Raw genomic sequence first — 72,089 nt, forward strand, 5'->3', positions numbered from 1 at the left:
TTTGAGGTGTCACTGGTTTCTCCCTTTCATGGTCTCTAGCCAGGAAGTAACACCACCTTGAAGAGGCACTCAAAGGGCACTAAAAGAATTTTCTAAAATCTGTATGTCAAAATAGGTTATAGGTAAGCATGTTCTTTAAACACACTGTTCCATGCTTAGAGGAAGAAAAATTCGGATGTCCATTTTAACCCCCGCACTCCAACAGCTAGCACATTAAATCAGACTCCCAGCAACCTCCGGAAGGCTGAAGATAAAACATCAAGGAAGAACCTGAGGTCAAAGTCACAAAGTGCAGACACAGACATTATTATTATTATTATTATTTTTGTATTTTGTATTTATTTTGCAACCATTAGGTTCAGTTGCCCAGAGTCAGGTCACCAAGACAAATTTTCAGCCTCCCAATGAATCCCAACCAAAGTTCATGCTGTTTGGCCACTTTAGGATGGCAAGGGGAGCAGAGGCTCACCTAGGTAATCTGTACGCGATCCAGAGAAAAGACACCCAAGTTAGGATGGATCCATCTCAGGGATTAAGGGCGTACCTCATGGGAAGCACACCACGTGACCATGAGAGGCAAACGCAGGGCACTTGAACCGCCTCACCCATCCCCTCGTATTTCTCTCCAAACCAGTGCATAGTCACAATGACAAATGACAGTGAGAGAGGAGAGCTGAATGATACATCTCAACTCAACAACATTTAATTTTTGTTTGTTAAATAGGTGATTAGGCTTCAGTGTGGCACCCCCCAGAGGTTGGGGGTTGGGGCCATTCCATCCGTTTTCCTGCGCTTTGGTCGTTCTGCTTTCCTGCAGTGGATGCCATGTCCAAAAGAACCATACTCCAAAACCCACTGAAGAAAACTGAAAAGCAAAAAGAGTAACTTTCAAGATCAAGATGCCCCCGTACATTAAGGATTTAGAGATATAACTTCAACACCAGAGCAGTCTGCCTCCACCAGCTCCCGAAACCTAGAGCCTTGAGCCCTGATTTATAGGCTCCACGGAAGACTTCCTGCTGGAGAGGAAATGACATTTTTAAAAGTTTTCCTCTATTTCTTTGGAAACCCAATGAGTTTCTCTGATACACATCCCAAAGCTACCTTCAGCCATCCTCCTTTCTCTCTTCTTTGTGACTGATCTGTGTTTGGCGCTAGAGGAGGAAAGATAAAAGTAAATCTCTTTTTACATAAAAGACATAAAAAGATTTGGAAAGTGAGAGCTGTTTGTGGTTGCTGAAACATATGGTTATACAGGGGACAATGGCAGGATATGAGGCAGGACAAACAGATTAGGGACGGATCATGGCAATCCAGGGAGTTTGGGTTTTCTTTAGACAACAGGAGGCCAAAAAAAAGTTTTTAAGTAGAAGAGTGATGCAGTCAAAGGCACAATCTGATTTATAGATTTTCAAAGACCCCTATGGCTACATATAGGATGGATCAGAAGGAGGAGAAGCAAAGAGACAGAGAAACCCATCAAGCTCTTACCATAGTCTAAATGTGAGATGACCGGGTCATGAATGCTGGGTATGGTACTGATAGGACAGATCTGAGAAATATTTCAGAGGTAGCATAGACAAGTCTTGCTGACAGATAAGATGTGGAAGATAAGAGGGAGGAATCTACACTGATGCTGAGGTTTCTAGCTTGGGTGACCAGGTAGATTTCTTAATTTATCCAACAAATATTGATGGAGGACTCACATGCCAGGCACCAGATACGATGAATAAGGCAAACATGGTTCTAACTCTCAAGAAACTTACAGTCCAGCAAGGGAAACTACAGAGTAAACAAATACATAAAACATTATTTATGTAATTACGATTATAAGGTACCATGAGAGGGTATGATAAAGAATCTAACCTAGTCTGAAATCAGGGGCGGTGTGGATGGTAGTGCCATTCACTGAGACAGGAAAATGAAAGAGGATCTGGTTGTTGGGGGGATGAGTTTAGTTTTGAACATAATGAATTTGATGCAACTGTTGGTACACCTAGTTGAGGACTTGCAAGAGATGGGAACTTGGAAAAAGAGGCTAGAGATACGGTCAAATCCAGGGGAGATTAAGGAATGTGGGAGAGAGGAGTTCCTAATGCATGGCCTTCCTCCTAAGAGAATAAGCCAGGCCTCTCTGGCGACCTCATTAGGGGAAATATCACAACCAGTGTCAGCATTTAAGCATACCATGAAGGTGAGGCTGAGGCAGGGGAGATGTGCCTAAATCCACTGGCTCTAGAAAAGGGAAAAGTTGCCAACAAAATAGCTGTGAAAAGTGGTTGCAGAAGGGTGGATGCTGTAATTTGCTGGAGTGAAAGAACCTAAAGTCCTGATTGGCCTTCTGGTAACCATCGGCTCTGGTTTCTGAAATGCTAAGGAAAGGTAGGGACAAACCAGCCCACAGGGCAGGCACTAAAGATTTATTTTCATAAATATGGAAAGATTTGGCCCACAATGTCACCATCAGCCAGGGCTCCCTCGCCACTTCCAGGCCTAAGACCTGGGTAAGGCCTCCTTGGCCACTTCTGGCTCCCCACCATGGTGGCCCCCTGGGGCATGCCCTACCCCCTTCCTGGCCCCATCCCTGCAACCGAGTCTGGACAGTATCACCATTGCCTGATCTGGGGTGTTCCAATCAGAAGTTCCCAAAGTCATGATTCTCTTTTTAACTCAGCAAGGTCTGCTAGTCTGTGTGATGCAGGAGATATAAAGTTGGGCTGTAAAATCTGGGAAGGTAAGAACCTATCTCCATTGTTCACCAGTAGCCCAGCACCTAGCAGAGAGTAGGTCCTCAATGAATGAACAAGAGTTTCTAAATAGCTTGGCAAATGATCCCAGGAAAGTTTTGAGTGCCACATGGTATGTATATAACCCTTGCTTGTTCAAAATCAAGCTTTCCCCAAATGCCTGCTGAGTGCTGGGGCTATATTGGTAAATAAATCTCTGACCTCAAGGAACTCTCAGTCTATGAAGTTATGGTTAATAAGAAAATGGCCACAATAGAGAAACATACAAAGAACTGTAGCAGAGCCCAGAGAAATAAGTAAGTAATATTACCTGGAGAAGTAAAGCAAAACTTCACCAAGGACAGAGTATCTGAAGTAGGCCCTGAAGAATAAATAGGAAGTTTCCAAGCAGACAAGGGAAGGAAAAGCATATTCCAGAACTTAAAAAAAAATCTTGAAAGATTTTATTTATTTTTTAGTATTTATTTATTTTTTATGCTGTGCCTCATGGCTTGCGGGATCTTAGTTCCCCGACTAGGGATTGAACCTGGGCCATGGCAGTGAAAGTGCAAAGTCCTAACTACTGGACCACTAGGGAATTCCCTTCAAAGATTTTAAAGTAACACTTCCAGTAGTTAGAGGTAGTTTGGTACTTTTACTACTAGATCCCTGTAAGCGCACAGTGGGATAAAACAAGTAAGTATTTATGTGATAGCCCAATTCTATCATTGATGGGGTCAGTGAGAAATGAGATCCTCAGTACAGGAGAAAGGAGATATGAATATAAGGTACAAGCAGTTTAGTACTGTACTAAACAGGAATTGGAAGTATCAGTATGAACTCAAAACATATGTTCTATCAAGCAAACAACAATCATATTTCCTAGCTCTGAACATTGAAAAGGCCTGAAAACATTGACTAAGCCAGTTGCAGTGAGCACCACTAGCATCCAAATTGTGAGCTGGAAATACTATTTCCCTGAATGGAACCAGGACTCCTTAGAGAAATGGTTCAGTCTGGGTCTGGGACAGGAAAAGTTCAAAATGAGCCTAGAACATTTGGTCATAACAGATAACAAGGCAGTTAACAGAGACTCCTAGGGTCGTGCCGACAGGACTTGGGGGTCAACCTGAAGAGGTCCCCGGTGGCCAAATACAGAACAATGTGAGCATCAATAAGCATAGTATTTGCAATGGACTGAAACTAATTGGTCATTGCTGCGGTTCCTAGTGAGCCAACTACTATTTTGAAAGCAGGTAAATAAAGAGAAAAAAATCACTTATCTTGCTTTTCTAATATAAACTGTATCCCCGGAACCACACAGATGAAGGGAAATTTTTATTAAAGAAGTATTCTAGTAAATAAATAAAGAAGGAAAGATAGAACTGAGATATCACCATTTTGAAACCCCTACTGAATTAATGGGTCTAGGCATTGCTTATTAATGGCTACTAATATCAAAAAGACAGAGAGATAATTAGACATTATGAGTTTATGGATGGAAGGGTTTTACGGCACATATCAAGTAATCTTGCCCCCCCAAAAAAAATCAATCTGAATCTGATCAAACCTTTAGATACAACCACCAATTAACAGAAAACAGAGGACAGAGTTATATGTTAAATGATACCATAGAGAAACAATCAGCAAAATCCAGACAGTGAAAAACTATAGGATAAATGATTTTTCAACAAATAAGTGGCAAAAAGAGAAAGATGGAGTAGGACTCTATAATTTAAAAGGCATTTAAGAGGTACAACACCCAATTGCAATATGAAACTCAAACACTGAAATGTATTTGATATTAGAGTTATTTCTTTTTAAAAAATATTTATTTTTTATTTTGGCTGCACTGGGTCTTAGTTGTGGCACATGGGATCTTTTAGCTGCAGCATGTGGACTCTTAGTTGCGGCATGTGGACCCTTAGTTGTGGCATGCAAACTCTTAGCTGCGCCATGCAAACTCTTAGTTGCAGCATGTGAACTCTTAGTTGCAGCATGTATGCGGGATCTAGTTCCCCGACCAGGGATCGAATCTGGGCCTCCTGAATTGGGAGCATGGAGTCTTACCCACTGGACCACCAGGGAAGCCCCAAGAGTTATTATTTCTTTTTTTTTTTTTTTTTTTTTTGCGGTACGCGGGCCTCTCACCGCTGCGGTCTCTCCCGTTGCGGAGCACAGGCTCCGGACGCGCAGGCCCAGCGGCCATGGCCCACGGGCCCAGCCGCTCCGCGGCATATGGGATCCCCCCAGACCGGGGCACGAACCCGTATCCCCTGCATCGGCAGGCGGACTCCCAACCACTGCGCCACCAGGGAGGCCCGAGTTATTATTTCTTAAGATGTGATTATGGTACTATGGTTAGGTTTTGAAGAGTATCTTTTTTTTTAAAAGGTTGTTTTAGCCTCTTATTTTAAATATTTATTTATTTTTGGCTATTCCTCATGGCTTATGGGATCTTTTTTTGTTTGTTTGTTTTTGCAGTATGCAGGCCTTTCACTGTTGTGGCCTCTCCCATTACGGAGCACAGGCTCCGGACACACAGGCTCAGCGGCCATGGCTCACGGGCCTAGCCGCTCCGCGGCATGTGGGATCCTCCCGGACCGGGGCACGAACCCGTGTCCCCTGCATTGGCAGGCGGACTCTCAACCACTGCGCCACCAGGGAAGCCCCCCGCTTGTGGGATCTTATTTCCCGACTGGGGATTGAACCCGGACCCACGGCAGTGAAAGTGCAGAGTCCTAACCACTGGACTACCAGGGAAGTCCCTGAAAAGAATATCTTTTATAGATACAGAATTTAAGTGTTTATGGATGAAATAATAGGATGTTCTATATTTGTTTCCAAATAATACAGGGGAAAGAGGTGGGGAATATATGGGTATATGGATGAGACAAGACTGGCCATGAGTTGACAACTGTTGAAAGTGAAAGAGGGGAGGGGTACATAGGGATTCATTATACTATTCACTCTACTTTTGTCTATGTTTAAAAGTTTCCACTAAATAAGTCAAATAAAAGAATAAAGTTATTGTGTTGACCCACTTACCATCCCAGGTTCTCCCAATTTTCCTCAAAGAAAGGGAACAAAGAAAACTGAAAAAGAAATAGCCCAGGAACTGAAAATGGATTCTCTGGGAAGGGACATTTCCCGACATGGTGTGGAACAGAATAAGGGGCTGTAGAAAACAGTGTTAGCTATGGTGTGAGATCATGCGGTTTGGACACTGTGTTAAAGGGGATTACAGCATTCATTGAGTTAAAGCTGATTTCAGAATAAAAGAACTGATGCGTATAAACCTAGTAAGAACATTTGAAGCTTTGGCTTATAAAATGAACTCTTGACGTGAGCGAAAGGATAATTGCATATAAACCCTGTGTATCGAATCAGGAGGGTTTTAATTACAAAGGAGTCTCCTGAAGCCCTCTGCTCATCCCTTATTAAAGCCCTTATCACACTGCAGTATATTTACCTGCTGGCCATCCTCCTCTGGACAGAGCCACTTGTCATTGCCCCTGGGAAGGGAGCCCCAATCTGAATACAGTCCTTCAGATACTCCATCCCTCAAGCCAAAGTAAGACTCCCTAGGTTCACCAGGGTCCTGGCTCAGAGAAGAAATGGCATTGGCCCTCAGGTGATAAGTTAATATAAAACAGAAAGAACGAAGGAAGGAAGGAAGGAAAGAAGCCAGATGTTCTTTATAATGTCTCAATGACTTATGTAGAGGTAGCTTCCCTGATTACAAGTAATTGGAGGCTCCCTCGTGATCCTGAGGTTCTAGGGAAAGAAGGGGTTAATGCTTTCCCAGTAATCCCTTCCAGGCTAAGCTTTCCACTGCACAGATTTACATGAGGAAAGTTATCTGTGAGATTAGAAGTCATTCTTTTCCAGTGAAAGCTGGGACTCCACAGCTTACAGTGGGAGGCACAGCCAGCTCATAAATCTGCAGCGCTCAGGGCTCTGGACAGCCCTCTCATTGGCAAAGCGATGGATGCTTCTGCCAGGGAGGCTCCGAAGAAACTGTTCGTCCCTATCTCATTTAGAGATTTGATACCCAAATGGAGACACTGACACCCAAGTTTATAGATCTGAGCAAATCCCATAGGTACCAAATCTGTGTAAATCGGGATGGGAGGTCTACAAGGGCCCTAAGGGCCAGGATCTTCCAAGATGCCAGCTTCTGACTCTCTGAAGGTGTACAGCACCTGGGACACTTGGTCTGGAGACTTCATAACCAAAATGTATGGAAGGAACTGTATGTATGAAGTCTCAGCCCAGGAGCAGGCTGAGAGAGCCCCTCTCCAGGTTGATGTCGGGTATTCTGAGGCAAGGCAGAGAGCGAGGCAGCTGTGGCCACTGTGTCCCCCACCTCTGTCCCTCTGCAGCTGAGCTCAGGTTTTCTTGGTCTAGGTGATGTGAGCCCACAGTGCATCACTGTGTCTCAATGAACAGCCTACGTCTTCACTTTCCCAAAAGCCACAGGAAGTTGACTACTCTTTTCAGAAAAACGGGTAACTAATTGCTTTCTGCTCACGCAAGACCCCCTCTGTGAAGCCTTCCCCCAGGCCAAATGAGTCAGTGTTTCTGTGCTCCCACAGTGCCCATCAACTCACAACTTGGCCATGGCACTTCTCACACAGCCTGGCCCACCGCCTGGTCCTTATCTGGTGAGCTGTTTTACCCATGGACCAAGGCGCCTTGAGGCAGACTCTATCTGATTTTGCAGGTCCCCAGTGCCCAGCTCACAGAGGCCACAAAGTGGCCTCAAATAAACACTGAGTGAGGAAGTAAATTATGATCCAGGACTCAGTGAGCCAAGGCACTTCTGGTAAAAGCCCATATCCTGACTCTTGCCTGAATCTTACAAAGTCACCTCCACCCACTCAATTAACGAGGCACTCGCCCTGTCTATGCTAGGCGGGTAGGGTATTAGGCCAAGACCGGGAAGTCCAAGTGAAATAAGAGTCCCTTCTCCATGGACCTCAGATGAAGATCCATCCTGCTCTGGGGCCTTCTCTGCTAACAGTCAATGGAGTCCATTTGCAGGATGAGCTGGACAAGTGTGCAGACAATTCAACAGTAACGCAGTCTCTCGGCCTTAGCGCCATCTTCAGAGAAACCTCCGCGCCATAAGAGCGAAGTGGAGGAAGAAGCGAATGCGCAGGCTGAAGCGCAAGAGAAGAAAGATGAGGCAGAGGTCCAAGTAAATTTGTACGCCCATGGAAGCCACAGGAGCAGAAACAAGGGAAGCCAGAGGCCAGGGACGCTGGTACAAATTGTTGGACTGCTTGCCTACTGTCTAGTACTTGTCTCAGTGGATCTGAACATCGATGGCCATTCTGATCGCCTCAACCGCCTTTGAGAGACCCACCTTGCTCGTATCGAAACGGTCCCTTTTGGTCCTTTGCCCTGGACCTTTGACATACTGGACTAGTTCTATTCTCAGTTGTGGCTGAATGTAACATGTTACAATAAATCATCTCTTTTGCTGTCTTAGCTGAAGGAAAAAAAAAGAACAGTAACGCAAACAACCTACCACGTGCTCATTCTAAGGCAGTGGGCTCCAAAAACAACCCATTGAGGTAATGGAAGCAAAATATTAGAACTTCTATCAATATTTATTTTTCATCAAAAAATAAGGAATTAAGCTTTAATAGTTACTATATGGATTGACAACAGTCTTTGTAAATGCTTCAAATATAAACGTGTCACTAAAGGTGTGTGCTTGTGGCAGAGAGACTCTAAAATGGCCTCCATATGATGTATATGTATAGCAAATCATCACAATGTGCACTTTAAATATCTTACAATTTTGTCAGTTCATCCTCAATAAAGCTGAAAAATTAAGTTAAATTAAATTAAAAAATAAAAATGGCCTCTAATGATCCTTTCCTCCAGGTATTTATTATGCTCTGATGTGTCCTGTCCTCTGGAGTGTGGGCAAGACTTGTGACTTGCCTCTAATCCAAAGAATATGGCAAAGGTGATGGATGTCATTTCTGTGATTACATTACATAGACGGTAACTTGCATCTTCCTAACAGTCTCTGTTGATTATCTCTATTTGTGGCTTTGATGAAGTAAAAGTCCTCATATGGAGGGGCCTATGTGGCAAGGAACTGAGGGCAGCCTCCAGCTGACCATTAGCAAGGAGGCCATTGGTCTGGCAGGCCACAAGGAACTGAATCCTGCCAAGAACTATGTGAGCTCGGAAGAAGATCCTTCCCCAGCCCAGTTTTCAGCCGAGACCCCGGCGCAGGCAACACTTTGAGTGCAGCCTTGTGAGAGTACTAAGCAAGGAGAAGGAGGAGAGAACTAAGCAAAGCTATGCCCGGATTCCTGACTCACAGAGACAGTGAGATAATGAATGTGTGTTTTTTGAGCTGCTAGGTTTGTGGCAATATTGTTAGGCAGAAATAGATAATACAGTCCTCAAATTCTTAACTGACAGGTTGTGCAATCAAAGTAGTGTGGAGACATCTAGATTAGCAAAGTAGGCGTTCCCCACCCCCAAAAGAGCCAAAGGTCAGCAGGGGAACCTGCAAGTTTTTGTGGTAAAAAGAACATCAGGGGCTTCCCTGGTGGCGCAGTGGTTGAGAGTCCACCTGCTGATGCAGGGGACACGGGTTCGTGCCCTGGTCCGGGAAGATCCCACGTGCCGCGGAGCGGCTGGGCCCGTGAGCCATGGCCGCTGAGCCTGCACGTCCGGAGCCTGTGCTCCGCAATGGGAGAGGCCACAACAGTGAGAGGCCCGCATACCGCAAAAAAAAAAAAGAACGTCAGCCTAAAAAGTGGGAAAGTGGAAAAAACCTCAGGAATTGGTTCCCTAAGACCTGGGTTTGATTCCCAGCTCTGCCTCTAAGAGAGGGGTGATCTTAGTCAATTCAGACTTACTAAAGCCCAGCTTCCCTCATCCATATAATGGGGACAACAAGGCTGGTAAGAGCGGCCAATGAGAGTGACCTGGACAGTGTTTTGTAACATAGAATGTGATATACACGTTAGTTTGCCACCAAACCTGGCCTTGGGCAGGGCACTGTCCTCTCTTGGCCTCAGCTTCCTTATTTTAAAAAGAGGAGGGAAACACATCCCATCTCCAAGGGCTCTGACCTTCTTTGATTCTAGTATCACCTATAATGTGAAGAGAGGAAGCGGGGAAATCAGGCTCTGACATTTAGAGTGGTTTCCTAGTCACGCCATTGGCCAGGCTGACTGTTGCGCCAACAAGGCAACCGGAGAGGCCTCTGTTTGACCAATCACATCTTGTCACCTTGCAGGGTCGGCAACCTAAATTCCTCAACTAAGAGGGAAAATCTCCATTTGTTTTACAAAAAGGAAATAAAGGGTGACAGTAAAGTCAGTAAGAACCACCACATTTCAGCACAGATTGCTAACCCCTTTCAGAGGAGCAGCAGCTTGATTCTATTACTGAGCACCAACTATGTGCCAGGAGCTTTTATAAACATGATCTCTACTTTTACTACAATCTTATAATATAATACACACACATACCTCACTTCATTGTTCTTCACTTTATTGCACTTTGCAGATATTGTTGTTTTTTACAAATTGAAGGTTTGTGGCAACTCCACATTGAGCGAGTTTATTGGCACCAGTTTCCCAAAAGCATTCATCTCTGTGTCACATTTTGGTAATTCTTGAAATATTTCCAACTTTTTCCTTATTCTCCTATTTGTTATGGTGATCTCTGATCAGTGATCTCTGATGTTACTACTCCTAGGACTCACTGAAGGCTCAGATGATGGTTAGCAATTTTTTAAGCAATGAAGTATTGATACTTTAATTAAGGTATGTGCATTGCTTTTCTAGACATAATGCTGTTGCATACTTAATAGGCTACAGCATAGTGTAAATATAACTTGTATATGCACTAGGAAACCAGAAAATTCATGTGACTTGCTTTACTGCAATACTCACTTTACTGTGGTGGTCTGAAACCGAACCCACAATATCTCCGAGGTATGCCTGTAGACTGTATCATCTTCATTTCATAGTAAGTTAGCTGAGGCTCAGAGAGAGTCAGCCCCTTGCCCCAGGCACGCTGCTAGTACATGGTAGGGCAGGGATTTTCATTCTGTTTGACTCTAAAGGCCCTGGTCATTGCACCACACCCTGTTGCTCTGGGAGATAGCAGCTTGGGCAGAAAGGTCAGCCCATGATTACAATATAGAGTAAAGGTTCTTGGCCCACAGTGAGATCATGTGCAGAGTGTGGCTTCATTCATTCATTCCACAAACATTTACTGAGCACCCACTGTATACCACGTCATGTGGTGGGCAATGGAGAAACAGAGAAATACCCATTCCTTGTTCTTATGGGGAGACACCCTAGTACATGGAGGACAAATGGATGAATAAATGCGTGAACAAATGGCTAAGCAGATGGACACACTGACAGTGAGTGACTGGTGTTTCGAGCACCACTAATAAAGTGATGCATAATATAGGGTGTAATGGGTTCACAGGTCAGTGATGACTGCTGGAAGGGAAGGAACATTTCAGACAACTGGATCAGCAAGTGCAAAGGCAGGATGTGTTCTGGAGACGGCAAGCAGCTCAGCATGGCTGCAGGCTCAGAACACAGAGGAGGTGGAACAGGGAGGCGAGAGACCAGCCATGGAGGAACAGGGTCTTTTTCCTGTACTCTGACCCTCTGAGCTAACCACCAACAGTGGAATCATCAAAGAGGCCCAAGAACAAACTGGGCACGAGAACTGGTAAGCTTCGGAGAACTGCATGAGTAATTCAAGAGCGGTCACACTCAGGGTCTGAGGCCAGCCTGAGAAGTCACAGAGAAACTGGACAGGAAACCACTAGACTGTAATCAAATGGAACAAACCCAGGCTGTGCTGCTGGGAAGGGGACAGGGAGTAGGGGAGGGGGGATGCTGGAGCCAAAAGGCAGGAACTCCTCTTACAGAAGAATCTGAGAGCTCGTGTTTCCCAAATGTATAAAGCCAGATGAGTCTACTTCCCAGCGGAAGCCTCAGCAAGAGGGACACACACAGGGACATGCGTGTGCACGCACACCACGCTGAATCATGCAGACAGATAGAAGGGCCTGGCCCTCTCAGCGCTTGATGCTAACAGCAACAGGACTGATGCCCCTGCCCATTTTTACTGTACCTCATAGCGAGAAGATGAAAAGATAATCTCTCACTTTCCCCTTTAGCTGGACTTGGCTGCTGCAACTGTTTGGTTTGGAGCAGCTGTGCTTGTTGGGAGATGGTCCATCTCTGGTGCATCAAAAAAGTAGGCCTACAGGAAAAGGAGACCCATGAGGGTGGTTAATAAATAACGGTCCAGGTGCGTGTCCTAGACTCCATGCCGACAGTACCTCTGGGCTCTCGTGGCCCCTACACTTCCCCCACTGCACTGGTCATCACTGAACTGTCTCTGTTTCTGTCTCTTACTCGACTGATACTGCCTTTTTAAATTTTGCTACCATTTATTAAGCACTTGCTACCTATGACTTAATCTTCATAACAACTCGGTGAGGTTGTTATCACTACCCTCATCTGACAGGTGAAGAAACTGAGGCTCAGAGAGGCTGCCATTCGATTAGGTGCACGTGGCAGCAAGTGGTGCAGCCAGGACTCAAGGCTTGGTCTTTCCGACCGCAAAGCTCAAGCTGTTAATCACCACAGTCTCTCCTCCAAAGACCGTGTCCTTCTTGTCTCTGCATCACCAGCCCCTCACACAGGGCCGGGCACACTGTGTAAACAATCAGTACTTAATGAACTGAACCAAGGTAGACTGCTGCCAAACCAGTCGGCTCCCCGTAAAGACCTTTCAAAGAAAGTGCTAGGCAGGCTTTACCTCTTAATTCTTCAACTTGGAAATGAAAGGTTTGATAAGTGCTTCCACTCACCATCTACAATTTAACTATCAAAATTCAGAAGGAGGTAGAAAACGGAAAAACATCAGGGAGGATCTTCCCACCTGTTTCGGGGTCTGAGAAGCCTAACGTGAGCCCAGGAGAATACCAATCTCACTAGCCTTGAACTTGGGTTGTTTGAAGGACAGGTGAACCTGTTAGTAAATCAGGGACCACTGCCTGTGCATGACTGGCCCCTGGAGCCGGGGCCTCAGGAAGGTAAAAAAGATAAAAAGCCACCAAGTCAAGAGCCATCTCACCAGCTCTGCTCTCTATCAGCCAGAAGGGGACGCCAACACAACACGCTGGAGTTTCCCCCAGTATAATTCCTATTTCGAGTTAAGTCTTCAACAAACCATTTCAAAAAGTTCCTAGCTGCAGACTCCCTCTGGTTTGTCACATCCCCTGGGCAATTCTAGTAGTTTTAAAAGCCTTCCTCCCCAAGGCCCCTTCCAGGGGCTGTTTTCCAAGGAAGGAGAAGAATGGTCCCTAACCCGAGCAGGGGCAGGGGCCATGCTACTAGCGTTGGGCCCCTCCAGTTATCTTGCAGCTGCACTGAGCCAAGAAGCCCCCAGGATGCAAGAACAACGACTATCTTCCAGGTTCCTGGAGGAAACCCTCACCAGATGGAATAAGCCAGGAAGCCCAGCTTCTAAACCTGGCTCTGCTAGGAACTCGCACTGTGACTTTGGACAAGTCTTATCTGTTAAATGAAAGGATTGGAAAAAATGATCCACGAAAATAAAAATAATTAATTCCACAAACACTAGGACACAGACCCTCTACTCGGAGCAGTACCACCTCAAACATAGGTTTGTGCATCTCCAAACATACCAGCCAAGGATGCAACCTCTAGTGCCTCCTTAGCTTCCCTGCCAGGTGTGTTCCAGGACCAACTTAGAGATCGTATACAAGCACCGAGGGACCCACAGCAGGTGCTGGGCTGTCATATGCTTCACTGCACTAAGGCAAAAACACCAATTCGTGTTCCCCAGGGGACAGTGAGAAGGCCAAGCTGTCTGGTTCAGCCAGTGCCCCTCAGCTCAAGTAACTCCCCTGTCGTTTCCTCTCCCTGCCTTTGCAGTGATAATAATTGTACATATCATTCATCCTTGTGGTAACATCTTTACTTCTTTTCCTAAGTGAGGAGGTGGGGGTCCAGAGGGGTGAACTAATAAGCAAAAAAGCAGGGAGTGATGGAGCTGAGACTAAAACCCATCTCCTAATGTCTGTTTCTGCCCTCTTGCATTGTGCATCTCCTCTGTAAGAGAAAGGAGGAGGCCATCTCCAGTGTGGACAACAAAACCCCAGACCCAGTGGGCCCCTGGCTAAACAAATGGTTCCCTTCCTCGAGGAAAGAAAACTGTGCCTCCCATCCAAGAAGCGGTCCTACACCTGCGATTAACTACCTGCTCCACCATCCAAGCTGCCCCGCTCCCCTGAGTCCCTTAAAACTGAACAGGGCAATGTCTTTTCTCCTGCCTCCTTCTCTCCTCCAACTTCTCAACCGTGTGTGCATGTGTAAGAAGTTCAGGAGAGAGATGGGAAGATGCCAGGGAGGGGCACCAATGAAAGGGCACTGTCCCTAGAGTTGTGGCCTGGGACCGCTCTTACTGGGGCACTCGGAGGAACAGGCAGCAGAGTGGCCCTGGCAGTTTCTGATGACACAGGGCTCGTTTAATAACTTCTTTACATCCGAAGGAACTATCACAGCATATGAAGGGCTTTCACAGCCATTTCACTGAGTCTCACAAAAGCCCACGAACTATGAATCTCCCTGACAGATGAGGAAACCCAGGTTCTGAGTTCTGAGAGCCTAGGCTTTCAACGCTAAGCAGCTCCCAGCCCCGTGCTCTTTCTACTTCATTCTGATGCTCTTTTAGAAAGTTCCTGAGTAGCAAGATGGGCAGGTAAACCCTAACTTCAGTGTCATTTACCCCAAAAGGGAGGAGTAGGCATAGGAGGTAAAAGATCCTGGCCACAGGTACCAAATTAAACGTGTTAATAACAACAACACCTCCCTGCTCCATAGCCCCATCTGCCTTGTTCCTCTCTACTCTTTACAGAACCGAACACAGCAATGCCTTTCTCCTGCCTCCTTCCCCTCACCAACTTCTTAACAAGGTACATAATACACACACACACACACACACACACTCAAAATTCAAAAGAGAGATGGGAAGACGCCAGTGAGAGGCATTATAGCACGAGAGTTAGTCACAGTGCAAAGCACATTCTTCCTCAGCAGACGGGAGGGTCACAGAAAGGTCACAGCAGCATTTCTAGGCATCAGCCCAGAGGTTCCAAGTGCCAGACATTAATAGTGTCACTCTGTTATCTCAAGGGGTTAAAGCTTAGGCATATGTAAAATGCATGTCAACCAAGAACTTGGCACTTTTTATGAGACTTGTTCAATGATAAAGTATTGGGATCTTATTAAAGCACTTAATGAGACCATGGTTGTCTACAGAAAATATTCAAGATCAAACGGTGCCAAAGAAATCTTTACTCCTGTAACTGCAAAGCCTGACCAAGGGTCTGGCCATGTGCTATGTGAATATCTTCCTGTGGGCAGCCATGACCTTAACATTCTTGGATTTGGATTTTTTAAAAAACCTATACCAGGCCTTGTTAAGGCCATGGGCAGCAATTTTTACACACAATGTGTACAGAAATTACAAAGAACATGTCTCCTTAGGATCAGAGGAAAGGGATCTAATCTATGGGCATTTATGGGACAAATTCCATGTTAAGTGCTTTATATGTATTATTTTATTTTATCTCAGAACAACCCTCTGTGGCGAGAACTATTATACCAATGTTACAGATTAAGAAATTCAGATTCAGAGAAGTTAGGTTCCCTGCCCAAGCTCATACAGCCAGTGAGTGACACAGCTGGTCTTCAATCTGGGCCTGTCTGACTCAAAAGCACATGGTTTCTCTAAAAAGATACCTAAACACATTAATTCAAACATTGTTTTAAATGTTGTTCATCTTAAAGATAACTTTTTCCTATTTTGACTTCATTCTCGAGCTTTCTACCTATGAAAAGCTGAATTTCAAAACTCTTTCTGAGTCTGTGCAGAAAACCAGTAAAAGCATCCAGAGGTAGAACACCCGCCCCCCGGACCCTCCGCTCCCCAGCTCTATATGTAGACACTCATCCACCCCTACTTCCTCTGGCCAGACACCAAATCTCAACCAAACGTCAGAAGTTAGGTGAAGTTAGAGATTATAATCAAATTCTCATGACTATTATTTCTCATCTAGGACAGTCTATTTAAAACGATATTTATTTCATGGAGCCAATTTTTAAAGAACCGTGGTGCCTAACAGTTTGAGGTCTTAGCATTTGCATCTAAAGCGCACCGGAAGAGCATCGGAATGAGACCATACCAGGGAGCCCACAGAAAGCAGCATGTGAAGCAACACAATCGTCACAATTGTGGCCAATGCGATGCGTCGGTTGTCCTCACGAACTGCTGGCCAAAATGTCATTGCCAAGACAGAGCCTGAGATGCCCAGGGCAATCATAACTAGGATCCAGCGGACCACTTTCTGGGGGATGATCCACAGTATCTGAAAGAAAAGGAGGGTGGGGAGGGCTTGGGGGAGGCATTCAGCGAGGCATTTGCTCGTTCCAGGCACACGTGTTCATAAAGGCCCAGGAGCCTGTCAGCAGCTGGGCCTTCACTGCCACTCGGGTTTCCCAGAACAGCCCAGAGAAACGCCACCAGCGTGCAGACTGAGGGGAACGCTTTCCTAACAAAGGGCTCAAGATCCAGGGAAAGCACTTGGCTCTCCGGCCTCCATTCCCACTAAACTTCTAAATTCAAGGGGTATTTTTCAGATGCACATCAGTGTTAGGCTAGAAATGATGATGCTGGTTGAATTTCCCACTAAGAATAGGGCCTCACTCAGAATCAGTGTGGTACTTACCGCCGTGGGGATAAAAATGAAGAGTGAGTATCCATAGACGCACACAATCTCCAAAAATGAATAGGAAACGATGTTCATAACTTTACTGTTTCTCCACACAAGGAAACCCCAGAGTGCAAGAGGAACCAGCCAGGCATAGGCATAGATGATTGTGGCTGCGATGGACACTGAGGGCGAGAGGACACAAGTTTTAATTCCACCAAGCCTTTAATGCACTGCCACGGCACTTCCGGTACCTGCTGGACTTACTTCCTGCAGGAGTGTCCATCTGCCTCACTGGATCAGGGGATCGTGTCTTACTGGTCTCAACCCCTGAGCCTGGCACAGTACCCAACAAGCAGTAGGTGCTCTATAAATGTGCTGAATCCATGCCCCTTTAGCATTTGTGTTTGTGGTGATGACCAGTAGTCTTTCCTATGGTTTCTATAATTCACTTAATAACTAACAACTAATAGTATTAAACAACTGAATCATGCAACTGAAATACTTCCGAGGGCCACATTGCAAGTGTGTAAATACACAGAACATTTCAATCAAATACAAGTCAACTATCCCCTTGGAAGGACACATCTTCCTTCCTAACATAACAAGAGCTGACACTGATTTCTTTAGCAAATTTATGAAAACGACCTGGGTTCAGACTAACTTGTTCTACGTGCTACTTAGAGTTCCTTCTGTCTCTGAAATAGGGAGTTCCAGCTCACCGATGAATTGCTTGGAATAGTCTCCAGTTCCACTTTCTTCTTTAAATAATTCGGTCTCTGTGGTGGAAATGCTACTTAGCAGCTCCTCAGAGGAGCAATGCTCAGTGTATTACTTACTTAGCAGCACGCCCTAGAGGATTCGTCCTCCCTCTTCTGGAGTGGAGGATCATAAACGGCTCAGTCCGCAACACCAGCCCTTCGCAGATGAAAGTCACCAGGTAATCCACTGAACGCTCTTGGCAAGAACAAAGGCACTCCTAGCAACTACAGTCAGACTCTGGGTAAGATGTGTGATTGTCCAAAACATTTTCAGCTCCCAGAGCAGTTTTTTTCACATGGGGAACTCCAGCATTAAGCCAAATGTAATTTTGCTGATATACTGCCTTTTTCTTGAATAACTAAAGGGAGGGGAAGGGAATTGCTACAGTGACTACAGCTGTCCACTGGGTGTCAGGCATTACACTGAGTGCTTTACTGAGAGGTAACGTTGTGCAAGTCAGAGCTACAGTATATGCAGACTCTAATCCTAGCTCTGCCCCTTACAGCTGAGTAGACCTGGGTGGTGAGTTTACTTAACCTTCCTGACTCTCATCTGTAAAATGGGAATAATAATAGTACACTACCTTATAAGATTATTAGGAGAATTCAATGAGTAAAAACACGTATATTTAGAACACGGATTGATAAATAATAAATGCCCAATCAAGAATAAGCTTTTTATATTGTTAACTTGTATATAAACACATTATTTCATATAATCTATATCTTTATTTTAGAGATGAGGAAACAGGATCAGAGAGCTAAGTGGTTTGGTTAGGGTCAAATAATTAATAAGTGGTAGAAGCGGGACATGACCTTGGATGTGTGACTTATAATATCTACATAAAATGGAAAAATATTTATTGATCGAGTCAACGACTATCTTACTGGCACATATATCCCATGACTCCCTGATACTGGGATGCCCAGCCAAACAGTATAAGAACAGACAAGGACCCCTGACCCCTGCCCTCTGCCCTCCCCCCACAGCTTCCACACCCTCAGGCAGGGTGATTCACTCCTCTTCTCTGTCAATGTACCTCTACAGACTTCTGATGTAGAAATTAACACATATCATTTATTACAGCAATATCCATTTACCTGTTTTTCTTTACTTAACCACTGAGCTACCTGAAGGCATACTGATAGTTCATGGATAACATTTATTGAGTTAAACTTAGACCAAGGTTACTTGACAAATGGAGCTGGGACTGAATCCAGGTCTGACTCCATAATGGAGGTGAGAAGGGAAAATGGGCATGGAGGGTAGAGGGGAGGAAAGGAAGGCTACATGGACATACACACAGGTAAATACATTTCTCTACAGACACACAGATATGTGTACATACATATATAGCAATAGTTAATTTTACTGAACTCTTTTTGTACAAGGCACTATTCTAACCTCTTTACATACATCACTTCTTTATTCTTACAGTAGCCCTATAATATAGGTATTCTTATTCCCATTTCACTGATAAGGAATCTGAGGCCAAGAGAGATGAAATAATTTGCCCAGCAAGGTAGAAGCTAGTGAATGGTGGAGCTGGAGCCTGAAGCCGACGGCCTGGTTCCCGAGCCCATGCTCTTATACAGCCTTTCAACAGGAGATCAGGCCAGAAGGGATGGAGGGAGGGAAGGAGAGAATGGAGAAAGTGGCTCAGGCCAATCTCCTGCAGAGCCAAACACCTCCAACTTGGGGTGGCTGACATCTGCAAATCCCTCAAAGCTGTTTGGTTTTTTTTCCCCAGCTATCCAATACTGCCACAAGAAAGGACGTTTTAAAATAAGAATGTCATCCACAAGCCCATCACTAGGACACGTTCACTTCTGCATTTTCCCTTCTAGGTCCTGACCATTTGTAAACTTCTCTCTAACAAAGCTGCTAACAGCACTGGCCTAAGTTTGTTGGGGTTTTTTTGTGTGTGTGGTATGCGGGCCTCTCACTGTTGTGGCCTCTCCCGTTGCAGAGCACAGGCTCCGGACACGCAGGCTCGGCGGCCATGGCTCACGGGCCCAGCCGCTCCGCAGCATGTGGGATCTTCCCGGTCCGGGGCACAAACCCGCGTCCCCTGAATCAGCAGGCAGACTCTCAACCACTGCGCCACCAGGGAAGCCCCTGGCCTAAGTTTGGATTATGAGTTTTCCACGTTGCTCTAAGTGCTTCATAATTAATGGCTACAGACCCAGCTACTTGAGTCATCATGCCTTAAATAACAATGCCCCTATTGTTTCCAACATTTGGATAATACAAATAATGCTACAGTGGAGACTTTCACGCACACTGCTTTTTACTTATTTTGTACATTTTTCTTTGGATAAATTCCGATTGCTATGGGGTCTTGCCTTACAGTTTTCCAAAAGAGTATATGGATTCACAATATTGAATATACTTAATGCCACTGAACTGTACACTTAAAAATGGTTAAAATGGTACATTGTAGGTTATATATATTTTACCACAATAGAAAATAGAAAGACTATGTGGATTTATATAGACGGATGATTAATTTTGAGCCCTTAAAAAAGGGCTGCAGGACCTACAGACAGGGGTCTAAGAGCTCAGTGGGTAAAAAGAACTCACGGTTACCAACTAACAGCATTCCAAATGAGTCAAGCTATTCACCAACCTTTTCGGAATTCGGGCACATAATGGTATGTCTTCCTTCCCAGATGGATTAAGAAGTTGGAAAGATTCCCACTAATTGCTATGGCAAAGACCAACGTGGCACATATCCAAAAGGGGCCTGCAAAGCAAACCAGAAAATTCAGACAAGAAAATGAAGAACCAGCTTTTAGGCTCTCACAAAATAATTTCTTATCTCCCTCACCCTATTCATGTGAGGTGAATATGAATTTTAGATGGAATCTAAAGGGAAGAGAAAAGGAATTTTAGATGGAATCAGTACTCGTTTAGTGGGGATTTTCTTTTTTAAAAGGTCAAACATGCAACTCAGTAATTAGCTGCCTTAAAGACAAGGGGGATTGAAATGCACAGACCAAAACACCTTCCATGATTAGATGAATAAAGACACTGATTTGCTTATAGTTTCTTTTATTGGAGGATCATCAAAAAAAATTTATGGACATTTTGTTAAACCTTCACCATCAGGAAACAGGAAGCAAAGGTTACTTCCTTTACATAAGTACCAAATGTTAATGCCAGAGAAAAATATTTTAAATCAAATAGGTCCTTTGTTGTCTAAATGCAAGAGTAGGGCAAGCAGAACACTTTAGGAAAGGGTTCGTTTAATCTAACAAATCACCGTGTATGTGTGTCTTTATTTTTTCTTTCTTTTTTTAATCAAAAAGTAATACATGCACATAGTTCAGTGTTCAAAAGGCACAAAAAGGGAATATAGAGAAAAGTAAAATTCCTTTCCTCTCTGTTCCCTAGCTATGCATTTTGCTTCCACAGAGCTCACCATTGTAACCAGTTTCTGGTGAATCCTGCCAGAGATTCCTATACACATATAAGCAAATGCATATTTGTGTGTGTGTGTGTGTGTGTGTGTGCACACGCACTTTATACAAACTCTAACAAGCATATGTATTTCCACCTTATTATGTTCTGGAGATTCTACTATAGCTATTCATAAAAATCAGCTAATTCTTTTTTAGTCATTATAAAAAAATTCCGCTAAGTGGATGAGTACACCATGCTTTGTAAATCCCTTTCATCATTTCGCTTGATTTCATGAACACCATCCTTGTTTCTCTCCATCTAGAAAAAGGACTATTAGAACAAATACAATTTTTAAATTTAGAGATTTTAATAAATTTTATGAATTTCATTTTTCAATTTCACTAATATTCTGCAATATCTTTTGGGATAACTGCAGGCACCTTGACATATAAAATTAAGAAAATTATTGTGTTGGGGGAGATGACTAGCAGAAATGCATGAGCACTTTTCAAAGTCAAGTTGCTTCCTTAAGGTGGGAAAGGGAGCACAAGCACTTGCCTGGGAGGCTCCAAAGAGCCACCAACACCAGCTTCCCAAGGAGTGCCATTTACTCACTAGCCTGCAGGCGCTCTGATATAGCCAAGGATTAGATCCTGTTCACTGTATTATTCTGAGTGACTAACGCATAAAATATTTAACAACAACAAAAAAAAAAACCCCTACAACCAACAACAATAATTTAAAAATCCCCAAAAGCTTTACTGAACAAATGAACAAAACTGACGTGTTGTTGATGGGCTGAGACAATCAAAGCATGCGACCACAAGTGGTCAAAATATTATAGTACCCATAACTAGAAAGCAGAGACTATCGGATCCTGTCAGCCATTATTTACTAAATACCTACTATCCTCTGGGCCCTGGGCTGGTGCTGGGGACACAATGATGTGTGACAGACACAGTTGCTGCCTCTGGTGCACTCAGGCACACAGGAAGCTTGGTCTCTAGAGAAACACAACCACCTGCTTGGCCTCTAGAGAAACACAACCACCAGGCCTGCCACAATGCTTCATTCTGTCTTCTTTCTTCCTCGTTCCTGCCAAATTCCTACTCTAATTATGGGGTGGGGTGGGAGGGAGCATTAATTTAGTTTGTATTGTGCATTTATGTTATAAAATATTTCTAACATATAGAAAAGCCCAAAAATGATAAAACAAACACTGGTATACCCATCATGCCTCTTTTTCAAATCTTTCTAATGCTGTTATACTACTTATATCCTTCTACAACATGCTTTTTTTTTTTATTGACTATCGTTCTGAGATGTATCCATGTTGATGCTTACAGATCACATTCATTTCTAAAACCTACAAAATTCCATATGTGAACACACCATAATTTACTGATCCATTCTCCTGCTGATGAATACTCTGGTCATTTCTAAATATTCGCTATTACAAGCAATGCTGAGGCAATGAATAATATTCTTCTACATGCCTTCTTGTATATATGTGAGTTTCTCTAAGAGTATTTATCTAGGAGTAGAACTGCTAAGTTGTAGGGTATGAGCATCTTCATACTTTTCCAATTTGTGGCACCAGTTACATACCCACCCACATTATACAAAAGTTCCCCTTGCTCCACATTCTTGGCAACAGCTGGTATCAATGTTTATGAAAAGCTGACTTAGAGTAGTCATTCCTCTGTTCAGACCCTTCGATGGCATCTCACTCAAGCAAAAGCCAAAGTCTTCACTTGCTTACAAGACCCTACATGATGTGCCCCTCCACACTGCCCCTCTGACCTCAGCCACTAGACACCCTTGTTCACTTTGGCCCAGTCACACTAGACTCTTCACTGTTCTTTGAGCACATGAGGCAAGTTCCTGCCCCAGGGCCTTTGCACGTGCTGAGCTCTTTGTTTCAAATGCTCTTCCCTGAGATACCTATATGTATTGCTCCCAATTCCTTCAGGCATTTACTCAAATAAATTTAAATTTTTTTTTAATTTCAAATCCACCCACCTACACAAACATTTACTGTCTTTCTTCTCTGCTTTTAAATTTTCACCTTAGCATTTATCACTAGCACACTATGTATTGATATTTTACCTATTTTCTTTGTCTATTGTTAAACTTAGATTATAAACTCCCTCAGGGCAGGGATTTTTGTCTGTTTTATTTACTACTGTACCTCCAGTGCCTAGAAGAGTAAGTGTTCCATGTTTGTTGAATTGAATGAATGAATGAAGACAAGCCAATTTGTATGCTTGCTAAAATAATGGACATAAATAATATCCTGTTTAAATTTTTATTTCAGGCAGGGATAACTATCTTTTCATATATTTATTGGCCATTTGGGTTTCCTTTTCTGTGAATTGCTCATTTTCCCCCAGAACTTATACTTGGTTTTATTCTCATAATCGGTAGGCATCCTACATGTACACTTGCTTTGCATCCTTTGTGGGTTATGTGCATTGAAATATTATCTCTGGTCTGTGGTTTATTTATTTATTACCTTGCTTATGGTTTATTTTGTGGTGTAGAAATTTTTATTTATTTTTTTGGCTGTGTTAGATCTTCGTTGCCGTGCACGGGCTTTCTCTAGTTGCGGTGAGCGGGGGCTACTCTTCGATGTGGTGTGCGGGCTTCTCATTGTGGTGGCTTCTCTTGTTGCGGAGCACGGGCTTTAGGTGTGCAGGCTTCAGTAGTTGTGGCAGGTGGGCTCAGTAGTTGTGGCTTGCAGGCTCTAGAGCTCAGGCTCAGTAGCTGTGGCGCACGGGCTTAGCTGCTCCACGGCATGTGGGATCTTCCCAGGCCAGGGCTCGAACCCATGTCCCTTGCATTGGCAGGCAGATTCTTAACCACTGCACTACCAGGGAAGCCCAGAAATTTTAAATTTTAGTTTAAATGTAGTCAAATTCATCAGTCTTTCCCTCAGATTCTACAGACTGGCTCTTCTGTCATCTTGTTCCTGACCACTTTCCTCCAACCCACCCCACGAGGCCCAGCCCTCTCTGCTAGAAAACACTTTACCGATATTGTACCTTCTTTTTTTAACCATGTCTATGGGCTCATGAGATTAGTAGTGTTGTGGGAAGAAGGATGCTTTGGGTTCGTATCCTGGCCTTGTCACGAGAGACAGCCAAACACAGTGATGAAGAATATGGATTATGAGCTACAGTGCTGATGTGAATCCTCCGCCACTTACTAGCTGCGTGATCTTAGGCCAGTTGCTAGACTTCTATGTGACACAGTGTCCTCATCTATCCAATGGGGATAATAATAGTACCTACCTCATAAAGTTGGGGTTATTATGAGGATTACATGAGTTAACACAGGTTGTTCCCTAATAACAGTGTCTGGCATATATCAAGCATTCTACGTGTGTTTACTATTATTATTGTTGTTGTTGTTGTTGTTGCTAACTCTGTGACTATGGGCAGGCTGTCCTCCCCAAACCTCAATTTTTCTCTTTTGTAAGATAAGGCTACCTTGGAGCGTGGGAAATAAAACAGTGTAACACAGTAAAACAGTGCTGAACTCCATGCTTGGCACCTGTTAGGTGCTCAGCAAACACAGGGTCCCTCTCTTCTTTCTCCTTGGGGATGGAGATCATGACTTTATCTTTGAATCCTCAGTCTCTAGCACAAAATAAGGTGCTCAAAAACTGTCTGAGTACCTACTCTGCACCAAGCCCTCTGCCAGGTGCTGGCGACGTGGATTCCTCAGACACAGAGTCTGCTTCTCAAGAAGTTCTCAGGCTAGAAGTAAGGATGAATGACAGCTAGAAAGAAATGCCACCTTGGCAACCTTTAGCTGAGAGGCCTGGGCCAAGGCAATGGTTTTCACACTATGCTCACCGGAGCTCCAGGAATTCCATGGACATCTGGATGGAACTTCTGTGTCTGTCCCTGAGGGAGGAAGCTGAGTGGAAGGGAGACTTCCCTCAACCTCCATCAGAGCTGCTCCACTTTGACTGGTTTTAAATATTGGACATCCGTGCCATTTGATGAAAAGGTTCTGTAGCTTAAAAACACCAGTCTAATAGAATAAATGGGGGCTTTTACATAAAACTAAACTATGAGCTAGTTCTACTTTTTTGGGGGGGTGGGGGGGCAATGCTGTGCGACTTATGGGATCTTAGTTCCAGGAACTGAACCCATGGCCCCTGCAGTGGAAGCTCAGAGTCCTAACCACTGGACCACCAGGGAATTCCCTACTTTTACTTTTTAACTGATGTATAGTTGATTTATAATATTACATAAGTTTCAAGTGTACAACACAGTGAGTCACAATTTTCAAAGGTTACATTCCATTTATAGTTATTATAAAATATTTGCTATATTCCCTATGCTGCATAGTATATCCTTATAGCTTATTTATTTTATACTTAACTAGTTTGTACCTCTTAATCCACTACCCCTTATCTTGTCCCTCCTCCCTTCCCTCTACCCACTGGTGACTACTAGTTTGTTCTCTATATCTGTGAGTCTGTATCTTTTTTGTTAGATTCACTAGTTTGTTTTAGTGTTTAGATTCCACATATAAATGATACCATAAGCATCTGTCTTTCTCTGTCTGACATATTTCACTAAGCATTAACACCCTCCAAGTTCATCCATGATGTTGCAAATCTCAGTTTTAGTTTTCTCACATGGAAAACAGGGAAAAGAGTACTTAATACATAGCCTTGTTGAAAAGGATTAAAGAGTGTATGTAGTGACTGGCACACAATAGATTCTCCTGAATTCCTTTTCCTCTTATAATCAACGAGTAAAATCACTCTAAAACTTAATGTTTAGGATTGAGCATATATATTACTGAACCCCACTGAGCACCAGCTTCCTCTTTTGAAAAACGGGGATAATAATACCTACCCAAAGGTTGATGCAAGAATTAAGTGTGCCCGTGTGCACCAAGTCTTTCGTACAGCACCTGCAAACAGAAGCACTCAGAGCCGCCGGCTCTCTTCTCCCCTCAAACACAGGCCACCGTTGTTGGAACCCTTTCCTTCAGGATCACTGGATGGACCTCTGATCCCTTCTCGGATAGCAGGGAGGTCGGAATGACATTATCCCCTGGCCCATCCTCTTACAGACTTTCAAGGGGAAGCCAGCCTGTGCAGAGCTGGAACTCAGCACATCATGAATAAGCATGAAAGAAGCTCCTCCACACTCACCCCTACCAGGAAATCCTCTAAAATTAAAATCAACAATCTCCTCTAACACAAGTGACTTAACTTGTCTTGAATTTGTAATGTCATTTGAAGACTTTCAAAGGACATACTATTACTTGTCATCAGCGCATTAATAGAACATACAATTGCATTTTCTCCAAATTCTCTGCAACAGTTGCTATCAAAGCTCAGAAGAGTCAAATAAAACACCAGATGCCCCACCAACAGTGCGCTTCTCCGACTTTCCAGGCAACCCGCACACTCACCTGAGCTTAGCTGGGACATGGAAAAGAATCAAAACAGCACTACACATACCATAGAGATCTGGGTTGCTGCGGATATACAACCTCACAAAGTTTTTTCCTGGTATTGGCAAAAGAGACCCCTTTATTCTGTCAAAGACCTGAAAAACAGCACAGCAGTTAAGTCTACTGAAGATTTTTTTCTTAAAGTTTAATAAGTTTGCCCTGCAAAATTGAAACTCAGTGATTATAGCTTTTATTATTTATTTAGTATTTTTTTATTATTTCATTTAGTATTTTCAAATGCTAATTGACCTTTTACTTTTGAAGACCATAGCCAGTATACAAAACCTTTCACATTACTCGATTGTTTAACCATAGAAGAAACAAGTCTGCATTATACGACAAAAGAAAAGTAAATCTGGTTTACAAACCTGGTAAGTGTCTACATCAAAGAATGTTTGATAGTATTCAAATGTCCAGAAGGGGGAGCTTTTCTTCTGTCCAGCAAGTAACTGTCAGAGGTAAAATAAAAAACGTAATGAACACAGAAGCAATTTCCTTATTCTAGCTACCCAGAGAAAGAGAAAGAGAGAGGGTCTAATGGAAAATCAAGATGTACGAAAGACCAAACTCTTCTGCATTCATCAATCAATTTTACCACAGCCATGCCCAATTCTCAGCCTGACATAAAAGCATCAGTTCTGAAGACACACCAAAAGGTTTCAAATCCTGGTCCCTCCACTAGGGGATGGCTTCATCAAATCACTAGACTCAACTCAGTCTTCCTTATCTAAAAAGTACAGGTGGGCTTCCCTGATGGCGCAGTGGTTGAGAGCCCGCCTGCCGATGCAGGGGACGGGGGTTCGTGCCCCGGTCCCAGAAGATCCCACATGCTGCGGAGCGGCTGGGCCCGTGGGCCATGGCCGCTGAGCCTGAGCGTCCAGAGCCTGTGCTCCGCAACGGGAGAGGCCACAACAGTGAGAGGCCCGTGTACCGCAAAAAAAAAAGAAAAAAAAAAAAAAAAAAAAAGTACAGGTAACAAGATCTACCTTATAGGATAATAGGAAGGATTAGCTTAATTACTATGCAAAACAACATATATATATGTATATACACACACACAAACATGTACCTACAGAAGGCAGTCAGTGTAAATATCTTTTCCCCTTCCTCCACTTCAACATCCTCACTACTATCACCACCTGAATTCTCAAAAATCTGATATACTGACTCACTCTAAAGAATTAAAAACTTAAAATATACTGCTCTAACAAAAAACCAAAATTCCTATTTAGAAGAGGCGCACTAGGAAGGCCATGCCTGCACCAAGAGCACAGCTCTCTACAGAAGAATGCACCCCCCATGCCAGGAAGTGTGACTGCCATCCTCAGATATCTGAAGAGGATTCATACAGCAAAAAGTACAGATGCACTCTAAGGATCTTTGCAAGGCGAGGGAAGGTACTATAGGCAGATATTTTTTGTTCACTATAAAGGAAAATTTTCCCCATTAAAGTTTTCCAAAAGTGGTAGGGGCTGCTTTACATGGTCATGAGCAGCCTGCTCCTAGAGGTATTCAAGTGCTGTCTTTCTGACATACCACGGACAGCATTAATATCTTGAGAGGGAAGCTGAAATACAGTAAGTCCCCTATATACGAACAAGTTCCATGCCGAGAGTGCGTTTGGAAATCCAATTTGTTCCTAAGTCCAACAAAGTTAGCCTAGGTGCCCAACAAACACAATCAGCTATATAGTACTGCACTGTAATAGGTTTATAATACTTTTCACACAAATAATACATGAAAAACAAACACAAAAAATAAAGAAAACTTTTTTTTTTTTTTTTTGCAGTACGCGGGCCTCTCACTGTTGTGGCCTCTCCTGTTGTGGAGCACAGGCTCTGGACGGACGCACAGGCTCAGCAGCCATGGCTCACGGGCCCAGCCGCTCTGCAGCATGTGGGATCTTCGCAGACCGGGGCACGAACCCGTGTCCCCTGCATCGGCAGGCGGACTCTCAACCACTGCACCACCAGGGAAGCCCAAGAAAACATTTTTAATCTTACAGTACAATACCTTGAAAGTACAGTAGTACAGTATAACAGCTGGCATACAGGGGCTGGCATCGAGTGAACAGGCAAGAAGAGTTACTGACTGGAGGAGGGAGAGGAGGTGGGAGATGGTAGAGCTGAAGGATCTTCAGCAATAGGACACGGAGGGCAAGGTGCAATTTCACTCACTCCTGCCACTGATGGCACAGGTTCTGGTTCCTTGCTGGATTCAATTCTATCTACCCTCTTAAAAAAACGATCCAGTGATGTCTGGTTAGTACTGTACCAGCTATATCACCGCTGCTTTTACGCTTGCTTCTGGACATCCTGGGCTTGAAATAAAGATACTGTACTCTATACAGTACTGTACAGTAAAGTTCACAAAAGCACAAACACTTGTAGAGGATGCACACATGTGACAATGTACGCCAGACACATGAACTTACATGATTGGACATGCGAACACACGTTCGAATCTTTGAAAGTTCACAACTTGAAGGTTCATATGTAGGGGACTTACTGTAGAGGAAACTGTAGATTCTTTCCAACTCTAATATTGCAAGATACTGAACACCAGAGACCCATGTTCCATAAGCTAGGTCAAGAAATTCTGTCACTATCATAGAATATTGGTAACCTCTCCCCGATTCCCTGACAAAATTAAGATAACGAATAAAATGTTTTCAGTTTTAAGATTTTTTTCCCCTATACATTGCTTCTTAAACTTTTGATGGTTGCTGTTGTTCAGTGTGATGGTAAATTTTATGTGTCAACTTGGCTGGGCCATGATGCCCAGATAGTTGATCAAACATTGTTCTGGATGTTTCTGTAAGGGTGTTTTTGGATAAGCTTTACATTTAAATTGGTGGACTTTTTGAATAAAGCAGATTGCCCTCCATAATGTGGGTGGACCACAGCCAATCAGGTGAAGGCCTGAATAGAACCAAAGGCTGACCGCCTGAGCAAGAGGGACTCCTCCAGCAGATGCCCTCAGACTTCATCTGCAATATCAGCTCTTCCTACTTCTCCAGCACAATGCCTTTGGATTCAAATTCTCTTTCCTGAGTCTCCAGCCTGCCAGCATCCTCCATCAGATTTTGGACTCACCAAGCATCCACAATCACGTGAACCAATTCAAAAAAAAGTAAATCTCTTTCTCCACATATACATATCCTATTGATCTATTTCTCTGGAGAACCGTAACTAATACATACACTCAGTTATACTAAAAATCATTCCTATATCCTGAGGGTGCCAACAACTTTGATAAGCACTTAACATACACTACTCTAATACAGAGGGACTCAGAGTACCTTGGTTTAAAGTTCCATCTGCACCTGCCAGCTGTGTGTCCTGGGGCAAGTCACTTAAAATCTGTGCCTCAGTTTTCTCATTTACAAAATGAAGCTAAGAATAGTTCCTTGCATATAGGGTTGTTTTAAGGATTAAATGAGATGATCCAAGTAAGGAACTTTAAATGGTACCTGGCAGCTATTAAAAACTGAGTAAATATTAGCTGTTGTGATGATAATGATGACAATAGTCAGTATACTATTTTCTTATATTTCCAATGAGGAAATCCAGGTTTAGGGAAATTAAAGTACCTTATCCAAGACCACAGAGCTATTACTACTGGCCAGACCTGGATTCAAACTCAGGCTCCTAAGTCTGAGCTCTTGCCACAATATCTAGTATACAATGCTATTTAATTTGACATACACTTTGGTACTTATTTTGATATTTCATGGAGTTCCACGAAGAGCACTTGCCCCTCCACTATTTCATGAGCCTGTGAACACACTGCTATAAATTGAGTACTCCTCTAGTGAATCACGATCATGATCCATTTATAAAATATTACTAGAAATACTGTTTTTCTGGAATGCACCAACAGTGTACATGGAAGTAAATTTTTGTGATCAAAAACAGCTCTGATATTCAAAATTCAACCAGATGCAGAAACCTAGAACTCTCCAATAGAATCCTCCCTCTCTTCCTCACCCCTTTTCCACCAAGTCCTAGTGAGCCCATCTGCTAAACATCTGTATCCAGTTCTAGTTCAGGCCACTTCACCAGTCTCCTACCTGGTTTTCTGGCCTCTAGTCCGTCTCCCACCAATTCATACTCCACAGGGCCCTGTATCTTAAATATCTTTAAACGTATCTGGTCATATTGTTTAAAATCTTTCAATGGCTCCCAACGGTTTTCAGAATACAATTCATACTCAGAGGGTTGAGTCCTTGCCTATCTGTGAGCCTCATCTCCTGTCTTCACTTGTATTTTGCTCCCAACGTACATGAAGATGGAAGATGTGCTTTCTGTACCATGTTCTTTCATGCCTCTGTGACTTCACCAAAACTGTTCCCTTTGCCCAGATCACCCTTCCACACCTTCTTCCCGGGTTCGGCTATTCTTTCAACAAGATTCAGTTTAAGTGTCACTGCCTCCAGGAAGCCTTCTGTAACCCCCTTCTCTCTGCTCCCACAACCCCAGCGTGTTTCCCATGGGTAACAATGGTCTGTTTGCTTGTCTGTTTCTCCCCCAAGGCAGAGTTACCTTGATTTACATGATTTACCTTCGTGTCGCCACTGCTTGGCATTCTACCTGGCACACAGGAGACAGATAAATGTATGAGTGAGGTTTTTAAAAGTTAAAAGAGTAAGCTGGGACGAAGTGAGATAGTGGCATAGACTTATATACACTACCAAAGGTAAAATAGATAGCTAGTGGGAAGCAGCTGCATAGCACAGGGAGATCAGCTCGGTGCTTTGTGACTGCCTAGAGGGATGGGATAGGGCGGGTGGGAGGGAGACGCAAGAGGGAGGAGATATGGGGATATATGTATGTGTATAGCTGATTCACTTTGTTATAAAGCAGAAACTAACACACCATTGTAAAGCAATTATACTCCAATAAAGATGTTTAAAAAATTAAAAGAAAAAAACAGTTTAAAAGACAAGTTCAAACCTCAGTTTTGTCAGAGTCATCATTTCCTAGTAACTCATCATCCTCTTCTCTCCCTGAGCCTCCTGGGGCTCCTGGCTGGTGTTTTGGGGTTTCACCAGGATCCTCAATGCTTATTGTGGTGGCATCTGGGTTTGCTGCTAGAGAAGTGGCTGCATCACCAAATTCTGAAATCAATTAGAGTACAAGGGTATCAGTGACCTTACCCACACTGGAAATGCCATACTTTTAATTTAAAGACAAGCTGTTACAACCTCAGCTTTGCTATAGACCCTATCTGAGACAAGTGGCAAAAGGCTCTGAAAAAATTCTCATCTAGAAATCAAGCTGACAAAGAAAAATGATTATGAAAACAACAGAATTTGAAGTCAGACCAGAATTTTAGTCCTGGCTCAGTTACTTACTAAGTATTCAAGCCTGAGTAAGTAACTTAACCTCTATAAGCTTCAGTGTTCTCATCTATACGATGGGGAGAATAATATTTGTTTTCAGGAATTTTGGGAAAGTTAGGAATATTACTTAATTAAAGCCCTTAGCAGGCTGCCTGGCCCATAGCAAGTAACCAATCTAACCCTCTCTTCTTTGATTCAAGTTCAAAAAAACTTAATGGAAGTTATTTTTTCCAATAAGTCCTATGTAATCACTACAGAACACATGAGGACAAAAATGAAAGTAGAAACAACAGAATAAAAATCACTCTTAGTCCCATCCACATAAAAGCAAACACTATTAACTTTTGGTATATTTCCTTTTCTCTATAGAGTAGATTCATGCCAGTGATGATCATTCACTCAACAAATATTTACTGCATGCCTACAGTGTACCAAGTGCTGATTTAGGATGTGACAGTACTATGTAAACAATGCTGTACCCTGATCCATCTGCCAGGGATTATATAAGAAATTATTTTTTTCATATTATATCAGTCTTTAAAATGATCAGTTGGGCTTCCCTGGTGGCGCAGTGGTTGAGAGTCTGCCTGCCAATGCAGGGGACACGGGTTCGTGCCCCGGTCCGGGAAGATCGCACATGCTGCGGAGCGGCTGGGCCCGTGAGCCATGGCCACTGAGCCTGCGCGTCCGGAGCCTGTGCTCCGCAACGGGAGAGGCCACAACAGTGAGAGAGGCCCGCGTACCGCAAAAAAAAAAAAAAAAAAAAGATCAGTTACGTGGCTACGTAACAGTTCATCAGCTGGAGGTGGGAACAGTAGGAGAGAGACACCACAAGTTAACACAATTATTTCACTGTTATTGGATGTTTGGGTGCTTCTCGTTTTTCATTAGTACAGATAACACTGCAGGGAGCATCTTTGAGGAGAAAGCTCTTGGGGTTATTGCCTTAGTATGAGCACTATCAGTGCGATCACCAGGTCAAAGGGCACAGACCATTTTTAAGGCTCTTGAGCCATACTGCTAAACTGTTCTCCAAAAGAACCTCACCTATTCATGTCCACTAGCAATGATTGTGACTTCCTGTCTCTGGGCATCTTAACAAACTTTATTTAGCCGCGCTTAGATAAAATTTAGGGCAGCTGTGGAATTTGGCAGGACTCAGCAAGGATGCCAGCAGGGCACCACTGTGACACTACAATCATGGCAGTAGGATGGGGCTCTTGAATAATCGAGCCCAATCTTACTGCCTTTCAGCTACGCAAATAGTTTTATGGAGAGAATTAAAGTGACTGAAATTAATAAGGTGGCTGATCCGTAACAACTACTCAAGCTTCAGTCTCCCATGTTTTGGCAGCATGAGGCTCTGGAATGAGAGGGTCCTCTGTTTAAGATAAGACTCTAGCACTCCATGACCTTGGGCAAATCACTCCATACCTCTGAGTCTCTGTTTCTTCAACTATAAAAAGTAGAAAATACTTATCTCGCAGAGAGATTCTGAGGATGATATGAGATAATAATAAATACTGTTATCGCTATCATTTACTGACTGGACAGGGCACTGACATTTAAAAAGATGGTTATAACTTTGCCTGAAGGAATCAGTCCAAGGAAGATATATTTAAGTTTCATATTTTAAAAACAGTAGTTTACCAGGGGAAAGCACATGCCAGAAGGAGGAACAGAGAGTGTCACTTTAGAGGTACCAAGTCCCAAGAGGTTCAAGAGATGATAACTCATCTAGTTGATGGGATTAGGAAAGGCTACTTGGAGAAGCTGCTGTATGAGAAGGATGGCCAGAAGCAGTGGGGATGGCATCTCAGGCAAAGGGTATGTGATGAGCAAGACCCAGAAGACAGAAAATGTATTCCGTGTGTGAAGAACAGCAGATGGAAAGTCTGATTTTGATGTAGGATGTGTGTACCTCACACATGATGACTATTCACATGTTCTGCTCTGTATTAGTTATTCTTGTCCATCTCAGTGCCTTGAGGGCAAGATTGGTATGCTTCTTATTTCTGCCACCAACATTATCTGCTTCTACATCCTATGCTATGTTTTGCCTCTATTCCTTTCTTGACATAATGTCTCCCACCTGCAGGGCCCTGGCCTTCACTTTTTCATTTAACACTACCATTTTTCCTCGGAGAAGCTTTCCATGACCCCCACAGCATCCTGTGTTCTTCTTTTCTAAAGAGCCAAGTCTTTAACATGGTGTATAAAGTCCTGTGTGACTTGGCTCCTGCTTCCTCTCAAACCTCACCTTGTGACAGGCCTCCCCCACCATCTGTGCTCTGGTACATTGGCCTTCTTTTAATTCCTTGGGAAAGAAAATGAAACAGACTTCCTCCCTTCTCAAGTACTCCGCACGTGCTGTTCTTTACCCTTGAACTTTCTTGCACTGTACTCCCAGATAGGATGACCAAGGAAGGCCTCTGGAATGAAGTGAGATTTGAGCAGAGCAAGGGAACAAGCCATGTGGCTATCTGGACTAAGAATGTCCCAAACAGAAGGATGGCTCAAAAGCCTTAAGCTGTTAGTGTACCTGGCGTCTAGGAGGGACAGTGATGAGGCCCATGTGGGTAGGCAGAGAGAAAGGGCTAGAGTAGCAGGAGATGAAATCAGAGGCAGCGGAGGCCTGGATCATGTAGGGCCTCCTAAGCACAGAAAGGGCTCTGTCTTCCACTCCTAGTGAGATGGGAGCCACTGGAAGGTTCAGAAGGAATGACGTAATCTGACTTGGTTTTAAAGGTCTACTCTGGCTGCAAAATACAGACTGTAGGGGGTAAGGGAGGATGCAGGAAGACCTGAAGGAAGGTAAGGGCTATAATCCAGACATGAGGTGATGGTGACCTTGAGCACGGTGGGATAGTGGTAGAGGTGGCGAGAAGTGGTCAGATATTGGTTGTATTTTGCAGATGGAACTGATAGTATTGGCTGATGAAGTGGATATCTCTTTAAACATCGTTATCACTTCCTTAGATAGTAGTAAGATAGCGTAGGTGGTGATGCCTGGGTTCAAACCCTGCTTTACCACTTACTATAACCTTTAAGCAAATGACTTAATTTTCCTGTGTTTCAGTTTCCTCATTGGTAAAATAGGGAGAATAAAATAACTATTTCAGGGCTTCCCTGGTGGCGCAGCGGTTGAGAGTCCGCCTGCCGATACAGGGGACACAGGTTCGAGCCCCGGTCCGGGAAGATCCCACATGCTGCGGAGCGGCTGGGCCCGTGAGCCATGGCCACTGAGCCTGCGCGTCCGGAGCCTGTGCTCCGCAACGGGAGAGGCCACAACAGTGAGAGGCCCACATACTGCAAAAAAAAACCCAAAAAACAAAAAAGTTATTTCATAAAGTTGACATAGGAGTAAATGAGTAAATATTTGTAAAGCACTTAGAACACTGCCTGCCATTTAGGAAATACTATACAAGTGTTTACAAGGCAAATGAGCGTTCGTCAATCCCCAGCTTAAGTCAGGCTCTGGGTTATGAGTTATGAACTTTTCCTCCAGCACTTTCATAGTTTATAGATATATATTTAAATGATCATTTAACAAATAAATGTCTCCCTCACTAGACTGAGAGCTTCGTAAGGGAAGAAACTGTTCACTCTTCTACCCTGGTAACTAGAACAATTGCCTGGTTCATGGTCACACTCATGAGAGATTTACTGAGTCAGTGAAGGAATGACCTGATCACATTTCATTATAATTATCTTTTTACACTTTTATCTTCTCTACCAGTGTAAAAAACTTCTCCTTTATCTTTTGATCTCCTGTATCTAGTAGAATTCTAAGCACAAAATAGGTGCTCAATAAATGCGTGTTGAACTAAAGCAAGAACTCTATAAACATTTTCTGTAATCACTGCACTAAATTTATATTACCAATCTGAAGGGCTGTTTGGCAAAAAAGAACAGCTGGTGTGAACAAATAGAATAACCTGAGTGTGGCAAACATTCTTTTACCAAGATATCTGAAGTAATCTTCTTTAATATATGCACCAGCATAGCAACGGAAATTCTGCTGTGACTGCAGAAATACTGATCATAAAAGGTGGGCACCCAACGGATGTACCTTCAAACTGCAAGTCATCTACAGCTGCCATTCAGCCAAGGGTCTTCTCCCAATTATTAGGAAGATAATTTACAGAGGTCTAAAAAGGAAAAATAAATAAATTTCATACGATAACATTAAAAAAATCTACAAACGAATCTTATTTCAGCATTAGAAATGGTATTGCTTTTCCTTGCGTCCTTTTTTAGTGGGATCCGATAGGTTTATATAAAGATAACCATTTAGCATCAGATACTATTAAAACTGTTATAAAAAAACTAATGGTGGGGGGCTCTATTGGTTCCATGCAATCTCACTGTGTGGGTTTTTAAGGGCCAGGTGCAGTCTGGAGATGGAAGGATGAGGAAGGGGAGGCTGGGGTTTGAGAGAGGTGGCTATGAGGGCAGTGGAGAGCAAAGGAAGTCAGCCTAGCCAGTGGTTAAGGGCACAGGCTCTGGAGTCACAGACCTGGGTTTGATTCCCGATTCTGCTGCTTCTGGCCGTAAGACTGTGGGCTCCTGGGGGCCTCAATTTCCTCATCTGTAAAATGGGTTCATAATTGTACCTACTCACACATTGTTGGGTGCCATTAACTGAGGCAAGTAAGTGTAAGGCGCTTAGTGCACAGCGAAGCAATTAGTAGGCGCTGGAGTGATGGGGACCCTACAGCCTGGGGCACCGTGAGTCCAGGACGGTCTGGGAAAGCGCTGCCCAAGAAGCACGGACAGTGTTTTAGGAGGAGAAGCTGGGCCGCAGCGGCCCGGGTGAGCAGGAGATCCCGAGCTCCCTCAGTCCCGGGCCGGCCCCACAGACCCCGCCACCTCACCTCGCGGGGCTCGGCGTCCAGCTGGTGCCAGGGATCCTCGGGCCTCAGATTCTGCGCGCAGTCTCTGGTCCCGCCGAGTTGCCGGAAACCGGAGATCCGGGGGGCAGACCTTCTCCACCTCCTCCGGGCAGAGCCCCGCCTTCTTAAAAAGACAGCAGCTCCCGGAGACGCCGCTTCCCGAGACCTCAGCGGGCAACTGCACCAAAGCTCGCTCCCTCCGCGGCCCCTCGAAGGGCGAGGCTTCGGCTCTTAAAGAGGCGGACCCGTGGGGACGTGGAGAGCGTCCGCCTCGGCTCACCTCGCTCCGGGGACGAGGGGCGCAGAGAATTCTCTGGAGAGTGGGGTTTACTTTATGTTTGGTTATACCTCTTTTCTTATTGAAATATAAAGTAGCGTAACGGAAGACGATTGTGAAAAGGAAAAAATGTCATCAATCCCCCCATTCTTTTTTGGCCATAAAAATTTAATTAACCAGTGAAGGAGAACGAGTCAATTCGTTTTTGAGTGTTGAATCAGTGATCTAGGGAAGGATGATGTCTGTTCCTAGGGACACCCCCGTAAGTGTGGTAATTTGTTCCTTCGCTCCTGCGACGGTCTACCTTATGTCCTTGGGGCAGTGAGGGGTGACTGGAGATTGGCCTCACTCCCCGCTCTGTCCCCGCCTCGGCATCTGACCACCACCTTGACTACAGCAGGGGCCCAGTAAACGACGGTGAAGTTGCACTGAGTGAGCCGGTGAGAAACATTTTGCCCCGCCGCCAGTCTTTGCTTGGTTATCACCTACACATCCCTCCAGATGTCGGTACCCTTTCCTCCTCCTAGGGAAAGCCTGCCTTCGCCTCCCAGGACTTCTTTTGCGCCCATAGTCCCCTGTGCTTGCTTAAACCGTGGCAGTTGTTATTGTTTGCCCATCTTTGCCGGCGTGGGAGTGCTTTGGGGGGAAGGATCAGGAATGACTCTGGCCTCCAGGTCCTCAAGGCAGCCCAGAACCAGGGACACGATGGTTGTTCACTGAAGGTTAATTGTAGAGCGATCAAGTTCTGGCTGTCTGAGCAGCATAAGCCAAATTCACTGCCTACACAAGGTGGAACCTTTGACTTTGGCCTCACTACACTGGGCCCTTATGGCCAATCGGAATGGCTTATTACATCTGACTAATAAAATAGTTACACACATATGGAGCGTATTTATTGAACTGACATTGTGATCAGTTTATACATGCAGATCCGTAATTCTCAGAACAATCCAGCAAGCTTGAGGTGATTATCCTCATTTTATAAAGAGAAAGCTGAGGTTAGCGTATGTATGTGCAGGGTACTTTGGTTGATTGTGTACCAGGAATGAATTGCAATGCACAAATTCGGTGTGCAAATGTATCAAACACTTCTCATGCCCCATGGCAGATCCTCTTGGCTTCATCAACTGCTTATTTCACCACCACTGATCTTATTCCAGCTTCAGCAGCTATAACCTAAGTGAGCTTCACCTCAAGTCCATAACTCAGGCTTCTCGCTTTCTGCATCAGGGCTTGTGTCTTGATACCTTGGGATTATGGGACTGCTGGAACCGTTCAGCAGTGGGACAGGTGCAAGCCAGAAGTGTGGAAGTGGGGAGTGGTCAGTGCCTTTTGGGACAAATCTTTGACGGATGGAGCCAGTAACTGATGAATACATGCTTCTCTCTTTTTCCCCTCAGACTCTCTTCAGATATTTCATACAGCTTTCAAACTGTCTTGCAGGATCAAACAATCAGATGCCTTTGGAAGTGGCCAATTTGACTAGATAATTCTTTGTAGAGCACCCTCAACAAAGAATTGCACCCTTGCACTGGCTCTCCTTCCTCCCCTCCGCCATTGCATTGCAATTCACCCTTGCAATGGCTCTCCTTTCTCCTCTGTTTTACAACTCCTGTCCTTCACTCCTGATCCTTGGACTCACACTTGCCAATAAAGTACTCACATGAGATGAGGAACCCACGCTAAGGCATGTTGGTACCAAGAGTGGCCCCAGAAAGCAGCCCTCAGGATGGAATTTTGGAACTGGACTGCTCACCAGTCAGATGGCAACAACAAACCCATTGCTAGTGATAAGTGTGTGTGTGTCGGGCGGGGGTGGGGGGGCAGTGATAACACCTAGACTATATATTTCTTCTCTTGGAAACAGAAGTAAAAGTTTTATTGATATATTAATTATAATGATATGTAAGTTTTGGCCCAAAACAAGACAAGAATCAAAGATCACTATACCGGTTTAACTAAAACAGCAATTCTCAACTGGGGACTCTTTTGCTCCCAGGGATATTTGGCAATATGTGAAGACATTTTTTTTTTTTTTTAAAGAATTTTATTGGGATTTCTCTGGTGGCGCAGTGGTTAGGAATCCGCCTGCCAATGCAGGGGACACGGGTTCGATCCCTGGTTGGGGAAGATCCCACATACTGTGGAGCAACTAAGCCCGTGCGCCACAACTACTGAGCCTGCGCTCTAGAGCCCACACGCCGCAACTGCTGAAGCCTGTACCCTCTAGGGCCTACGCTCTGCAGGATGAGAAGCCCACGCACTGCAGCGAAGAGTAGCCCCCGCTCGAGGCAACTAGAGAAGGCCCGCGCACATCAGTGAAGACCCAAAGCAGCAAAAAAAATTAAAAAATAAAAACCATCATTCACTCTAAAAAAAATAATTTTATTGGCGTATAGTTGATTTACAATGTTGTGTTAGTTTCAGGTGTACAGCAAAGTGATTCAGCTACATATATATATATATATTCATCTTTTTCAGATTCTTTTCCCATATAGGTTATTACAGAATATTGAGTAGAGTTCCCTGTGCTATACAGTAGGTCCTTGTTGGTTATCTATTTTATATATAGTAGTGTGTGTATGTTAATCCCAAGCTCCTAATTTATCCCTCCCCTGCACGTTTCCCCTTTGGTAACCATAAGGTTGTTTTCAAAATCTGTGAGTCTGTTTCTGTTTTGTAAATAAGTTTGTTTACACCATTTTTTTAGAGTCCACAGATGAGTGATATCATGATATTTGTCTTCCTCTGCCTGACTTATGAAGGCATTTTTGATTGTCATGACTTGTGAGGTGCTACTGGCCAGGGTGCTTCTAAACGTCCTGCAATGCACAGGATAGCCCTTCTCAACAAAGAATTATCTAGTTCAAAATGTCGATGGTGTCAAGGTTGAAAAACTCTGAGCTCAAAATGTTCATATTTCCTTAACTCATCTGTCCAACTATGGTAAGGAAAGTGAGCCCAGCTGATGATACTAATTAGAGCTCTAACTGCTCTGCGAGGGAAATGAACCAGTGAGAGAGAACCCACCCCACCCTCACCTAGACAGAATGGGGGAAGAATTCGGGAGGAAGAGAAGCAGAGGAGCAAGCCTTACTTTGATGGACAGGGATGGGGGTGGAGGGGACGGTCTGAAAAGTATGAGCCTTGTTAGATGCTACACGTGATCCTGACAGAGTCCCCTGGCTTTCCTCAGGGGAAAGCTGGTGACCCCACAGCTGAGCCATGCTCCAGAAAGTGTCTCCAACACCTGCTGAGTGTTAGTTACCCATCCCAGGGAGAAGGCTGCTGGCCTTTGCATCATCGTCTCGGGTGCAATGTTAGAGAACTACCACTGATTATTTTGGCAAATGCCCTGTTTTTATAGCGTGAGCTCTGAGTCAGGTCAAATAAAACCAAGACCTGAGAATGGAGCTTTCCAAAGGAGATGTCAGACAAGTTACATAATGACAATTGTCTGTGAATGGGACTTTTTGAAGAGCTCCAGACCTATTCTTCCCCTTCCAGTGGTTACTAAATTGCTAATTTTCGCAACAAACATGGTTGTGAAGCTGTTGTTTTTCAAGGCTACCTTGGAGCGGGGAGAGGGGGATGGGGCTAGAGCAAGTTAAAACACCACAAAGCTCACTGTTCTTACTAAGATTCAGCTGTTTTTATTGAATAGACACTTCTCTGATGATCACAAAGCTTTCTCTGATTAATTTACAGAATACTGAAAGAAGTCGGTTTTGACAATTTTTGCCAGTGTTCTCATGCTTTTATGAAGGAGTGGGTTTTCAGAGATTCTTATTCTTCCATTCCAGAAGTGCTGCTAATTCATTTACATTAAATGCATTTATTTTTATATGTAGATATTTCAGTCATCTTTTTCACATTAATTACTTCTATTACTTCTTTATATCTTCTTTACCTTTTTTTTTTGTATCTTTATTGGAGTATAATTGCTTTACATTGTTGTGTTAGTTTCTGCTGTACAACAAAGTGAATCAACTATATGTATACATATATCCCCATATCCCCTCCCTCTTGAGCCTCCTTTATCCCACGCCTCTAGGTTGTCACAGAGCACCGAGCTGATCTCCTTGTGCTATGCAGCAGCTTCCCACTAGCCATCCATTTTACACTTGGAAGCGTATATGTATCAGTGCTACTCTCTCACTTCGTCCCAGCTTCCCTTCTCCCCCCACCACCCGTCCTCAAGTCCGTTCTCTACGTCTGCGTCTTTATTCCTGCGCCGCCACTAGGTTCACCAGTACTACTTTTTTAGATTCCATGTATATGTGTTAGCATATGGTACTTGTTTTTCTTTCTGACTTACTTCACTCTGTATGACAGACTGTAGGTCCATCTACCTCACTACAAATAACTCAATTTCATTTCTTTTTATGGCTGAGTAATATGCCATTGTATATATGTGCCACATCTTCTTTATCCATTCATCTGTCAATGGACATTTAGGTTGCTTCCATGTCCTGGCTATTGTAAATAGTGCTGCAATGAACATTGTGGTACATATATCTTTTTGAATTATGGTTTTCTCAGGGTATATGCCCAGTAGTGGAATTGCTGGGTCATATGGTAGTTCTATTTTTAGTTTTTTAAGGAACCTCCATACTGTTCTCTGTAGTGGCTGTATCAATTTACATTCCCACCAAGAGTGCAAGAGGATTCCCTTTTCTCCACACCCTCTCCAGCATTTATTGTTTGTAGATTTTTGGATGATGGCCATTCTGACTGGTGTGAGGTGATACCTCATTGTGGTTTTGATTTGCATTTCTCTAATGATTAGTGATGTTGAGCATCTTTTCATGTTCTTTCCCTTCTTTCACTAGCTATTTTTTTCTTGCTAGTTCAAAGTTATACATACATTTTATTTTATTTTGGTTGTTGCTTTTAACTCAATTTATTTATTTTTTCCTGTCTGCTTTTTAAGCTTATATATATATATATATATATATATATATATATATATATATATAAATACTCTATTGAACAAGTGGCTCCTAATCTGTTATTTAACACATTCCCCCAGTCTTTATTTTTTTATTTTATTTTTTTAATTTTTAAAATTTATTTTTGGCTGCGTTGGGTCTTCGTTGCTGTACGTGGGCTTTCTCTAGTTGCGGCGAGCTACTTTTCATTGTGGTGTGCGGGCTTCTCATTGCTGTGGCTCCTCTTGTTGTGGAGCACAGGCTCTAGGCATGCAGGTTTCAGTAGTTGTGACACGCAGGCTCAGTAGTTGTGGCTCGCAGGCTCTAGAGCGCAGGCTCAGTAGTTGTGGCACATGGGCTCAGCTGCCCGGCAGCATGTGGGATCTTCCCAGACCAGGACTCAAACCTGTGTCCCCTGCATTGGCAGGCGGATTCTTAACCACTGTGCCACCAGGGACGCCCTTCCCTCAGTATTTAATTCAACAATTCTGTATTTGTTTCCTAAAACTTCTATTTGACTCTTTAAAAAATCATTTTGGGTAGCCTATTAATGCTTTTTTTTTTAATCCAGGAAGGCAAATGATTTCATAGCTTACTGGTGGAAGCTGATCTTTGCTGTCAGGGTGCCCTGGCACCTATGAGTGCTTTAAACCTTTAATACATAGTTATAGCTATTTAAATAGTCTTATTGATAATTCCAATGTCTGAAATTCTTGAGGATCTAAATGTTGTTGTTTCTGCTGATTCTCACTCATTGTGGTTTGTTTCTTTGTGTGTTGATAATCTTTGTGAGTTCATATTAGTTTCATCCTAATCTATGTAAATCCTCAATATCTAAATATTTTGTCTTTTCTAAAAAGTCCTATTTGGCTCTTTTATCAAAAGTACATGGTCATTTTTGACACCAAGATACAGGCGATACCTCTTCAGAGAGGAGTTGCTATTGCATCTTCCAGAAGCCAGGAGTCACTGCTGATAGGGGACCACTTCCATATCCTTTGAGGAGTTCCCATCTTAATACAGGAATCTCAGAGTCAGCTCTCCTATCCTACAGCTGATTCAGGGCTTAGTTTCACAACCACAGAGCTGATATTGGCGCTTCTCAGGGCTGCTCTAACTTTTCTATTTGCCCAGGACTATTTTGCCCAGTTCCCTATTTTGGTTTTACCCAATGATATTATTTATGTTTATGTATATACATATGTGTGAATGCTTGGAGGTATTCCCTTAACTCTTATGAAAGCAGTACATTAAATAGTTATTTCATGGAAAAGCTAACTGTTTAGTGAGCAAAAGTTTGACGTACTGCCAGAAATGAAATTCTCAACTAATCTGTTACTCAGAATTCCAAGCATGCACAAAAAAGTAACGAACAATATAATGAAATCCCGTATACCATCATCTATATTTACTTATTGCAATTTTGCTATTGATCCCCCTTCTTTTTTTTTATGGTTTTGTGAGGTCACTTTTAAAACTTAAACACATTTGTTTTCAAGAGAAACTTCTATTGACTCCATGAAATGGAAAACCATGATCTCTTGCCAGTAATAGAATGTAACCATAATAATAAATAAAATGAAAATCAAAGTTATTAAAAATTAAGAAAATAAACAATAAGATATAAAAGTAATAATGAATTGATTTATACAAATACATACCTGAAAAGTTTTTCAGTGAGAATAAAGGAATAACTTATGATCAATCAGTAATGAAGATATGTATATTAAACTCATTGCCTCTTCATTTAAAATAAGGATTAGTTTCTAGAATAATAAAATGATTCTGTCTTTTGGTTTTGATGTTATAGCACCAAGAATCCCAACTCCCAACACATATCTGCAATTGGAAAGGAAGGGCAAAACATATTTAACCACTTTTTAGATTTCAGTTATACATATTTATAACTACTTTGTATTCTACACAATTGTCAGCTTCCAAAGTGATGGTTGATGTACTGCTGAAAATAACAGAATTACTGGAGTTTTGAAATATTTATGGGCAGCCTGTGTAACATGGTGTATCAGAGGTCCACCCCAAGGTCCAATGATTTGTAGGAGGTCTCAGAGAACTTATCATATAGTCATACTCATAGCTATGCTTTAATAGTGAAAGGATACAAGAGAAAATCAGCAAAGGGAAAAGGCACATGGGGCCAAAGTCCAGGGAAAAACTGGCATAAGCTTCCAAGAGTTCTCTCCCAGTGGAGTCACACAGGATACAGTTAACTATTCCAGCAACAAGCTGTGACAACATGGGTGAAATATCATCTACCAGGGAATCTCATCAGAGAACAATGCCCAAGGTTTCTACTGGGGGCTGGTCACATAGTCGTCCTCTGTCTAGCATGTACCTAAATTCCAAATTCCCAGAAGGAAAGCAGGTTTTCACAGTAGCTAAAATGTGAAAGGAACCCAAATGTCCATCAACAGATGAAGGGATAAGCAAAATGTTTTATATACATACAATGGAATATTATTCACCCTTAAGAAAGAAGGAAATTTCACAGTATGCTACCACATGGAAGAAACTTGAGGACTATGCTAAGTGAAATAAGACAGTCATAAACAGACAAGTACTGTATAATTCCACTTATATTAAGTATTTACAATAGTCAAAAATCATAAAGACAGGGAGAAGGGCGGCCGGCCGGGCCAACCCCTCTGTTGCTGAGGGCGACCACGTGAGACCAGATGAGGAAACTGAAGCCCAGAGTGAGAATTATATCATCTTTGATTTAACAAGCATTGTAGAAGTCATCCAGTCTGACCTCTCAACATCATCTTCTTACAGTCTAGGAATCTCTCCCCCAACCTGCCCAATAGCTGGTATCCAGAGGATGATACTGGGGAACTTATAACTTCTGAAGAGAACCCATTCTAATATAGGACAGCTCTAATTAAAAGGAACTAACTTAATTGGAGAGACTTTTTCTTCCCTCTTTGTTTCCTGGTGCGTGAGGCGAGGGGATTAAGAGCGCTGCTTGGAGGAGCTCCAGAGACGGGCGTGAGCCGCGGCTGAAAGCGCGGACCCCAGAGACGGGCGTGGGACGCTGGGGCTGCTGCCGCCGCCGCGAGGCCTGTGTGCGAGTGCAGGTCACTGTCCATGCCGCCCTTCTGGGGAGCCTGTGCAGCCCGTCACTGCCGGGGTCCCGGGACCCAGGGACGGCTTCCCTGGGAGAACGCACGGCTCCGCCTCGGGCTGGTACAACGTCACGACGGGCTCCACCCGCACTCCGTGCCCCTCCCTGCCCCCCGGCCTGAGTGAGCCAGAGTCCCCGAAGCAGCTGCTCCTTTAACCCTGTCCTGTCTGAGCGAAGAACAGACGCCCTCCGGTGACCTACACGGAGAGGTGGGGCCAAATCCAAAGCTGAGACCCGGAAGCTGTGAGAACAAAGAAGAGAAAGGGAAATCTCTCCCAGCAGCCTCAGAAGCAGCAGATTAAAGCTCCACAATCAACTTGATGTACCCTGCATCTGTGGAATACATGAATAGACAACGAATCATCCCAAATTGAGGAGCCAGGAGTCAGTGCTGTGCCTCTGAGGTGGGAGAGCCAACTTCAGGACACTGGTCCACAAGACACCTCCCAGCTCCACATAATATCAAACGGCGAAAATCTTCCAGAGATCTCCATCTCAACACCAGCACCCAGCTTCACTCAACGACCAGCAAGCTACAGTGCTGGACACCCTATGCCAAACAACTAGCAAGACAGGAACACAACGCCACCCATTAGCAGAGAGGCTGCCTAAAATCATAAAAAGTCCACAGACACCCCAAAATACACCACCAGACGTGGACCTGTCCACCAGAAAGACAAGATCCAGCCTCATCCACCAGAACACAGGCACTATAGTCCCCTCCACCAGGAAGCCTACACAACCCACTGAACCAACCGTAGCCACTGGGGACAGACACCAAAAACAACGGGAACTACGAACCTGCAGACTGCAAAAAGGAGACCCCCAAACACAGTAACATAAGCAAAATGAGAAGACAGAAAAACACACAGCAGGAGAAGGAGCAAGATAAAAACTCACCAGACCTAACAAATGAAGAGGAAATAGGCAGTCTACCTGAAAAAGAATTCAGAATAATGATAGTAAAGATCATCCAAAATTCTATTTCCAAGATCCAAAATCTTGGAAATAGAATAGACAAAATGCAAGAAACAGTTAACAAGGACCTAGAAGAACTAAAGATGAATCAAGCATCGATTAAAAACACAATAAATGAAATGAAAAATACTCTAGATGGGATCAATAGCAGAATAACTGAGGCAGAAGAACGGATAAGTGAGGTGGAAGATAAAATAATGGAAATAACTGATGCAGAGCAAAATAAAGAAAAAAGAATCAAAAGAACAGAGGACAGTCTCAGAGACCTCTGGGACAACATTAAACGCACCAACATTTGAATTATAGGGGTTCCAGAAGAAGAAGAGAAAAAGAAAGGGAATGAGAAAATATTTGAAGAGATTATAGTTGAAAACTTCCCTAATATAGGAAAGGAAATAGTTAATCAAGTCCAGGAGGCACAGAGAGTCCCATACAGAATAAATCCAAGGAGAAATATGCCAAGACACATATTAATCAAACTGTCAAAAATTAAACACAAAGAAATCATATTAAAAGCAGCAAGGGAAAAACAACAAATAACACACAAGGGAATCCCCATCAGGTTAACAGCTGATCTCTCAGCAGAAACTCTACAAGCCAGAAGGGAGTGGCAGGACATAATTAAAGTAATGAAGGAGAAAAACCTGCAACCAAGACTACTCTACCCAGCAAGGATCTCATTCAGATTTGATGGAGAAACTAAAACCTTTACAGACAAGCAAAAGCTGAGAGAGTTCAGCACCACCAAACCAGCTTTACAACAAATGCTAAAGGAACTTCTCTAGGCAAGAAACACAACAGAAGGAAAAGACCTACAATAACGAACCCAAAACAATTAAGGAAATGGGAATAGGAACATACATATCAATAATTACCTTCAATGTAAATGGACTAAATGCTCCCACCAAAAGACACAGAGTGGCTGAATGGATACAAAAACAAGACCCATATATATGCTGTCTACAAGAGACCCACTTCAGACCTAGAGACACATACAGATTGAAAGTAAGGGGATGGAAAAAGATATTCCATGCAAATGGAAATCAAAAGAAAGCTGGAGTAGCAATTCTTATATCAGACAAAATAGACTTTAAAATAAAGACTATTAGAAGAGACAAAGAAGGACACTACATAATGATCAAGGGATCGATCCAAGAAGAAGATATAACAATTGTAAATATTTATGCACCCAACATAGGAGCACCTCAATACATAAGGCAAATACTAACAGCCATAAAAGGGGAAATCAACAGTAACACACTCATAGTAGGGGACTTTAACACCCCACTTTCACCAATGGACAGATCATCCAAAATGAAAATAAATAAGGAAACACAAGCTTTAAATGATACATTAAACAAGATGGACTTAATTGATATTTATAGGACATTCCATCCAAAAACAACAGAATACACATTTTTCTCAAGTGCTCATGGAACATTCTCCAGGATAGATCATATCTTGGGTCACAATCAAGCCTTGGTAAATTTAAGAAAATTGAAATTGTATCAAGTATCCTTTCCGACCACAATGCTATGAGACTAGACATCAATTACAGGAAAAGATCTGTAAAAAACACAAACACATGGAGGCTAAACAATACACTACTCAATAACGAAGTGATCACTGAAGAAATCAAAGAGGAAATAAAAAAATACCTAGAAACAAATGACAATGGAGACACGACGACCCAAAACCTATGGGACGCAGCAAAAGCAGTTTTAAGGGGGAAGTTTATAGCAATACAATCCCACCTTAAGAAACAGGAAACATCTCGAGTAAACAACCTGACCCTGCACCTAAAGCAATTAGAGAAAGAAGAACAAAAAAACCCCAAAGTTAGCAGAAGGAAAGAAATCATAAAGATCAGATCAGAAATAAATGAAAAAGAAATGAAGGAAACGATAGCAAAGATCAATAAAACTAAAAGCTGGTTCTTTGAGAAGATAAACAAAATTGACAAACCATTAGCCAGACTCATCAAGAAAAAAAGGGAGAAGACTCAAATCAACAGAATTAGAAATGAAAAAGGAGAAGTAACAACTGACACTGCAGAAATACAAAAGATCATGAGAGATTACTACAAGAAACTCTATGCCAATAAAATGGACAAGCTGGAAGAAATGGACAAATTCTTAGAAATGCACAACCTGCCAAGACTGAACCAGGAAGAAATAGAAAATATGAATAGACCAATCACAAGCACTGAAATTGAAACTGTGATTAAAAATCTTCCAACAAACAAAAGCCCAGGACCAGATGGCTTCACAGGCGAATTCTATCAAGCATTTAGAGAAGAGTTAACACCTATCCTTCTCAAACTCTTCCAAAATATAGCAGAGGGAGGAGCACTCCCAAACTCATTCTACGAGGCCACCATCACCTTGATACCAAAACCAGGCAAGGATGTCACAAAGAAAGAAAACTACAGGCCAATATCACTGATGAACATAGATGCAAAAATCCTCAACAAAATACTAGCAAACAGAATCCAACAGCACGTTAAAGGGATCATACACCATGATCAAGTGGGGTTTATTCCAGGAATGCAAGGATTCTTCAATATACGCACATCAATCAATGTGATACACCATATTAACAAATTGAAGAAGAAAAACCATATGATCATCTCAATAGATGCAGAGAAAGCTTTCGACAAAATTCAACACCCATTTATGATAAAAACCCTGCAGAAAGTAGGCATAGAGGGAACTTTCCTCAACATAATAAAGGCCATATATGACAAACCCACAGCCAACATCGTCCTCAATGGTGAAAAACTGAAACCATTTCCACTAAGATCAGGAAGAAGACAAGGCTGCCCACTCTCACCACTCTTATTCAACTTAGTTTTGGAAGTTTTAGCCACAGCAATCAGAGAAGAAAAGGAAATAAAAGGAATCCAAAGTGGAAAAGAAGAAGTAAAGCTGTCACTGTTTGCAGATGACATGATACTATACATAGAGAATCCTAAAGATGCTACCAAAAAACTACTAGAGCTAATCAATGAATTTGGTAAAGTAGCAGGATACAAAATTAATGCACAGAAATCTCTGGCATTCCTGTACACTAATGATGAAAAATCTGAAAGTGAAATCAAGAAAACACTCCCATTTACCATTGCAACAAAAAGAATAAAATATCTAGGAATAAACCTACCTAAGGAGACAAAAGACCTGTATGCAGAAAATTATAAGACACTGATGAAAGAAATTAAAGATGATACAAATAGATGGAGAGATATACCATGCTCCTGGATTGGAAGAATCAATATTGTGAAAATGACTCTACTACCCAAAGCAGTCTACAGATCCAATGCAATCCCTATCAAACTACCACTGGCATTTTTCACAGAACTAGAACAAAAAAATTCAAAATTTGTTTGGAAAAACAAAAGACCCCAAATAGCCAAAGCAATCTTGAGAACGAAAAACGGAGCTGGAGGAATCAGGCTCCCTGACTTCAGACTATACTACAAAGCTACAGTAATCAAGACAGTGTGGTACTGGCACAAAAACAGAAAGATAGATCAATGGAACAGGATAGAAAGCCCAGAGATAAACCCACGCACATATGGTCAACTTATCTTTGATAAAGGAGGCAGGAATGTACAGTGGAGAAAGGACAGCCTCTTCAATAAGTGGTGCTGGGAAAACTGGACAGCTACATGTAAAAGTATGAGATTAGATCATTCCCTAACACCATACACAAAAATAAGCTCAAAATGGATTAAAGACCTAAATGTAAGGCCAGAAACTATCAAACTCTTAGAGGAAAACATAGGCAGAACACTCTATGACATAAATCACAGCAAGATCTTTTTGGACCCACCTCCTAGAGAAATGGAAATAAAAACAAAGATAAACAAATGGGACCTAATGAAACTTCAAAGCTTTTGCACAGCAAAGGAAACCATAAACAAGACCAAAAGACAACCCTCAGAATGGGAGAAAATATTTGCAAATGAAGCAACTGACAAAGGATTAATCTCCAAAATTTATAAGCAGCTCATGCAGCTCAATAGCAAAAAAACAAACAACCTAATCCAAAAATGGGCAGAAGACTTAAATAGGCATTTCTCCAAAGAAGATATACAGACTGCCAACAAACACATGAAAGAATGCTCAACATCATTAATCATTAGAGAAATGCAAATCAAAACTACAATGAGATATCATCTCACACCAGTCAGAATGGCCATCATCAAGAAATCTAGAAACAATAAATGCTGGAGAGGGTGTGGAGAAAAGGGAACACTCTTGCACTGCTGGTGGGAATGTGAATTGGTACAGCCACTATGGAGAACAGTATGGAGGTTCCTTAAAAAACAAAAAATAGAACTACCATATGACCCAGCAATCCCACTACTAGGTATATACCCTGAGAAAACCATAATTCAAAAAGAGACATGTACCAAAATGTTCATTGCAGCTCTATTCACAATAGCCCGGAGATGGAAACAACCTAAGTGTCCATCATCGGATGAATGGATAAAGAAGATGTGGCACATATATACAATGGAATATTACTCAGCCATAAAAAGAAACGAAACTGAGCTATTTGTAATGAGGTGGATAGACCTAGAGTCTGTCATACAGAGTGAAGTAACTCAGAAAGAGAAAGACAAATACTGTATGCTAACACATATATATGGAATTTAAGAAAAAATAATGTCATGCAGAACCTAGGGGTAAAACAGGAATAAAGACACCGACCTACTTGAGAATGGGCTTGAGGATATGGGGAAGGGGAAGGGTAAGCTGTGACAAAGTGAAAGAGAGGCATGGACATATATACAGTACCAAATGTAACGTAGATAGATAGTGGGAAGCAGCCGCATAGCACAGGGAGATCAGCTGGGTGCTTTGTGACCGCCTGGAGGGGTGGGATAGGGAGGGTGGGAGGGAGGGAGACGCAAGAGGGAAGGGATGCAGGAACAGATGTATATGTATGACTGATTCACTTTGTTATAAAGCAGAAACTAATTAAAAAAATCATAAAGACAGAAAATGTAATGGTGGTTGCTAGGAGCTAGCAGGAGGAGGGAATGGAGGATTATTGTTTAATGAGTATCATTTCAGTTTTACAAGATGAAAAGAGTTATGGTGATGGCTGCACAACAATGTGGATGTTCTTAATGCCACTGAACTATACACTTAAAAATGGTTATAATCGTAAATTTTATGTTATGTGTATTTTATCACAATAAAAAAACAAAAATAAAAAAGTAATAGGGCCAGTGATTATAGATGTAGATCATATAGTTCTAATAACTTTACATAACAACTCTTTCCAAAAAAAAAGGTAAGGGAATAGAAAAAGATACACTATGCTAACACTAATCAAAAGAGAGCTGGAATGACTATATTACTTTCAGATAGAGCAAACTTCAGAGCAAGGAAAATTATCAGGGATAAAGACATTTTATAATGATAAAGGAGTCAATTCTCCAAGAAGGCATAAACTTTAATGTGTATGTGCCTAACAACAGAGCATCAAAATACATGAGGCAAAAACTGATAGAACTGAAAGGAGAAATAGACAAATCCACTCTTATAGTTGGAGACTTTAATACCCCTCTGTCAGAAATAGATGGACCTAGCAGGCAGAAAATCAGAAAGGACATAGGAGAATTCAACAGCACCATTGGTCAACTGGATGTCATTAACATCTATAGACCACTTCACCCAACAACAGTGGAATACACATTCTTCTCGAGCTTACATGGAACATTCACCAAGATAGACAACATTTGAAGCCATAAAACATACCTTAACAAAACAAACAAAAAACAGAAATCATACAATATATGCTGTCAGACCACAGTAGAATCAAACTAGAAATCAATAACAGAAAAATACTTGGAACACTCCAGAATACTTGTAAATTAAACAAAACACTTCTAAATAACACAGGGCCAAATAAGAAACCTCAAGAGAAATTAAGAAATATTTTGAACTAGATGAAAATGAAAATACAACTTAACAACATTTGTGAGATGCAGCAGAAGTAGTACCTACAAGGAAATTAATAGCATTAAAAACATATATTAGAAAAGAGAGGCCCAGATTCAATCCCTGGTCAGGGAACTGAGATCCCATGAACAGTGCAGTGTGGCCAAAAAAAAAAAAAAAAAGAAGAAAGAGAGAGAAATCTAAAATCAATAATCTAAGCTTCCACCTTAGCAATTTGGAAAAAGAAGAGAAAATTAAATTCAAAGTAGTCAGAAGAAAATAAATTAAAATTAGAGCAGAAATCAATGAAACTGAAAACAGGAAATCAATAGGGAAGATCCATGAACCAAAAGCTGGTTCTTTGAAAAGATCAATAAAATTGATAAACCAGGCTACGTAAGAAAAAAAGAAAGAAGATGCAAGTTTCTAGTATCAGAAATGAAAGAAGGGACATCACTACCGATCCCATGGATATTAAAAGGATAATAAAGGGATACTAATAATTCTATGCCACACGTGATAACATAGTAAAATGGACCAATTCTTTGAAAGACACAATCTGTGTAAACTTACACCAGAAGAAATAAACAATCTGAATAAGCCTGTATCTTATTAAAGAATTTGAATAAATAATTAATAACCTTCCAAAACAGAAAAAGTACAGGCTCAGATAGGTTCACTGGTGAATTCTACCAAACAATTAAGGAAGAAATTATACCAATTTTCTACAATCTCATCCAGAAATTAGAAGGAGAGGGAATACTTCCTAACTCATTCTATGAAGCCAGCATTACCCTAATACCAAAACCAGACAAAGACATTACAAGAAAAGAAAATTAGAGGCCAATATCTTTCATGAATATAGATGCAAACATCCTCAACAAAATATTAGCAAATTGAATCCAACAATGCAAAAAAAAATTATACATCATGACCTAGTGAGATTTATTTCAGATATATAAAGCTGGTTCAACATTAAAAAATCAATGACTGTCCATTACATAAAAAGCCTAAAGAATAAGAATCAATGATCATATCAATACTTGCAGAAAAAGCATTTGACAAAATTCAACACCCCTTAATTATAAAAATTCTCAGCAAACTAGGAATAAAGGGGGAACTTCCTCAAGTTGAAAAAGAACGTCTACAAAAAACCTACAGCTAACATCATACTTAATGATGTTACAACTAGAAGCTCTCCTGCTAAGATCAGGAATAAGGCAAGAATAAACCCTGATGGTTTGCAAACTGGCCCCCTTACATGGAAGGCAGGGAGACACCAAAGAAAGAGGCAGATCACTCCAGATTGGTAGGTGGCAGGATAGCATTTTAAATAAGCAAGGGGACTTACGAGGCTTGTCTTGGGCAGCCACAAGACAAGTAGATCTCTGAACACACCCACTATTATCTTAAAAGTTTATACAGAGGACTTAACTGGGTTCAGTCATATAAACCATCCAGATGGTCTCAACATCACATTACTATCTCAGGCTGCATACTTGGGTAGCTTCTAGCATGGGGAAGGCAAGCAAAACACACATTCCAAAGACAGGGGAGGAGGTGAGGAGTTTCTGATTGCCCAAGTCCAGCTTACAGGTTAACCAGTGGTCATGTCCTCTCAGTAATCTCTTCCAATATCCCCTCTCACCACTCTCTCAACATCATACTGGAAGTCCTAGCTAATGCAATAAAAGAAAAGGAAATAAGTATATACAGATCAGGAAGAAATAAATAAAGCTTTCTTTGCTCATAGATTACACAATTGTTTATATAGAAAATCTGAATGGGGCTTCCCTGGTGGCTCAGTGGTTGAGAATCCACCTGCCAATGCAGGGACACAAGTTTGAGCCCTGGTCCAGGAAGATCCCACATGCCGCGGAGCAACTAACCCCGTGCGCCACAACTACTGAGCCTGTGCTCTAGAACTGGTGAGCCACAACTACTGTGCCTGCATGCTGCATGCTACGGAAGCCGGCATGCCTAGAACCCGTGCTCCGCAACAAGAGAAACCACCACAATGAAAAGCCTGCGCACCGCAATGAAGAGTAGCCCCCACTCGCCACAATTAGAGAAAGCCCGCGAGCAGCAACGAAGACCCAACACAGCCAAAAATAAATAAATTAAATAAATAAATTTTAAAAAAAGAAAAAAGAAAATCTGAATGAATCGACCAAAAAACTACTGGAACTAATAAGTGATTATAGCAAGTTTGCATGATACAAGGCTAATGCACAAAAGTCAATTGCTTTCCTATATACCAGCAATGAACAATTGGAATCCGAAATTAAAAATCATAATACCATTTACATTAGCACCCCCCAAAATGAAATACTTAGGTGTAAATCTAACCAAATATGTAGAAGATCTATACAAGGACACCTATAAAACTCTGATAAAAGAAACCTAGGAAGAGCTAAATAAATGGAGAGATATTCCATGTTCATGAATAGGAAGACTCAATATTGTCAAGGTGCCAGTTCTTCCTAACTTAATCTATAGAGTCAACACAATACCAACCAAAATCTGAGCAAGTTATTTTGTGGATATTGACAAACTGATTTCAAAGTTTATACAAAGAGACAAAAGACCCAGAATAGCTAGCACAACATTGAAGGAGAAGAACAAAGCTGAAAGACTGACACTACTTGACTTCAAGACTTAATTTAAAGGTATAGTAATCAAGAGAGTATGATATTGGCAAAAGAATAGACAAATAGATCAATGGAAAGAAGAGAGAGTCCAGAAACAGACCCACACAAATATAGCCATGTAATCTTTGACAAAGGAACAAAGGCAATACAAAGGAGAAAGAAAGTCTCTTTGACAAATGGTTCTGGAACAACCAGACAGCCACATGCAAGAAAAATGAATCTAGGCACAGACCTTACACCTTTCACAAATATTAACTTGAAATGGATCTTAGACCTAAAGATAAAACACAAAACCATAAAACTTGCAGATAACATAGGAGAAAAACTAGATGACCTTGAGTTTCGTGATGACTTTTAGATACAACACCAAAGTCACAATTCATGCAAAAAGAATTGATAAGTTGGACTTCATTAAAATTAAAAACATCTGCTCTGAAAAAGACACTGTCAAGAGACTGAGAAGACAAGCTACAGACTGGGAGAAAATATTTGCAAAAGACATAGCTGATAAAGGACTGTTATCTAAAGTAAACGAAGAACTCTTAAAACTCAAAGATTGGGCTTCCCTGGTGGCACAGTGGTTGAGAGTCTGCCTGCCGATGCAGGGGACACAGGTTCGTGCCCCAGTCCGGGAAGATCCCACATGCCACGGAGCGCCTAGGCCCGTGAGCCATGGCCGCTGAGCCTGCGCGTCCGGAGCCTGTGCTCCGCAACGGGAGAGGCCACAACAGTGACAGGGCCGCATACTGCAAAGAAAAAAACAAAACAAAACAAAAAAAACCTCAATGATTAAAAAAAGAACAATCTGATTTAAAAATGAGCAAAAGATTGGAACAGACACTTCACCAAAGAAGATATACAGATGGCAAATAAATAAATAAAAAGATGCTTAACATCATATGCCATTAGGGAATTGCAAATTAAAACAAGTGAGATACCATTACGTACCTCTTAGAACGGCCAAATTTCAGAACACAGACACCATCAAATGCTGGTGAGGATGTGGAACAACAGGAACTCTCATTCATTGATGGTGGGAATATAGAATGGTGCATCCACTTTAGAAGACAGTTTGGCAATTTCTCACAAAACTAACCATACTCTTACCATAAGATCCAGCAGTTGCGTTCCTTGCTATTTACCCACATGAGTTGAAAACTTATGTCCACGAAAAAACCTCACACAGATATTTATGGCAGCTGTCTTAGTCCAGCTTAGATTATAAACAACAGAAATTTATTTCTCACAGCTTTGGAGGCTGGGAAGTCCAAAATCAAGGGATCAGTAGATTTGGTATCTAGTGAGTGTCCACTTCCTGGTTCCTAGACAGCCACCTTCTTGTTGCATCCTCACATGGTGAAGGGGCAAGGGAGCTCTCTGGGGTCTCTCTTATAAGGGCACTAATCCCATTCACTAGGGCTCTACTCTAATTACCTAATCACCTCACAAAGACCCCACCTCCAAATACCATCTTTAGGGATTAGGTTTCAACATATGAATTTTGGGGAGATACAAACATTCAGGCTATAGCAGCAGCTTTATTCATAATTGCCCAAATTTGGAAACAACCAAGATGTCCTTTATTAGGTGAATAGATGAACTGTGGTACATCCAGACAATGGAATATTATTCAATGATAAAAAGAAATGAGCTGGGGCTTCCCTGGTGGCGCAGTGGTTGACAGTCCGCCTGCCGATGCAGGGGACACAGGTTCGTGCCCCGGTCCGGGAAGATCCCACATGCCGCGGAGCAGCTGGGCCCGTGAGCCATGGCCGCTGAGCCTGCGCGTCCGGAGCCTGTGCTCCGCAACGGGAGAGGCCACAACAGTGAGTAGGCCCGCGTACCATAAAAAAAAAGAAAAAAAGAAATGAGCTATCAAGTCATGAAAAAACATGGAGGTTTCTTAAATGCATATTACTAAGTGTAAGAAACCAATCTGAAAAGGCTACATACTGTATGATTCCAACAATATGATACTCCAGAAAAGGTAAAACTATGGAAACACTGAAAAGATGAATGGTTGCCAGGGGAGAGGGAGGGATGAACAGGTGGAGCATAGAGGATTTTAGGGCAGCAAAACTATTCTTTATGATACCGTAATGGTGGATACGTATATATCACATATTTGCCAAAACCCATAGGTTGTACACCACCAAGAGTGAACTCTAATGTAAGCTATGGACTTTGGATGATAATGATTTGTTAACGTAGGTTCATCAGTTGTAGCAGATGTAATACTCTGGTGGGATATGAATAGTGCGGGAGGCTGTGCATGTGCGGGGGCACGAGGTATATGGGAACTCACTGAACTTTCTGTTTAATTTGCTGTGAATCTAAAACTGCTCAAAAAATAGCCTATTTAAAAACAAACAAAAACAGGAAAAAACAAGTGACACCAGGGATATAAGATTGCTTTGTACCTGGCAAAATGCTACATACACATGAGGGTTATTATGGCTTGAAGAGGCAGGTACCTGCGCTTTGTGGGCACAGCATGTGGCATTTGCATTGATATGCTCAGAAAGAGAACATCTTTTGGAGCCAGTTTTTCTTTCTCTAAATAAAGTTTGCGTGCTAGAGGCCAAGGTTGACACTTTTTAGAGGTGACAGCCACTTTCCTGTCATTCTTCCTTCTGCCCTAACACACAGGTATGTAAATGTCTCAGGAGGGGTAAACTTAAGCTTTGTGAATTAACTCCTTAGAAATTATTAATGGCAGAACTGGCCTGAGGCCACTTCCCCTCTCTGGGCCTCAGTTTCCCTGCTTAAAAAATGAAGTGGTTTTTGATGTTTTCTAAGACACTTTCCCTCTCTGAGTTTCTGTGATTCTTCTCTCAGTTTCTCCAATGAGCCAGGCTCTCTCTAGCTTGTAGTTCTTTGGACGTGTGGCTCCTTCCACCAGGACCACTGACCCCACTTGCCTGGTTTACTGCTTGCTCTTCTGTCTTTCTGGTTTCAGCATAGACATCACTTCCTTGGGGAATTCCTCTTGACCTCTCTAAACAGAATAAGCTGCCCCTTCCCCATGCTCCCATAGCCCCCACTCAACCTCCCTCTCTGTACTTAATACACTAAATGGTAATTTTCTGTCTACTTGACCCTTCCCTGCTCTATACTGCACCCTGCCGAGAACAGTGTTGTATTTATTACTCTACCCCCAGTGCTAAGTGGAGGCGCAGTTCCAGATTTCCCAGTTCTGTCCACCTGGAGAGCTTCCAGACCCAGATCCTCTGGGAAGGCCTATGCCTCCAGAAACACTCAACCACCAGCTAGAAGCTGTGAGTGGGAAAAGCATCCTTCAGTAGGAAAGAACAATTTACGTTATTAAAAGACTACTTAACATTAGAACTTACTTACAGCAGAGCTTTCTAAAGAACCACAAAGTCCCTCTAAGTGTGACCTTTTAAAGTTTTTGTTTTTAAAATTTATCAGAGGGAGAATTTAAGATCTGAAGTTTCCCAGTCCAAGTATCTCTCAAAGTCTAAGGCAAAGAATCAGAAATGATCATTAGAACAGACCTTTAGCACCTGGCTAGGAATTTTCCATTCCACTGACAGGAAGGCAAACACCTTCTGTCCTGGCACCTTCTTCATGTCCGGGTTGGCTGCTGCTACCCTGCACCTTTGTTCAGCTCCACCCCTTGTGGCCCGGCGGTTTCCGCTCTGCCCACCGGCCTCAGAGCCGGCTCTGGCTCTGCCATAATGGGGCTGCCCCCGCCAGGGCTGTGGCTGAAGAGGCTCTGGGTGCTCTTTCAGGTGGGCCTGCACGTGGCCATGGGCAAAGTGCTGCTGACACTGTTTCCCGGGAGAGTCAAGCAGAACATCCTGGCCATGAGTGAGAAGACTGGCATGGCCAAGAATCCCCACTTCTCCTATGAAAACTGGATCCCCACTTTCTTCAGTGCCCAGTATTTCTGGTTCATCCTGAAGGTCCGTTGGCAGCGACTGGAGGACATGACAGAGCAAGGGGGTCTAGCCCCAAACTGCCCCGTGGTCCGCCTGTCAGGACAGAGGTGCAACATCTGGGACTTCATGCAAGGTCAGGAGGCTGGTCCAAGCTTGAGAGGTGCTTGGATGGGGGTGCTTGATGGGGGTGGGCAGGTGGGTTGGAAAGTCTGAATGCTACTAATCCAGCTGCTCCTTTTTTGGCTTCTTGTCCTCTTCCCACTTCCTGAAACTAGCACCTCTCCTGGGTTCTGTTCTTCTAAGTGGCATCGTCCCCTTTCCAGGCAATCAAACCACAAACCAGCCACACTGGCTGTCAGCTCCTTCAGCACCTCTCTTACTGCACAGTCACTCTGCCTGGGATGCTCTTCACTGCCGCCCCACCCTACCCCCACCCCCACACCTGGTCCACTCCTGTTCATCCTTCCTACTCTTGCTCAGTGACACTTCCTGAGACAAGCCAAACCCCGGTCCCCTGGACTAGGTTACTCCCTCTTCTATGTTTAACATCCTAAACTTTTCTTTATCACACTCATTGTGGTTTGTAATTATGTGTGGGTATCTGATTAATGTCTGTCCCCTTCACTAGCCTGCAAGCTCTGTGCAGGTGGAGATCATGCCTCTAACTCACTATTGGGTCCCCCTGGCTGCTGCTGGCTCATGGTAGTCGCTCAGTAAATATTTGTTGAAGATTCTCTCTCTCTCTCTCTCTCTCTCTCTCTCTCTCTTCCAGGCAAACCAGCTCTATTTGGGTTCTTAAAGGCCTCTCTGGTCAGTTTTCTCTTTTTGTCCTTCCTCCTCCCCGTCTTGCCCTCTCTTCCCGCCGAATTTGTGGATGGCTGCCAGATTCCCCTTCCACAAGCGCATCCCTGGATGACTGGTACCCCAGCTCACCAACCCCATCTGCATTTGGGATGAAACCCAGGCTCAGCCTTGTGCTGAAGGTCCTCCCTGATCTGACTCCAGTTTTTCTTCCCAACTTCACCTGCAGGCTTCCCCTCAGGCCCACTGCCTCCAGATGAACTGCTGGTCCTTGTACATCCCTCGTGTTTCCCTTCTCTTTGCCTTTGCTGATGTTGTTGGCCCTTCCCCTCTGTCACCAACATTCCTCATCATCAGGGTCCTGCTCTCGTGCCTCCCCCTGTGAAGCCAGCTCAGATCCCTACACTGAGGCCTGCTCTCCCTCCCTTCTGAACTCATGGATCTCTGCCTGCACCTCTCCTGGACATCGATCCTTCCTACCCAGCACCTGGCTACCGAAGCTCAAGTGTCATCCTTCTGCCCAGTGGGGAGGCTTGGGACAGGGCTGTGTCTGATTCATCTCTGAATTCCCAGGGTATAGACACAGCAGAGTAGAGAAGGTCCCTGAGGCAGCTGGCTAATCTAGTGATTTTCAAAGCGTGTGTTTTGGAACCCAGATCCCACACATGTGCTTTACTACATAGAGTTCCCTGGTCAAAATAGTTTGGGAAACACTGCATACTATACTCTCCTCCTGGAAGTTCATCGTGCACATGAACATATAAAAGGCTCCAAGACACCCTGAAGCTTAAAAACAAACAAAACTTGAAAAAACTTTAACACAGCACTGACTAAATTTCCTAACATACACATACAACTCCCCACTCTCCACCAGAGGAAAATCTTATCATCATCCTATTGGTTCCAGAGAACAACCTCTGGGAAATGCTGACCTGATCCAATGTTTTCATTTTAAAACGGAAATGGAGGAAACTGAGAGCTAAGCAGGGCCAGTGAGAGACCAAGTCAGACCCAGAATCAGGGCTTCTTCACCCTGTTTTTCAATACACCTCAACAGACATTTGTGAGTACTCCCTATGAGCCAGACCCTTAGCTAGATGCCAGGGACTCAGAGCTAGGAAAGAGCTTGCTGATTTGTTTGAGGAATGTATAGTTCCATGGAACAGACAGATGTAATAAACAAATCCGTACAGTTCCATGAGGCGGGCAGACAAAGGTATGATCTTTGCCTACAGGGCTTGGAAGATTTCCTGGAGGAAGTGGCTTTGGAGTTAGGCCTTGAAGAATGAGTACGATTTTTATAGCTTGAAAAGAGTGTTTCCATCAGACGGAAGGGGAAGAGTTTTTTGCTCATGACTTTAAACCATTGTGCTGAAATGACCTCTATTTATTCAATAAACATCCACTAAGTGACCGCTGATAATAAGAGCAATGAGAATCATAGCTAATCTTTACTGTGCGTCTACCTCGTGCCAAGCACCGTGATAGAACCAGGCCAATTTGCTGACTTTTGATGGTCTAGTGATCAGTTCCTTGAAAGCCAACTTGCCTCACGGCCAATTCACAGCAGTCACTTGCTTATTTTAACTGTTTACTTTCCAGTGAGCCAGTGTACGTTTTAAAGACTGTTCTATTTGTCTCTGCTCCCTGCTGCTACACCTGAAACTGAAGATGGAGAGAGAAGGAGTCTGAGAGACAAAAGAAAACTCTATTTATAAAATAGAGTTGGCTTTCAGCACATTGGCCCAGAGTCCCCTGAAATAATAGATACTGACGACACAGAAATCAACACAACTGGAAGATCTCATAACTCACAGAGGGAGATGATGGAGTGGGAGAGGGAACGCAGCAGTTCTGGGAGGAGTCGGGTGGGGTAGGAAGGTGGCCAGGGGAAGTTTTCCTGGAGAAGAGGATGGTGAGCTGATGGTCTAGGGACCGAAGCCTTGAGGTGGGTGGGGAAGAGGAGAGTGGTGACCAGAGCAGCACAGAGGGGAGGAGCAGCAGAGGTCTGACATGTGGAGGGGCTTCAGTCAGTTTGGCAGAAGTGGGGTGTGTGAGGTATGAAGGGGTGAAGAATGAAGCTGGAGACATCATCAGGGATCAGAGCTTGTGGGACCTCATGCGTCTTAGCAAAGAGGGTATCCTTTATCCTGTATTGGTGATTTCTAGAAAGATTTTCAAGCAGGAAGTTAACATGATCAGTTCTGCTTATTAGAAAGACATTCTGTAAGTGTTTTGCAAACCCACCAGTTCACTAAAAAGCTCTGCTGTATGCTTTAGGTATGAATATGAACTCATTTTAGAGCCACAGACTGGAAAGTCTGGAAAACTCTTTACAGATAATCTAAAGCAACCTTTACATTTTTCAGATGCAAAGGCCCAGGAAGGTAAAGGACTTGCTCAGAGTCACACAGAGAGTTCTTGTAGAGTGAGAACCAGACTTGACCTTATGACTCTCAGCTAGTGTACATTCTGTTGTTGGATAAAACAACAGAGGCTCAGAGAAACTCCCAGCCACCTCTTATCCTCTGCATGTACGTGCACACACAAGATATACACACACTCTCAGACACACATGTACTGCAAAACATTGATTAACTGGCATGTTGGGGTAGAAGGCAAGTCCGGATGATTCCTTTTCTTGGAACCTAGCAGTTCCAAGACAGGATTTATTTCAGCCCCCATTTAAAATCTTCTAAAATCTCTCCAGGTATACTTATGAGGAGTCAACTATAAACTAGCTTTCTCTGCTGAGAGAGCCTGGCGTAGAGAGTTGATTTACTGGTTTGGGGGTCAACCAGTAAGTTAACCAATGGTGGGTTCCAGTCTAGTGCTACCACAGAGCTGTTGTCCCACTTATACAAACAAGCTGGACTTGACAGTCTTGCCTGATGTTCTTGAACTGGTGTCCTCTGCACTGTGGCCTGTGGACATGGGCAGGGTGCCAGCCCCCAGTACAGCCACCCACTTGCGCCCATCCTTCCTCTCTCTGCTACCAGGAAAGCAGGGAACTAAGTTTAAACTTTGCCCTCAATACTGGTCACTGCACCCAGACACACTATAAATAATTAAACAAATGGCTCTGTTTCTTCCAGTGTCCTAACCAGTGGATGTTGAAATTTTTTTATCCAATTAAGAACAAAATTCCAGACAGCTCATATTTTGCACTGGTCCTGACCTTAAATCTCCTCTGTTCTTATCTGAAGGGTGACTCCCTGGGGTCACTGGAGGCCAGTGGCCAGCCACTTGGCCATGACTGGCCTCTGAGCCTCTCCTGCTGTGACCTGGGCAAACCCTTCACATGGGTGAGGATGCAACCAACTGAGGCCCTCTCAATGCCCCCTAGGGCCTCCTATGAGGAAATCTGTGAGACAAGGACAAGGAGAACTTTGTATCTCCAGAGAAACTGGCCTGCTTCCTCCTCAGGTACTGAAAAATGAGGAATATATAAGCAATCATATTTCTCCTTTTCCTTGGCCACCTGGAAACTCAGAGTCAAATATTAGCTCAGTTATAATGAATGCATGAGACCTGTTCTGTGCCTCCCAGGGGGCCATGGTTTTTTAAAATTTTTATTTGATATTTTATTATCATATGTATAAATAAATAATTTTATTTATTATATGTATAAGCTGCTTCAAATCCTTTGCAGAATGAGGTGAGGGAATAACTAACCCAATAAACCACAAGTAAGTTAAGATGCCCTCTACTCCCCATCCATCAACAAGTCCTGTCAGTTCTACCTTTTCCCCTTCCCCACTGCACACAAACTAGCCCAGACTCCCATTATTTCTCATGTGGATTCCACCAACTCCCCCTAACTGCCTCCATTCTCACCCTCAGTCCTTTTGCCACTGAGCAACCAGAGTGATCTTCAAGTGTAAGCTGATCATTTTTCATCTCACAGCCTACTGTAGCAGTCAGAGTTCTGCCTTGCAAGCAACAGAAACTCACTCTGATTTTCTTAGCCATACACGTTTACACACGTACAAAGTGTATTAGAAAGATGTTGCAGGCTCCCCAGAATCAACCACAGCTAGAGCACTGGGCCTGGACCATCTTTTAGCATCAACAGTTGGGCCTGGAAGCTGCTGTCACTGTGATTGCCGTGGGAATTCGTCACCACTATAGGACTGCGGCATCCCTGATGGGGCACTACCACTGGGCCGTGGATGAATTCTACCATCTCAATAACTCCAGAATCAAAGAGCTATGTGAGAGAGTCCAATCAGCCTGGGTCACTGCCTGTGCCCTGGCTGCTGGGAGCGAGAATGGACCTGGCCCCCCTGCCTTCTACAGAGCAAGGCTGGGCACATTCCCCTAACAATAGTACACAAAATAGGGAATTCCAAGGAGGAAGGAGGGCTAGAGACTGAGCAGCCAAAATTGCAACAAATATCCACCATCCTTGCTTTATCTCCATGATGTCCCCTTGTACCTGGAAGAAAATCCAGATTCTATACAAGGCATAGGAGAGCCTGCCTGCTTTGGTCCATACCTACCTCTCCAGTCTTGTCTCTCATTGCCCCTGGCCTGGTTCCAGTCACAGTGGCCTTGCAGGTCCTTGAACACACCAAGCTCTGTCCCTCTTTGGGCCTTTGGACATGGAGCCCCTTTGCCTGGAATGCTCTTCTCCTCCCTTTGCCCATATGTAGCTGGCTCTTTCCTGTTTCTCAGGATAAATGGCATCTCCTCAGAGGCCTCCCCCGACCCACCTGTCTTCAAGGAGGTCACTCCTTTATAGTCTCTTTTGTGACACTTGTCACAACTTGAAATTACTTCATTGATGCATTTGCTTGCTTCCTGCCTGTCTCCCCATTAAACAGAACTCCAACTGCATATGCAGGCAGAGACCTGCTGCTCTTGCTCTCTGCTGAAACCCCAGTGTGTGGCAGAGAAACTTGCACATTATGAGCGCTGAATAAACGCTTGTAATGGAATGAGAGTGTGCTTGATGTTGGGGATATGAGGAAGATGAGGAACAGGCCCTATCCTCAGGTGCAGTGAGTAGCCTGGGGGACACAGACACAAACCGGCCATGTCACAGTGCGGGACCTGCCATGTTCTATCTAATAGGTGCACGGTAAGGGCTCAGCGATGTCAGCTCTGGCCATAAGTAGCCACAGGGTGCTAGCAGCTCCCTAGAGTTACCCCCAGTCTAGGCTGGGGGAGTTACAGAAGACTCCCACCAGGGCTGACTTCATGGGCATGGGACCAGTGAATCATACAGGGTGCCATGTTCAGAAGGGCCCTGAGCTTGGGCTGAATGCTCTGCAGTAGCTGGCTTGAAATTCTTAACAGCTTTATCTTTTTTTAAATGTATTTATTTATTTATTTATTCATTTATTTTTGGCTGTGTTGGGTCTTTGTTGCTGTGTGCGGGCTTTCTCTAGTTGCGTTGAGCGGGGGCTACTCTTTGTTGCGGTACACAGGCTTCTCATTGCGGTGGCTTCTCTTGTTGCAGAGCAGGGGCTCTAGGTGCACAGGCTTCAGTAGTTGTGGCGCACGGGCTTAGTTGCTCCGCAGCATGTGGGATCTTCCCGGACCAGGGCTCAAACCCGTGTCCCCTGCATTGGCAGGCGGATTCTTAACGACTGCGCTACCAGGGAAGTCCAATAGCTTTATCTTTAATTTGCATTTTGTAAGAGAAGACTTTTCCACAATGGAACACGCCCTGGGGACTTGGAGGCTTGGCTCACACAGGCTCCTGCTTCCCACAGCCTCCCTGCCCCCAACGTGTTCTCTAAGGCCCACTCCTCCACTCCCAGTGCCCCAGCCTATCCAGCCTCATTCCTGCTCCCACCCAGTGACTGCTACCACCTTCTGGCCCCAGAGAGGGCCTGGACCAAGGTATGGGAAAGGTTAGGGTCAGGTGTGGGCATCCCACTGCATCTCATACTGGGACGTGGAGGTGGTCATCCCCAGCCTGCGCTGACAGCGCCATGAAGCAACTTGGCAAGTGACTGGGGGTGACTTGGCGGGAGAAGCTTTTTGCCCCCTCTCCCCTCATCAAGGTACCTAGCATGTCCCTGCATGGAGGTTGCAATAGTCTGTGGGTTGGGGTGATGGCAGGTAGGAAGATGATATGTCTGGCTCAGTTTCTGTGCTCCTGGCTGGGGCATGGTGTATTGGTCTGGTGGCCGGAGAGAAAGGAAAGCTGGTAGCCAGCAGCCACAAGCACACATACACATGTGCACAGAATTTGGGGGCTCCTGGGTGACTGTGAGAGTCGGCATTCACCCTATGAATATCCCTGTGTCCAGGGGAGCATGACATTAAACAGCAACTAAAAAGCAGCATGCCAGGGCAAGAGAGATACTGCACAAGAAAACTTTATATTTTAATGTATTTAATGGCACTTTCTCCCACTTTCTGAACAAGGGACTCTGCATTTTCATTTTGCCCTGGCCCAGCCAATTATGTGGCCAGTCCCCACACTTCACTCCCCTTTGTGGAGTCTCCTCCACTGCTCCCCACTTCACAGGGAGGAGATGAGAGCTAAGAACATAAGAGCTAACATTTATTGAGCACCTACTATGGGCAGGCACCATTTTAAGCCCTTTTCTGTTTTAACTTATTTAATCCTTAGAACAATCCTATAAGGTAAGTATTGGTGTTATGTCCATTTGTGGGTGAGGAAACTGGGGTGCTTTGAATGGAAAGAGCACCAAATTGAGAATCTAGAAGCCACAATGTTAATTTTAACTCCATCATTGACCTGCTATGTGACATGGAGCCAGCCTACAAACCAGGGGAAAAAATCACCCACCTTGTAGTACACTAATTACATCAATGAGAGAATAGATGTGTGCCTGCCTTATAAACTGCATGAAGGGGACTCTCCTTGTCATTATTTTAATTACCACCCAGTGAGTGCAGGTGGTCTGCTGAGACCACCTGATAGAATCCCCTCATTTTGGAGAGGAGTAAACTGGCTCCAGCCTCTGCTAAATCACACGCTCTAGGCTTCCATCCCACACTGTGCCCTGGCTCCATCTTAGAGGGGAAATAAAGGGAATAGAATGAAAGCAGGAGTGAAGATGGTGCTTGCAAAAGAAATGCTGTGTCGATTATTGGTTGATCATGGTTCTAATTGTTTCAGGCAACAGGCCATTGGTGCTGAATTTTGGAAGTTGCACCTGACCTTCATTTATTTTCAAGTTTGACCAATTCAAGAGACTTATTGAAGATTTTAGTTCCATAGCAGATTTTCTCATCATTTACATTGAAGAAGCACATGCATCAGGTAAAAAAAAGATTTCCTGCCTCTACCTCTTTCCTCTCTCTCTCTCCCCCCTTTGCTCAAGGTTGGGGGTAGGGAGAAGAGGAGGAGAGAGAGAAAGAGCCACTATTTGTTGAGGATCTACCATCTCCCAGTCCCTGTTAGGTTTACCCACCACTGGCTAACTCCGCAGTCTGTGCTCTCAACTAGGCACGCAGAGCAGAAAACCTGGAGTGACAGGTCTAGCTAACATTCTGAATGGATAGATAGGGAAATCAAGGGAGAGGAGCTACTATGAGCACAATCACAAGGAATTTAGACCTGAAATGTCACAAGTGAAATGGCGGCTCTATAGCAATCTGTGAAATCCATTCCAAGACCCTCCAAGCTCAAAGGGACTTTGTGGTTCATCTCAGACAGAGGTTCCCAAGCGTTAGTGAACACCAGAAGCACCTGGAGGGCTTGTTAAAGCAGACTTCTGGACCCCACCCCAGAGTTTGAGTTAGATCTGGGGTGGGACCTGGGAATTTCCATTTCTAACCAGCTCCGGGTGACACTGAAGCTGCGGATTGGGGACCACACTTTGAGAACCACTGCTCTGGGCCAGCTTTTACCTGGGGCTGGGATCCTTTCTTCAGCCCCTAATAGGTGATGACTCATCTTCATTACCTCATGGGAAATCTTGTTCCTTTGCTGCACAGCTCTGTTTGTGAGAAAGTTCTTCCTTACAATGGGCAGACATGTCCCTTCCTGAAACTTCTACAGCTTGGTCTAAGCCCCTTGAACTTTACAAGATGGTCAGACACATCCCTGTCTCCCTGATTTTCATGGGGACCGAACACATGAGTTTGGCCCAAGTCTCAAACCCAGAGATTGGAGAAGGCAAGAAGGCTCATGTGGCTGAGTGGGACGAGTCGTTTACTCACCCATCTCCCCACCAGATCAGAGGCTGTTTTGATCATCTGTCACCCAGCACCTGGCACAGTACATGTCACAGAGTCAGTGCTCAGTAAAAGTTGGGTGAATAAGTGAGCATTTAGGCCAGTATTAGCCTTGCTGGCTTATCCATGTGTTGTAAGTGTAGAGATTGCTATTGATTAGTTTTCAGCAAAGCTGGTCTAGCAGCCCTTTCCCCTGTGTGGTCCTTACATCCCTCATGTCTGATCCATCTGGGCTGCTTGTTGAAAATGCATATTGCAGGGCCCCACCCTAGGCCCACTGCATCTTAATTCATATGCACCCAGAGGTTGGAGAACTGCTTTCAACCTAACACTGTGTTCATTTAGCTGGCCGTTTCTATCCTCATGTAAGGCTTTGGGGCAACTTAAAATATTAGCATAGGGTAACAGGTACATGGAGGTTCATTAAACTGTTCTCTCTATTTTTATGTATATTTGAACATTTCCAAAATAAAATTCGAAACAAACAGCATAGGTATCAGGAGAGCAAAGGCAAGCACAATGTGTCTCTTTGTTAAATACCCTTTGGGAGAGCAGCTGCCATCAATTAAAGAAAGAGAACTTGCGCACCTACAGGTGTCTGTGGTCTCCACGGTTGAGAAGAGGAGATGCCTTGATGTTCTCATAGCTGATAGCCAAAGCGCTGCCAAAGCTGATTTACCTGTGGGCTCAGAGCTGCTCAGTCTTTAAAGTGCACTTAAGTCACCTGGTGATCTTATAAAGATGCAGATTCTGGCTCAGTGGGGCTGCGGAGGGGCCTGAGACTTGGCATTTTTACTCAGCTCCCCAGGTGGTGCTGAGGCTGCTAGCCCAGGGACCACACTTGGAGTAATAAGGTGGTAGAGGATCCTGCTTTGATCTCTAAAAGTACACATTGCAAACTGCAACAAAAGGGGTTGGATCCTCCCAGAAATTGTTTCTGGTCCTGATATCTGTCTCCTCCCCCATTGTCCTGGAATCAGACTGAGCAGGTTTAACCCTTTCCTGGACCCAGGGGTGTCTACCTCAAGCCACTGAGAAATTTCTCCTGAAAGCTGGGCTTCCTAGGGGAAGGGTACTGAGCAGAGAGGACTCTGAAGCATGGAGCAGGTGGGGCCAGTTCTGCTGATGGACTTCAGCAACCTATATTACCCTGGGAGGCAACTATTAGTATAAATGCAAGCCACATGGCTTCTGAAAGAACCTTCTACCCAAGTAGAAGGGCAAGGCCAGTAGCAGTTTATGGTTATTTTTTCAACCTGTGGGCCCATTAGCTAATGAGTACCATTTCTTTAAGTAGGCAGATGGGCACCTCGGCAAACGAGGCCAATTGAAAATCCCCTTCCATTTAAAGTGAAGCAGCTTAGGGCTTCCCTGGTGGCGCAGTGGTTGAGAGTCCGCCTGCCGATGCAGGGGACACGGTGTTCGAGCCCCAGTCTGGGAAGATCCCACATGCCGCGGAGCGGCTAGGCCCGTGAGCCATGGCCGCTGAGCCTGCGCATCCGGAGCCTGTGCTCTGCCGCGGGAGAGGCCACAACAGTGAGAGGCCCGCGTATCGCACACAAAAAAAATAAATAAATAAAGTGAAGTAGCTTAAATGGGTTTGGTTTGGGGGTGGGGATGGGGCATCTCCAGAGCAAAGTAGTAGAATACCTGCAGTATAGAATGAAAACTGCAAAAAAAAAAAAAGAAAAGAAAACCGGTTTCTTTCCCACCTGTCTGCTATTTGGGGGCAGTCAGTGAAAACAAACCAATATCTTTCAAGCATCTACTATGAACCAGGCAGAGTACTGGGAATTCTTTAATGTTCTCTCATGTAAGCCTCACAGCCATCTGCAATGTAGGTTCTGTTAATCCCATTAACAGATGGGAAAACTGAGAATTTAAAGAGCTCGCCCAATATCACACAGCTGGGTGTGTCAAGGAAGGCTTCCTGGAGGAGGTGGTGTTACAGCAGTAGTTCTCAACTGAGGGTAATATTTGTCCCGCAGGGGATATTTGGCAATGTACGAGACATTTTTGGTTGTCACCAATTGAAGGCAGGGGGACGCTACTGACATCTAGTGAGTAGGGGCCAGAGATGATGCTCAATGCCTTACAACACACAGGACAGCCCCCGTATCAAAGAATTATCTAGCCCAAGTTGTCAATAGTGCCAAAGTCGAGAAGTCCTCCATCTGCAACCCTCAGTTAAAAGTGTGTGTGGCGGGGGTGTATTTGGCCAGCAGGAAGTAGGTGCCATGCCTGTGGGGCTGCTATCCAGCCTTTCTCTTACAGATGGCTGGGCTTTTAAGAACAACGTGGACATCAAGAATCACCAGCATCTCCAGGACCGCCTGCGGGCAGCCCGCCTGCTGCTGGACAGGAGCCCCCGGTGCCCCGTGGTGGTGGACACAATGAAGAACCAGAGCAGTCAGCTCTACGCAGCACTGCCTGAGAGGCTGTACGTGCTCCAGGACGGCAGGGTCCTGTACAAGGTGGTGACCTGGGGCAGGGCGCCAGGGAGGGCAAGGACAAAGACAGGGCTCAGAGAAGGAAACTGCCTTGCCCAAGGCCACACTGCCCAGGCTCTGATTTCAATTCCAAATCCTCTGGGATGGGATAGGAGTGGCCGGGTTTGAAGCTGCTAATCCCTGAGACAGGCCTGAATATGGAAGGGGGTGTAGAGGCCAGAAGAGAACCAACTCTGCAGTTCGGAGCTGGAAATGCTGAAGCAGGAATTCGAGACAGGCATTACGTCCAGGCTTCTTTTCTGGTGATCGTGTCACCGCCCTTCAGTGCTTCCAGCCTGGCGAGGGTGAGGGGAGTAAGCACAGCCTCCAACCCTGTGGGCACTGGTAGCCTCCCCTGAGAGGATGGAAATTAAGTTTTATAGCTGCTGAAGGGATTCAAGCCTTGGCAAGCACATGAAGCCCAGCCATGTGGATGCTCCTCTGCCCTTTGTCATGGAAGCGCCCCCGATTCTCCATTCACACGCTTCACTAACGTGCCGCAGTGCAACTGTTTTCACTCACCATGTTCACGTGGTCAGGCAGGCCCTACTCACACAGGTGAAACAAGCAACAACCTGCAGATGAATCCTCAGGGTGCTAAGGGTCACAGCACGAGGATTCAGGTCCTTCTTCCTTTCCTCTCTCCTGTGACACGGTAGTAAAGTGGCACGATTGAGGCAAGCTAGGTACTGAGTGCTGGAAACACAAACACAAATTTTAAATGGCCCACATCTTACTCCAAGTTGCTCACAGTTGAGGTGATAAGGAAGACACAAATAGAATGTTAACTTGGCCCGAGTGCTGTGAGACTCCAGAACAGGGATCAGCAAAGCTTTTCTTTTTTTTTTTTTTTTTTAATTTATTTATTTATTTTACTTTTGGCTGCGTTGGGTCTTCGTTTCTGTGTGAGGGCTTCCTCTAGTTGCAGCGAGCGGGGGCCACTCTTCATCGCGGTGCGCAGACCTCTCACTGTCGTGGCCTCTCTTGTTGTGGAGCACAGGCTCCAGACGCGCAGGCTCAGTAGCTGTGGCTCACGGGCTTAGTTGCTCCGCGGCATGTGGGATCTTCCCAGACCAGGGCTCAAACCCGTGTCCCCTGCATTAGCAGGCAGATTCTCAACCACTGTGCCACCAGGGAAGCACCCCCAGCAAAGCTTTTCTGTAAAGGGTCAGATAGTAAATATTTTCAACTTTGTGGGCCAAATAATCCCTGTCGAAATGATTCAGTTCTGCTGTTATAGCACAAAATCAGCACAGACAATATGTAAATGAAAGGGTGTGAGACATCAGGACAGATTTGGCTCTCAGACTATAAATTTTCTGAATGTCGGGGAAAGGTAGGCCTTTCAGAGGAGATGACAACTGAAGCCAGCCACGTGAACGTGGTGAGTGAAAACCATTGCAAATATAGGGGAGAGGGTGGGGAGAGGCACTGAGACACGTTAGGGAAGGGTGTGAATGGAGAATCGGGGGCACTTCTGTTACAAAGGGTTCATTCTGGACCAAGGAGTTTGGCCTACATCTTAGGGCAAAAGAGAGCCACTGAAGAGTTTTGAGCAGGGGAGAGGCACAATCAGATCTGTAGTTTAGAAAGGTCATGGCCTATTGGGTGAAGAATGGACTGGAGAGAGCAGGGGCTGAGGACTGGGGGTGGGGGGAGGTGTGGCAGCTGCCCAAACAGAAGACGAAGAGGGCTGAACTGGGGCTGTGGGACTGGAGAAGCAGAGGTAGTTTGATGTAGAGTGGGCAGAACTTGATGTGAGAGGGAGAAGAAGATAAGGCTGGTCTGAAGGTCTGACTGTGGAAGAGAAGCTTATTTGTATTGACCCCTTTCTCCTTTTAAAACTATTCACTTTACCTGCTCTGGTTTTCCTCCTGCTTCTCTGTCCAGTCTTCCCATTAAGTGTTGGTGCCACTCCACATGGGTGATCTCAACCACCTCATGGGTGCCTGCCTTGACTAACACCATCCTGACGACTCCCACATGTATATCACCAGCCCAGATTTCTCAGTTAAGCTCCAGACCTACATATTCCTGCAAGGTGGAAATCTGGAAATACTGACTCATTTTTCTTGCAGGGTAAACCTGGCCCTTGGAACTACCATCCAGAAGAAGTTCGTGCTGTTCTGGAAAAGCTCCACAGTTAATCTGGACAGATCCCCCAGTTTTAGGTGCTCAACAAGAGGTCTTCTCAAGGCTTGGCTTGGCTTTCCCCCCATCCCAGCTGACATTTACCTCTTGACCTGTGTCCCCAGCTGAATCACTAGCCCAGATTTTTCTTATCCAAGCAAACAACGGTTACAATGAGAAAATGAAGCTGCAAGCGAGCTGAGTGTTAAAGAAGGTACAACTCCACACTGCCCCCA

The 72,089-nt window shown here is 43.8% G+C and overlaps 2 protein-coding genes across 4 annotated transcripts; one reads left to right on the forward strand and one right to left on the reverse strand.

Annotated features, from left to right (window-relative positions):
- Window positions 1-373: 373 nt before the first annotated feature.
- On the reverse strand, window positions 374-35,640 carry YIPF1 (Yip1 domain family member 1; the record flags this gene model as incomplete). The annotated part of the gene is made up of 9 exons (XM_079696649.1): window positions 374-865; window positions 11,871-12,002; window positions 16,018-16,200; window positions 16,561-16,727; window positions 19,934-20,050; window positions 26,201-26,288; window positions 26,562-26,642; window positions 31,149-31,312; window positions 35,610-35,640. 8 exons carry the CDS (start codon window positions 35,638-35,640, stop codon window positions 11,913-11,915), a joined length of 921 nt encoding a protein of 306 aa, XP_079552775.1. The 3' UTR covers window positions 374-865; window positions 11,871-11,912.
- A 22,426-nt stretch (window positions 35,641-58,066) lies between these two features.
- Window positions 58,067-71,870, forward strand: DIO1 (iodothyronine deiodinase 1; the record flags this gene model as incomplete). Of its 3 annotated transcripts, none has more annotated exons than XM_079696605.1 (4): window positions 58,067-58,403; window positions 66,174-66,317; window positions 69,509-69,708; window positions 71,802-71,870. In XM_079696605.1, 4 exons carry the CDS (start codon window positions 58,067-58,069, stop codon window positions 71,868-71,870), a joined length of 750 nt encoding a protein of 249 aa, XP_079552731.1. The 3 variants fall into 3 exon arrangements, with proteins under 3 accessions (XP_079552731.1, XP_079552733.1, XP_079552732.1); XM_079696607.1 differs by having other exon boundaries at window positions 58,067-58,211; XM_079696606.1 differs by lacking the exon at window positions 66,174-66,317.
- Between the last annotated feature and the right edge of the window lie 219 nt (window positions 71,871-72,089).

Source organism: Hyperoodon ampullatus (assembly GCF_949752795.1).
Source record: "Hyperoodon ampullatus genome assembly, chromosome: 2".
In the NCBI taxonomy this organism is placed as follows: Eukaryota; Metazoa; Chordata; class Mammalia; order Artiodactyla; family Ziphiidae; genus Hyperoodon; species Hyperoodon ampullatus.